At 37.4% G+C, this 72,089-nt stretch overlaps 1 protein-coding gene and 1 long non-coding RNA gene across 13 annotated transcripts; one reads left to right on the plus strand and one right to left on the minus strand.

The window, feature by feature from the left end:
* Positions 1-11,811: 11,811 nt before the first annotated feature.
* On the minus strand, positions 11,812-18,155 carry LOC110878228 (amino acid permease 6). Its single transcript, XM_022126498.2, has 7 exons — positions 17,927-18,155; positions 17,586-17,819; positions 17,406-17,499; positions 16,929-17,143; positions 16,702-16,844; positions 12,510-12,737; positions 11,812-12,436 (listed from the first exon to the last, which is right to left on the minus strand). The coding sequence occupies exons 1-7, from the start codon at positions 18,006-18,008 to the stop codon at positions 12,014-12,016; spliced, it is 1,419 nt and encodes a 472-aa protein (XP_021982190.1). The 5' UTR covers positions 18,009-18,155; the 3' UTR covers positions 11,812-12,013.
* Positions 18,156-29,526: 11,371 nt separating this feature from the next.
* On the plus strand, positions 29,527-33,567 carry LOC110878229. Of its 12 annotated transcripts, XR_004866993.1 has the most exons (9): positions 29,528-29,806; positions 29,909-30,030; positions 30,564-30,647; positions 31,109-31,189; positions 31,477-31,558; positions 31,804-32,009; positions 32,082-32,337; positions 32,482-32,862; positions 32,948-33,567. It is a non-coding gene; the product is annotated as an uncharacterized LOC110878229 (long non-coding RNA). The 12 variants fall into 12 exon arrangements; XR_002557722.2 differs by adding an exon at positions 31,661-31,699 and having other exon boundaries at positions 29,527-30,030; positions 31,109-31,357; positions 31,804-32,337; XR_004866992.1 differs by having other exon boundaries at positions 29,527-30,030; positions 31,109-31,357; positions 31,804-32,337; positions 32,948-33,123; positions 33,265-33,567.
* Positions 33,568-72,089: the final 38,522 nt, after the last annotated feature.

Consider the following 72,089-nt stretch of genomic DNA (forward strand, 5'->3'; position numbering starts at 1 on the left):
TTCTCTCCAGTTGTGAAGATGACTACCATCAGGCTCGTTCTCAGCATTGTAGCAGCAGAGAACTTGCACCTGGAGCAGCTAGACGTCAAGACAGCATTCCTACATGGTGATCTAGATGAAGACATTTACATGGCACAACCAGAAGGTTTTCAGGCAAAGGGCAAAGAAAACTTGGTTTGCAAGTTGAAGAAAAGCTTATATGGTCTGAAACAAGCGCCCAGACAATGGTACTTGAAGTTTGATAACTTCATGGGCAGAAACGGGCTTAAAAGATGTGAGATGGATCACTGTTGTTATCTCAAGAAGTTTGAGAAATCTTATGTCATTCTACTGCTCTATGTAGATGATATGTTGATAGCTGGGTCAGACATGAAAGAGATTACTAAACTGAAGAAACAGATGTCTGAAGAATTCGAGATGAAAGACTTGGGTCCAGCAAAGCAAATACTTGGGATGAGCATTATCAGAGATAGGAAAAATGGTTCTCTGAAACTATCTCAAGAAAAGTACATTGGAAAGGTTCTTGAGAAATTCAGCTTGAAAGATGCAAAGATCAGAAGCACACCATTGGGAAACCACTTTAAGCTCTCCAAAGATCAATCACCAAAGACAGATGAAGAAAAGGAAAAGATGGCTAAGGTTCCTTATGCATCAGCCGTTGGTAGTCTTATGTATGCAATGGTATGCACGAGACCAGATATAAGCACATGCGGTCGGAGTGGTTAGTCGGTTCATGTCTAATCCAGGACGAGAACATTGGGAGGCAGTGAAATGGTTACTCAGGTACTTGAAAGGAACATCTAAAACTACATTGTGTTTTAAGGGAAAAGATGTTGTGCTAAGGGGGTATGCAGATGCAGACTTGGATGGCTGCAAGCAATCCTACAAAAGCACCACAGGGTACATTTTTTCAGTGGGAGGCACAACAGTTAGTTGGATGTCAAGATTGCAGAAAAGCGTTGCTCTTTCAACTACAGAGGCAGAATACATGGCTATAGCTGAAGCCAGTAAAGAACTTATCTGGTTGAAGAATTTTCTTGAAGAACTTGGTAAGAAACAGTTGAACTGTTATCTATTCTGTGACAGTCAAAGTGCTATACATCTTGCAAAGAATCTGGTGTTCCACGGAAGGACGAAGCATATTCAGTTGAGGTATCACTTCATCAGAGGACTGATTCGTGACGGTACCTTGCAACTCGTGAAGATTGATGGAAAGATAAATCCAGCAGATATGTACACTAAGGTGGTACCGTTGGATAAGCTGAAGTTGTGTGCAGCTTCAGCTGGCCTTCAAGAATAGTTGAGAAGGTGGCTGCAACTAGTGGGATAAGAGATTACGAAAGGAAAGGACAATAGTGGTGAATGGTAGTTTCGAAGTTTGTCGAAGCCTCCAAGTGGGAGATTGTTAGAGAATGTAGGCTTAGAAAACAGCAATGCAGGAGGATAGAGCATCTGCAGATGCTCTATTGTTTGATGCGCTAATCAGATGCTCTAATAGATGCTCTAGTACTAGATGCTCTAATTAGATGCTCTAACAGATAACAGATGCTCTAATATGTGGACAGATGCTCTAATATGTGGGATGCACTATTATGGAGCAGATACGCTACTATTATGGGAGCAGATACGCTAAATTTATTAAAGCCTTATATAGTTTCCTATTTTACCGGTTTTCTTGGTCAACAAGTTGTAAACCCTAATTTGGGTATTATAAATAGTTGATAGGTCCTATGTAATTCTTATCACCCCAGAAATAAAATCCTAACCCTAGTTGCAGCCCGTGGACGTAGGTCACATTGACCGAACCACGTAAATCTCTTGTTCTTGTTTGTGTTTAATCGTGTGTGTGTGGAAATAACCCTAACAACATAAACATTGGACTGAATCCGATTCAACAACACCGCCGCTCCCAGATCTTGATTCTTCATCTTCCTGCTCCGAACATGATCTAGTGGGGTATTAATGTTAAATAGAAACATCCTGGCAGTAAGATCATTCATAACCGAGTCCTTATTCCGAATGTCCCATTCCGGCACAAACTTTTCATCGGCAGTCGCCGGATCAATCTCCATGTCATCCGCAAACACATGTGCATATTGAAAAAGGACATCAACTCGGGTCCGAACCAAGATGGAGGAAGAGAAGACACTTGATCTTCCTCGTCATCAATAAAACAGTCCGGGCCCAAAGATGAGTCCAAAATTGTACCTGAAAAGGTTACCACCTTCGCTTAACCCTGAGTCTTCCCATCCCCTTTGCTCGTAACCCCCGGATCCTCAATCTCCATATTTTCAGTTTCGTTTACTGGAAGATAACCTCCAGAGAAAGCAGGAATTGGAGCTGAACGAGCCAAGGCAGCCTCTTCCCTAGACGACTTTCCGCCGGAAAGATGTTCGTCAAGCTCAGTTATAACATTACCACTAGAATGAGAAGAACTCTTCTTGGGCTTCTTCGTTTTCGGCATAGGGAGAGGATCGGATGATCGGATCTGAGGGACTTCAGTCTTTCGCTTGCGAACCAGACCTTTCAACTTAACATCAGAAGTAATGCCTTTGCTCTTGAGAGAAACAGAAGAAGGACGATACTTCAGAGCCTCATCCAAACTCCGCACCTCCGGATCACTATCAACCTCTTCCTGTTGTGGATCGCCTTTGGCTCGGGATCCAGATGATCCAGTGGCATCCTTTATAAGTTTTGGTCCGGATGAAGTGGCATCAGCGGTAGGTGGTTCCGAAGCACTTTGCTCAGTCAAAGGACGGATCTCCTGAGCCGATGAAGAAACCTGCTTCATATGAAGAATCTCACCTTCTACTTGCTCGTCAAAATCAAAGTCCAAAATGTTGAAATTCGGGACCTTCAACGCATCCCTAAGAGACATCTCGTTTCCTGCATTTCAGAAGAAAAAAAACAAGTTAAAAAATAATAAGCAAAAGAAAAGATGCCGAAGGGAAGGTAAAAGGCCGGAGACTTACTTTCACGCTTCGTGCGAATAACCGGCCAATCCCTATCCCCTCGGCCCCAGGAAAAACAAACTCATCCCCATAAAAGAAGATGTTCGGGGAGAGGACGGATAGGGGGACTTATTATCAATTAGGGCTCGAGCCAACTCTTTGTTGAAAACAAAACCCTCGCCTAGATCAAAGGACATAGTTTGGTCCTTAAACCCCCACACAATCTCTGCCGGAAGGCAACGGTCGTCCAACCAGAAAAAATTGTCTTTCCAATTCTTTAGGCTGGACCTCTCATCTCCGGAAGGACTAGGGATACCCTTCCGATGGGCGAAGGTATACCAATCGCCGGCTGTTATAAATTCATAAAAGTATCTAAAAACGTCCAAATCCGGCCTTTGGTCCAGAGCCCTACAAGAAATTTCGAAGTGGTTTATGCGGCTTAAACCGAAGGGATTCACCTGGCAAAGGTGAACCCGGAAATGCCAAAGAACCCTGATCAGAAATTTCGAGAAAGGAACCCTATAATTTGCGAAATTGCACACGCGAGTGTACAAAGGGAACTTCCCCTGACGGAAGGGATATATGATCTCATTTTTCGAGGGGAGGATCGGATTAAGATCTAAGGGAATCATATACTCCTGAATGAACTTATCCAACTGACATTGGGTAAGAACACTAACGCTCTCGGCAAGGTTATCTTTACCGAGAGCCATAATAGTAACCAAGGAAAGGGACGCACCTTTGTAGAAGAAGAAGACAGACGAACAAAGAGGGTAACAGATGAGAGAATTCAAGAGAGTAAAAAAGGTAAAAATCAAATGTAAAAAGGGGTTTATATAAGATCTTTGAGTCGGTTAAGGGGTCATCAAATCAACCGTCACATCTGAGCGACGGTCACGATTCCCAAAGTGAGGTTTTCTAACCGTCATCTGCCGGTGACAGACGGACAAATCATTTAACTCACCTACGCCATGTTGACTCCACACAAGCACCGCCACGTCATTCGACTAGAAAAACTTTATGCAAACATTTTATTAAGTCCTTTACAGCACTTAACAAACTGGGGGGACTTGAAGATACATATCCGAATCCGAACCTTATCCTTAGGGACGGACCGATCATCCTATGGACGAACATTCTGAAGACGTCCATGCCCCCGACACCGAGGACGGACATCCAAACAAGTGCGTCTGGACGAGTGACGTCATCCCATTTGACCATTATAAATACACCATCAAGTACAAAGCCAAGTACGATTTTCTGAACCTTCGTCCTTACTCTCTCTCTATTTTCTCTCTCTATCAAATACTTATCCTCACGCCGGAGGGTGGTCGCAGAGGGGCCCTCCCATCTCTGCGACGAGCCTAACGGTTTGCTTTTTTTTTTTTTTGCAGGTTCAAGTCCTCATCTCCTATAAGATCCTACCCTCATTTACAGGCTCCGGCCTTGGTAGAATTTTGGATCTTCAGGAGGTGAATTTTGGGCAGACCCTTTACTGCATTTTGGGCTATTTTACCCCTTGAACTGCACAAGGATAGTTAAAACCCAACCCATTCTGTTTTGAACTGTTGGTCCCTCCCTAAGACTATAGGGTGTGGTGGAGTTTGGGTTGGGGGCATTGCTCGACACGTGGCAGGTGTGGGCTCCATCAGTCCACACCCAAAAAAGTGGGGTGTGGAAGAGGCGTGGCCAGGCAGGCGTTGTGGAAGGGGCTAGCCAAACGGTCATCAACACCCAACCAACCATTGCTAGACACGTCACCTCAGGCCAACGTCCCACACCAAGCACTATTGCCAATCCAAGCGGGCAACGCCTACCAAAACGCTAACCCGGGGTGAAGCACCCGGCGTTAAAGGGCCAAAACGCCAAGCGGGCAACGCCCACATCCACCAGTGTTATGTAACCCTTTCCGGTTTCCCCGTAAATTGGGAATATTCTTCTGATTGGTCATTTGTTTAACCACTGATCACCATCTGAATTTGAGACATTGTTTCTTATGCTATTATTTTTCGGTTTGGGGTGGCTCCTAGAAACCTTAATGTACCCATTATCCTGCTGACCCATTGACCCATTTCCACATCCATAAGAGAGGTTGGAACATTGTTGGTCACACAGTTAATAAAAAAAACAACTTGTTACATACTAAACACCCTAATTAATTTTAAACAAGGCCAATTTATTCTAAATATTAAACTAATTGTTAAGATCATTGTGTTGGGATAGAATAAAAATGGCCAAAAACATGAGAAATGTAAGAAGAAATTTGGGAGTTAATCTTGAAAATTGAGTGGTGTAGGCACGTCATGTTGTCGGGGAGGGGAAAAAATAAAAGTGCTGGAAGGGTATAATGGGAAACGCAACTCTTATTAATTTTTTCTCAGAAAATGCAAGACACGTGCATATTCATCTATCTTTTTCAAACATTCATAATCTTTTTTACGTGAAATTATTTTTTAAAAAGAGTAAATTACTATTGTGGCCCATGTTTTTTTTGGCAAATTGGATTTAAATAATCCTAACTTTCTCAATTTGGCTGATAATAATCTCAACTCAGTTATTTGACAATAATAATCCGAACTGGTCCACTTTTGGCCGATAATAGTCCGCTGTTAAAAATAGCTTAACGGAGTTAAGTTTTTTTTTCCGAATTACAAACCAATGTTTTAGGGATTTTGATCAGAACGAGGATACGAGTCGATCTATGTAAAACTTACCTCGAAACTGTGCTCCAAACGACTTGATTTTTATTAATTGGAAGTTTAAACACCCGAATTGAAGCATCGTTTTCGTCGTATACTCGTATGTGACAGTATTTCGAGGTAAATTTTACATCAATCAACTCGTATCCTCGTTCTAATCAAAAGCCCTAAAACATCGGTTTGTACTTCGGAAAAAAACTTAACTCCGTCAAACCATTTTTAACGCAAACTATTATCAGCCAAAAGTGGACCGGTTCGTATTATTATCGGCAAATAACTGAGTTGGGATCATTATCGGCCAAATTGAAAAAGTTGGAAATTCAATATGCCATTTTTTGCATCTTTAACCATTTTGGACTAAAAAGGAATCTTTTGACAAATCAACCCGAACATTTCATTTTATAGTTGTTTTGTCCCTAACACTAACTATGTTGGTTTTTTAGCCGGTGTTTGTTTTTTGGCCAGAAGCACTTCTGGCCACTCATGTCTGCGCCGCGCAGACGCGGGCAGAGGTTTGGAGTTCGCAGCTTGTTTGTTTTCTCGCAGACCTTTCATTAAAAAAGGTCTGCGAGACCTCTTCACCACACATACATGATTCCATGTCTTCTTGGAACCTCTTCTTGGCAGACCTCTCCTTCCACCACCTCCACCGCCACATCCCTGCCACCACCTCCACCACCACATCCCTGCCACCACCTCCACCACCACATCATCCGCCACCACCTCCACCTCCGACACCCCTGCTCCACCACCACCTCCACCTCCGACACCCCTGCTCCGACACCATCATCGTCATCATCTGTTATCATCATCATCGATGGCAAACAAAACCCCCAAATCAATCAGAAACAAAACCCCCAAATCGTCATCGATCTGTTACATCATCATCATCATCGATGGCAAACAAAACCCCCAAATCGATCAGAAACAAAACCCCCAAATCGTCATCGATCTGTTACATCATCATCATCATCATCGATCTGTTACATCATCATCATCATCGATCTGTGGTGTAGTGGTGACGGTGGTGGCTGTGGTGTAGTGGTGACGGTGGTGGCTGTGGTGTAGTGGTGACGGTGGTGATGATGATGGCGGTGGTGTGAAGGCGGAAGTGGTGCCGTGGTGGTGATGATGGCGGTGGTGTGAAGGCGGAGGTGGTGCAGATTGTAGAGAGAGAGTAGAGAGAGATCAGTGTATGTGATTGTGTGTTGTGTGTGTTTTAAACCTTAGAAGAGGTTTTATATATATAAAAAAAACAAACCCTCTACTCCTTGCAGACTGCAGACATTTGGTCCACCTCTTCTCCTGCAGATGCCTGCAGATGTGGTCCGCAGACCTTTTCCTACAGAAAAAACAAACAGCACCTTATAGTTAAGTGTAATGTAATGGTATTTTGGTCCTTTTACACCACAGAGACTATTTATGTAAATTTACTCTAAAATAATATAAACAAACCCCTCATCATCCCACCCATTTGCATTTAACTTAGTCTTAAATCAGGAAATCTATCCAATTTCAGATCTAGTTAAGCTCCATGAGGTGATCATAGATCAAAAGCAAAGCTACATGAATCCGCTAGCGAATTTGAGATCTAGTTGTTGTAAGATTGGGATTCAAGTAATTTTTCTTTTAATTTTGTGTTTAGATGTGCATAATGTAGAAATGAGTCAATAACTTTTTTTTCCCATCAAATTATACATACATTACACTAAAAAATGAGTCAATAACTTTTTGTTTGAATTTGACAATTTAGCAGATCAGGGCTGAGATCTCACTGTTACGATGTTGATTATGTTTTAAACTTAGTTAGGGTTTTGTGTCTTGACTAGTGTTATTCGTTTTGATCATCAATTGACGACTTGATGACCTAAATGAAGTTTCATGAACTGGTAGCTGGTTAAACTTGGGGAAATTAATTAGCGGTTTTGTAACTAAGCTTATTATTGACTTGTTTTTAAAAGTTGTAATGTCGATTAACATAAAGTAAGTTTTGATGGCCAGATGCTCTATGAAGGTGGGGGCGGTGGAGTTCTAAGAGGGAGCGATGAAAATGTTGGGTGGGTTTGGTGTTGAAAGAAAGTCAGAGAGAGAGAGAGAGAGAGAGAGAGACACACACTTACGGAAATAATTGTAATTTACAATTTTACATATCTAGACCCTCATATGTAAAATTACTAAATTACCCTTACACATAACAGAAAAATTTAACAGGGTTAGTGTTAGGGGCCAAAAGATTTAAAATATGAAATGTTGGGGGTGACTTTATCAAAAGATTCCTTTTGGGCCAAAAAGGTTTAAATGGCTAAACCACATGGCAAAAATAGTAATTTACTCTTTAAAAAATTACGTTATAATTACGAGCGTTTTTTATCTTTAATATGAATATAGTCTTGCTATATAAAAATTAAAAACAAAAGTACGTGTTAACTAGGTTATTAGTTTTTTTTATTTTTTGTTTGTCTATTGTGTTATTGGTTTGCACATATGTGTTATAAGTCTATCCATTGTGTTTTATAGTCTACACAACATTGTTCATGGTGTTTTAGTCAGTTGTTTAGTATATTTTAATATATTGTCTGTTGTGTTTTAATCTGTTGCCCACTATTTTAGAAACAAAATTATGTTTTAACTAGGGTTTTTTAGAGTTTTGTTTGTTCATTTTGTTATTGATCTCCACATGTGTGTTATAAGTATATCCATTGTGTTTTATAGTCTACACATGTTTTAACTATATCCATGTTGTTTTTAGTCTGTTGTCTATTGTATTTTTAGTTTGTTGTCCATGATGTTTAGTTGTCTACGGCGTTTTAGTCAGTTGTCCATTATGTTTTACTCTATTGTCCACTATGTTTTAATCTCTGTCCATGGTGTTGTCTACTATCCATAGGTTTTTAGTCTGTTATTTATTGTATTTTATGTACATGTTTTCCAAATTCTTTCAAAATTATAGAAATATTATACTCATTTAAGAATAAAAAAAGTTCGGTTTTATGGTATAATGTTTTTTTCTTTAAAAGACGTATAAAAAGTTACGAATGTTAAAAATGAATAGAAATTATCATGTGGCTTGCATGTGTATATTCCTTGGCATGGAAAAAACATTTACGCTTTACTTTTTTCCTTCAACGATCTCGATATGAACACATGTCACATTACAGTGACTTCATACATTTCTCATAATTATAACCCTTTTAGCATATCACTACCGTAAGGTCACTAGTCCAAACTTTTGAAAATCACGACAATAAGACAAATATAAATGATAAAATTTTGAATCCAATCATTAAACATTTAACTATATAAAACCATATTGTTGGAAAAGAAATAAAACTTACATAAAAGAAGTAATAATACCAAATTTTTACTTAAATTTTAGTGAGTAAACTGTCATTTTCATTCCTGATATTTGGTGAAATTTGTCACTTTAGTTCAAATTATTTTTTTCGTTTATTTTCATCCCTGACATTTACAAAACGTGCTAGTTTCATCCAGTTTTTTTAACCGTCGTTAAAATGTCAGTTAAATGACATTTCACATATATATTTTATATTTCACTGAGTAAACGAGTAAACTGCTAATTTTGTCCTTGATGTTTGGTGAAATATACAACTTTAGTCCAATTTTCTTTGTGTGACTTTTTCAAAACATGTCAAAGTTCATCCAAGTCGCCGGTTGCAACCCATTTCGAAATCTTCGAACTTCATCTACCTATAGACTTTAGGATTTCTCTATCTAAATACCAACATCACCATTAACGCCATTGGAGTCACCGATGTTCACACCTGATCTAAAATACTCTCTTCTAAAAGGTGGTTAAGTATATGATGACCAATGTTTTAAAAACCGGTTTTTAAATCAAACCGGATTAGGCTAAAAAATGGTTTAACCGGTTGAACCAGGTTGTACCAAGCAGTTCAACCGGGTTGACTAGCTAACTCTATAATTTCATAAATTACAACATCAACTCAAAAGTTAATCAAAAAATGCATGATTACATATTAAAAGATGATCCAAAAGTAAATCCATAATAAAAAATAGGGAATATTTCACAGAATAGAAACCAAGTTTTAAAAGTGTTCTAATTAGGTCACTAATGTTGTTTTTGTCCCAATTAGATAACTTAACATTCAAATCGAGCCATGTCCTTTATTCCATGTGTCAAGAAAATAATGGAGTATAAGATGTTGGGGTCGAATTATTTTAATATATGAAATTATATTTATTAAAAATAAAAACCATTTAATTACATTAAAAATTAAAAAAACAAGTTACAATCTACGTCATCATTCGTCGTTAGCATCAAATAAAAGAGAAAAAAGAAAAAAAAATTCACATTATCATGGTTACCTATGAAATGGATGAAAAACTCCTTAATTTTAATGAAAAATGAACGTTGAGTGACCTGATTGGAACACTTTTGAAACTTGAGTGACCTAATTGGAACACTTTTAAAATTTGGTTACTATTCTACAAAGTTACCCCTAAAAAATAATCCAAAAGATAATCGAAAATCATTCAATTTTCCAACAAGCTTTTTTTATCGCATAAAAGATAAAATTCACTATTATCGCCGTCCTCATCAACTAGAGCATAACTATTTTCGTTTCATACAATATTAAATAAGAACTTTTAGTTACGAGTAATCATAATATATAAACATTACGTAAGATAAGTAATATATATAATAACAATAAGTAACAACCCAAACTAAAATAACCCTGGGCCGGTACCGGTATTACGTTTCAAACCGGTATACCGGATTTTACCGCCGGTACAAACCTTATGCCGTTTCACTTATTTACCGGGGTGTTTCGTACCGGATTTACATATGGAAACGGTAATACCGGTATAACCGGCCGGTATTTACCGGTTTTTAAAACATTGATGATGACACAAATGGGACTACTGGTGATATCGACGTAGGCTAGGAACAACCGGAAAAGAAGAGGGTCGTTTTTAGTGGTGACGGAAAAAAAGGATTTTGGGGTCGGTTTCAATGGTGGTGGAAGTGTGATGGCGCCGACTTCACAGTGGCACATATCAACAGATTCCACGTCGATACATCTGAAGTTCCACCTCATCGCCACACGTGGCACCACCGCATACATCGCAGCCTTACGAGACACATCCCACGCTGAAATTTTGTGTGAAAATTGGGAGTTCACTGAATATTGGATGAAACTTACATGTTTTGACAAAATTGGATGAAACTTGCATGTTTTGACAAAGTCAGAGACGAAAATCGGACTGAAAAAATGAATTAAAGTGACATATTATCAACCACCGGGGACGAAATTGACAATTTACTCATTCAAAAAACAAATAAAAATAAAAAATATATGCATAGAAATGACCTATTTACCCCTCATTTAACTGACCTTTTTTAATGGGGTTAAAGTTGGACAAAATTGACATCTTTTGAAAATGTCAAGGATGAAAATGGTGTAAAAAATAACTTGGACTAAAATGGCATATTTCACAAAACCACAAAGATGAAAATAAGTATTATTTGATATTAGACTTATAATGGTGCATGTGATCAACATATGAATTATGAATCACAATCCCCTAGAGTATTGCTTGTGATCTCTATAAGATTACTAGTTGCAAGTGATAGTCACAAAATTTTAATAAATGTTTATTTATAAAGTAGTTTCTCTATTGTAATCAATTGAATTGGTCAAAACTTAACATTCTTGTTGTATAGAACTCAAATGAAATAAGCTGTGTGTTGAAGTGGTGTTTAAAATGAGAAAATAAGCCAAAAAGGGGTGTTTTTAGATTAGTACTATACTTTTTGTTGGACATACTGTTTTGCAAAGTATACATAAGCTGTACAAGAATCACAAGTTGATATTCATGTGTCAAATTACGAAAATATGGACCTGATTTCATAACTATCTACATATCTGAGTTTAAAATATTTGGGTGTTATAGAAGTAAGAACTGAATCTGGATTCTTGATCAGGAATGCTCTCCATGTAGTGGGGCAGGTTCGTTTTCTTTCCATTCCTTTACTGTACTTGTTTTTTTTATATAGCTACAGCATGTTGCTAGAGTCTAATAAAATCGCCTTCGTCATAACAAAAGTTGTGATATTATGGTATAGGGTGTGTGGATGTTTTATCGCGAAAACAAAGAATCATAATACTTGTGCGTGATAATAAAGGCGGTCACTACCGAGATTGATTGATGGTTATTTAGCCATAAACATCTAGTGAAATAATCATGATGACCAAGACAAAATACAGAACACAATCAAAATAAGTCATCATTTGTATCTTGCAACTTCTTACAATTACTTCATTACATACATAGTCGACTACTATAAATGCTACTCTCCATTGACATGTTGCATAACATTTATTCTGTCTTGAATGGTTGATATTTCTTGAGATCAGTCAACAATCCTTGGATGGACCCAACAGCCGCGACCAACGAAACCACTAAACAAGTATACGTCAGGATCTTTAGCCAAACCCAAGTGAACGAAAACCTCGGTATCTTAGCCCGAGCGATATACATCTCTATAGGAAAATAAACTGTCAAAGGGTAAAATGAAGCCGCCCCTATCAACCCCAAAAAGCTATTGAAGAAGGGGAAAATCATTGCGATCAATGCGGTTAACGCCACATAGGCTGTTCTCCACACCAACCTAAACATGTTAACGGGGTACTCCCCACAACATGGCACGTTAACTGCATGTTCAGTCGTTATAAACTTGCTCTCAGGCCAGCGTTGCTTACATTTCTTCTCGACAAACCCGAATATAGGTTGGCAAAAGACCTGAAATCGCTCACATTTTAGTAATAAAATGTCACTTGTTCTAAAAATATAGTTTAGTGGATTTTATACAAACCTGATATGCGCCTATAAGGTGAACGGCAATGCAAATATTTGCAATATCGATGAGCCAAAATGGTTCATAGAAACCAAAACCGGTCAGGAAGTTGCCTGGTGCATCATTCCCAAATGCTGCATAACCGAGGCAACCGCAAAGCATGTAAAACATTGTCGTCGTTAGAACTCCCACAAGTGATGCTCTCTTCATCATCTTGTTTTCTGGTGGATGCGATTTCAGTGTGTCCTGTATTTGTTTAGATTATGATGATTATTACATACAATTAAAACAGATATATAATCATTAGAATTATCATTTCGTCTCTGTGACATATTAGTATACAGATAAAATCTTCAACTTTTATTTATAAGTTGTCCCAAAATATTTAATATTTCCCTATTTGAATTGTATAAGTTATGTTTTATTATTATTACTACAATTATTACTCAAACATATATACAATTATTTGATTGACGAATCAAACTAATACTGTCCGAACGACTAAAACATTGGTCATAAAATTCATTTTATAGTTTTCTATATAAATTTTGCTAAAATGGCCTCAACTTATAGTGTCCTAATAATATCGATTCAGTATTGATTTTCGTTTTTTATCGCTTTTGATTGCAATACCAAGTTCCAATATTATACCGATACTATATTAAACTGGACCGATACCGATTGAATTCCCGCCGCAACGCGTGGAGAAATTTTACCTTTTTATGCCCAAACGCATCATATGCAACCGAAATATTCTAAAAGGCTATACAAAACTTTATTTTCTTTATTGTTTTGCATTCAGAGGTGAAAGGAATACCATTGTTTCAAATGAATTGACCCAAATAAGAAGAGACATGACAGAAATTAACCTTAATCATTCAATGAAGCCAAATTAGTGTCTGATACCTAACATCAAATTAAACACTAACAACACAAAATCTTTGATAAAGGAACACTAAGCAAAATATATTTACAAACAGTTTAAAATACGTTTAATTCAATTAGATAAGATAAGATAAAATCTCGATTCATGGTTTTTTGGCTGTTATGTGTCTATCTAACAATTACATATGATCTTGGGTATTTTTTCGATGCATGAAGCTATATATATAGTTACTTTATTTGTTGGTGAGTACATAAATTTAATAAGAAAAACACAACAATATTGATTTGATTAGTGTATTTCTTGTGTGCACTATTTTACATATATTCTGTTATTTTTAAAATCACATGTAAAATGGTGATGCAAATGTAGATTTTTCTCACACTATCTTTACTTTTTTTTTCAATTATGTACATATGCGTTATTCGATACTCATGATTCTCAACACATTATATAGAGTTCAGTTTATTAGAAAAGTCCAAAAAAGTGGGAAACCTTTAATTTTACATGTAAAACAATTATTAAAAAAAATCACTTTTACATTAAAAAAAGTGTTTTTACCAATTTTTTTGGAGCTTTTTCATATTAACACATGTAGAAGTTGTTCACATAAAAAATTAATTGTTGTAATTTTGTTATTTTTGTATCTGTTTGTACACTTTTCTTTAGACCCGTGTACTACACGGGTTTACAGATATAACTTTATAAATTATTTAAATTTATACTCTCTTCAAAAATTTCAATAAGTGAATTTTTTACCATAGATGACGCAATAATTTGTCATGTGTAAAAACCGATTCTTTGACAAACACACCAACTTTACTTAGAAATTGTTCTATACTTTTATTTATCGTCATGACAAAACATAAAGCGAGAAAAAACTTTCTTCTTTTCAATTTAAATGGAATCCTTCTATTTCACGGTATTAAACGAAATCTAGGGATAAACGTTCAAGTGCAAGTATTAGTTCCGGATAATATGAGTGTCTCAATAACCTGGTCACCCAATGATAGAACCTCTAGTCGAGTTCCATTACATAAACCATTCTTTCGATCAATATTTTTTGATAACGTCACTGGAACACTGAACTTTGGTAATTATCAATGGTTTGGCAAGCCTAAAAATGTAACTCCATTTAGGACATCCGGTGAGTATAGACTTGCTTCAAAATTATTATAAAGATATTCTATCCTTAAACCCGTTTATTACACGAGTCTAATAACATTAAAAGTGTTTTCAAAGTACGGAAGTAAACCGGTTTTCAAATATTGGATTAACCCATTCTTTACCATTTTTATTATTATAATATAAAATAATAATTTATTTAATAGATGTTTTAAACATATAGTAAAAGAATCATTTTAAAGAATAAGAAGATATTATCACATTGACTTTATTTGAAATTGTTTATTATAGGTAGAGTTACTAATAATTAACTATATATTTTAGATAAGTCAAAAGTACATAATCATTATCTAAGTATTTGTTAGTATTAAGTTGTTAAGGATTTTTTATTGTTTTGTATTAATTAATTAATTAATTAATAATAATAGTAGTAAATTGAATGAAAGAATGTCATGTGGCATTAAGTTGCTCTTGTTTTAGTATAAGAATGTCATGTGGCATTAATCATACTTTTTTATTAGTATTAGATTCTTCAATTTTTTTTAAAACGGCTTCTTATATTATTTATAAGTGTGTATTTGTGTTTAAATATATTGGGGTGTTTTTTCATGTTTTTTCTAGCGTCTAGTTGGCACTTGCCCAACCAATACCCATCTTTCTCTATCTTGCCTTACTCACACAACACAAAAACATATATTATATCTTCTCTTTCCTCTCTCCTACATCACACTCACATAACATTTTTCCCTCCGTTTTTTCTCAATTTTCCTCACATACAACACCACACCCTCTCTCCTCCACTTCACACCCTCTCTCCTCCATATCACTTTCTCTCTTTTTAAAAAACATAAAAAAAAACTCTCTATTGGGATGCTCTTGTTGCAAGTATATCAACTAGGAAAATGAAAGTAGTGGTTGACACTTGACAGAATATTGAAGGTATGGCTACGACATATTTTTCCAGAAAAGCTGTCTATTCAAAGCATCTCGGACGCCTAGCCCACGTATCCCTAAGGCCTAACTTCTTTGAAAAATCCAAACACATTTCATGGCATATAGTCACCATTATTTGAGGTCCATAAACCATTGGTCCACACGAATCTTGCCTCTTTTTTACAATTTAAATCTTACAAGACTTTCTTTCCTAGATGAGAAAGATGTTCGGTACTTATACTATTTCATAAATCATAATTATCTTTATGTGCATTCAGTGTGTCATAATTATAAATTATGAGCCTCTAAATGCTACTTCATTTATAATTTTTTATAGAAAACTAAATTAACTAACCTTCTATATATAAAAAAATTTGAATGACAAAGTTACTCTAACCCTATATTATACTAATTAACTAAATAACTTCTCTTGTCTGGATTTGAATCTACGATCTCCACTCTAAGAGCTATGAGCCTCTACAAAGCGGGCTAGATTTAAAGGCTTAGTATTGATCAATCTATATATTATGAGATAGGGAATCAGATATAGATGTTTTTAAATAATACACAAAATTAAGAGAAATTTAAATAATACACAAAATTAAGAGAAAATAATGTTCTTTTTATTTAAATTACTTAAATGAAGATAGAGATTAATGAGAATGCTCTTAGATCCGTTATCGTTAATCACAATGCCATTAGTTACGTAGAATGAAGCAAACATTACAGGTGACAGGTCTAGAAAGGTTCGGTGTAAAGCATTAGTATTTTTGTGATTGGAGAAAGTAGATATGCACATGGCATAAAAAGTTTGTAGCTAATTTGTCAATTTCCTAACTTGAAGGACTGATTGTGACATGTGATGTTGTATAAAGATAGACTTGTGGATGCATCAGAAGAACAAGACAGAGGCTTTGCGACATCTGTCAAACGAAATCAATGCCTCGTTTTTTGTGCCTTATTAAAAATATTATTTAATTGTTTTATAGCGCCAACAAACGCTGTTTAATTTACATCATATCAAATATAAAAACATATATACTTATATCAAATATAGAAATATAAATACTTAATTCTTAGAAACAAGAATACTTATATGCTTTCGTTTAATTAGGTACTGGTTAATGTTAATTAATTTATTAACGTATTAATATTATTCCGAGTAAAATCTTTTCATGTGTATCAGATTTTCCACCAGAATGCACATTAATTATAAAACTAATTATACTTATGCCTAAAAACAAATAAATAAAATAATTAAACACGAACCTGAATTTCGATAAGAACAGTTGAAAAAGCATACGCGAAAGCAATGTCTCCAATGGCTTGAAATGTGCGCCACACCTTCTCCGAACTTGTCAAATCTGTTCCTACTTCCGTACCTGTTAGAGTTGTCTTCGTGTGCACCCCTCCTAAACATATTTAATACATAACTAATTTTATTATTCATTATTTAAAAAAAATATACTTTAAATTGTATAAAATTAAAAACTTACTTGCTACTGTAGCAATAGAGAGACCGAGTCCAATGAGAGAGTAAGCAAAAGACATCACTGCGGCTAGTATCGATAACCATGATAGTTTATGAAAATTTGGGATTTGGCTCAACACTATCTGTATAACTGCAAACACAGCCATGTATGGATAATTCGACGGTTGACAATGTGCGTCATGCCCGTTATAGTGAAAACAATTTGATCTTTTCACTGCCCTGTATATTAAATAGCAAAACGTAATTAAAGTTATCTATTAAACAACATTACGAAACGAGTTTTATTTTATTTTACATTTTAGATAAGAAAGATGTCACGAGAAAAAAATACACAAAAAGATATAAAATTTAACTTTTTTTGGAAGGGTATAAAATTTAACTGCTGAGAGAGATAACAAACGTCAACCCCTCGAGTTCCGCAAATTTTTAGATAACTAACTAATTCTAGATAACTAATTAATAAGATATTTAATGTACTTACACAATGCTTATAGAAGCAGTGATTGTGTAACCAATAGTAACTCCAACAAGGTTCACATACTGAGCTATCCCACATAACTGCACCTTTTTCCCTCCTGTTTAAAGACAATTTTACCCTTGATATAAAAAACCATTTTACAAGAAAAAAAATACACATCTTGAAAAACTAAACATTTTGTACCTAGGGAGGCTCGAACCACATCCATGTAGGTGTAGTTACGCTTCCCATGAACCGGGTCTGGTGCACGGTAAGCGTCAGCGAGAAGGGTGGAGGTGAAATAAGTGATGAACGAAAATGTCATGAGAACGGCCGGACCAGCAACCCAACCTAGCTGCGCAATCGCCCATGCTAGCGACAGCACACCAGACCCAATCACAGCAGTTATAATGTGTGCGCTTGCGGTCAACCAAGTCCCTAGCCAAAACAAACAAACCACAAACGTCACTACATAACCAAGAAAATTTGAGTTTCAATGATAAAAAGTATCAATGAAATGACTTGAATTTTGGTAAAAAGTTTACCGGTTCGTTTATCACGACCGTCATCATCGAGGTGCTTCGGAGTCGGGTCGTTGGTGATATGAAATGTTGAAGGGGTGTCCATGGATGTGTGTTTGGAGATGAGGATTGGTTAGAGCAAGGGAACGGTGGAAGGGATTTAAAAGGAGAAAAAAAGGGTAAAAGTGTCACAAAGCATTTAATGAAAATGAAATTACACAAGGCTTTAAAAGTCAAAACATATTCATTTCTTTATGACTAGAGTAGTATTGAACCGTCCAATAATAAAGGTATTATTTTTCTGATTTGTTGAAAATACAAATTATTAATGTCATTGTTGGCATGGTGTAATAGAAGAAAAATAATTTTTTTTTTCATTTTTGAAAATTAAAAGAAAAATACTTAAATAATTGTTTTATATATCTTATCTAAAAAATAAATATGTGTTTGTGTTTACGTGATTATTAAAGTTTAAACAAGAAAATCTATATATATACATACATACATATATATATACACACACATAGGATCAAGATCAAGGGAAAACTCTTCCGACTTGTGAGAACTTAGAGAACTCGACCATCTCGTGCGAGTTTTGCCTCATTTTTTCACACCCCTAGATTAAAATGTTAGAAAAAACTGTTGTAATTTAAAAAAAAAAATCGAAATGGTGTTTTTCGGCCTCTTACAGCAGCTGTAAAAAGCTGCTGACATAAGCATAACATCACTTTTTACATCATTTACGGTTTGTTTGTTTTTTTTAAGTTGATTTTTTTAGCATTTTTGTCAAAAATTAAAAAAAAAAACTTTTGTAAGACCGAGTTCTCTAAGTTATCACAACTCGTATAAGTTTTCATTTTACCCTAACCCGATATACATACATACATACATACATACATACATACATACATACATACATACATACATACATACATACATACATACATACATACATACATACATACATACATACATACATACATACATACATACATACATACATACATACATACATACATACATACATACATACATACATATATATATATATATACATAGATATATACATACATATATATATATATATACATAGATATATATATATATATATATAAAGTGTTTTATACTTTAATAGTTTAAGTAATTGCAACTCTTAAAAACATATGATACATCCTTTAAAACATATTGTTGATTCATAATAATCCCATGTGTGAACTGCGTGAACTAATCTGGACCATTGATTTCCTTTTTAATTGTTAAGGGCATGATTGTAATTATATAAAAATTAGATTTAAATCATTATTTTAATAATTGAATTAAGTTACATCTTTCCTATTTTAAATTCATTATCCACATTAACTTTTATTTCATTTTTTTTAGATTTCACCACCAGAATTCGGATTATGATTTTTAAGATTCACGTAACCTTCATATTTCAACGGTATACACATGTGTACTTGGATATGAATTGAACAGTACACATGTGTACTCAGCATGGTACATATGTGTAATTAGCTACATAATACATACATATAAACAAAAGCTGTAAAACTATTTTATATTAAGCAAATAACAAGTTCCATAATGTTTGCCAAACATAAAAAAAACATACAATTACAAGTTCCAGTTTCGTGAAAACAATAAACGCAACATAATCGGAAAAATAAAAAGACATAGTCTTTTACAACTATTCGCCGCGTTGTATGCTGAATCATCCTTATCGACCAAGCAAACAAACATACGTGAATCATCCTTATCGACCTTCCATCTCCACTTTTCTCGTTTATGACGTCTCCTATAATAACACAAAAAACTCAGCAATTATTACTTTGAATAATTCACAAGTGTACATCAACAAGTTTACACATTCAATACACAAAAAAATATGAGATATCACAAAAACAGACGCTATACACATATGTACATCGCATTAAAAACAGAGCAAAATCAGAATACACATGTGTACAGCGCCTTAAAAACAGAGCAAAATCAGAATACACATGTGTACAGCGCCTTAAAAACAGAGCAAAATCAGAATACACATGTGTATTCGCTTTCAACCACTTCGGATTCAAGGGTTTGATTATCCACTTCACCAATAGAAGACAACTCCAAATTTAGAAATGAAAAACAGTGGAACATATTATCAGATCTATAGGACGTGATTTGAAACTTACAAAGTTGAATTCATCAATGTGGTCAGCTAAATGTGTGGCTTTAAAAATACGATCGTCCATGTCATGTGCAGCTACAAAAGCTTGAAAATAACCTGCTCTAAGAACCAATAAGAAGATTATAAACGCAATCAAAGTTACAAAACTTTTGGGATTCATAAGCCAAAACCAGAAACATGAATCATAAATGAAACAGATCACTATATCATTTGTTACAGTGATCGCCAAACAGATCACTTTCCTCTTCACTGGACTCCTTCAAGAATCCACAAGCATTCATGTAGCATTATGTTCACCTAATACTTTCGTCAAACACTTGTTGTACATTATCAATTCATGTTAAAATTCCAATACTAAACAAATAAGGTTTCAGTTAGCAACCAGAATAGATCAATCATACCAGAAAATCAATGAACAGTCATTTATACCACAAACTAAAACATGAAATTGCAAATTGAAAATAAGAAACTCACTTGATCTGTTTATTGATGGTGGCTTCGGATTCATCAACCTATATTGTTGTTCATGATTCAACAAGTAGTTATACATCACTGTATCAAATGCAAATGCTTGAACAAACCTAGAGAAGCAAATGAAACAGATCATTGTATCATATCAATGTAAAAACAACAAGTAGTTATACATCACTGTATAAAATCAAGTTAGAACTCCAGGACTACTTATTATCTACATCAAATCACAAATTTTTACAAAAAGAAATCATACAATTAACTCATGAGGGAAACGTATTGTACCAGATAAATTTATTTTGTGAATCGGACATTGAATCTAATCGGATTTGATGTAACGAGAACGCTAGGGTTTAATTCCGGTAGGATGATGCAGATTCCTCTTCAGATTGATCATTGTATTGATTGATTCCTCCAGTGATAAACATCAGATCGGCGGCACTCTGTTTCATCATCGAGATGGAGAGACAAAAAAAATGGATCAATCGGTCGTGGTTTGGGTGTGTGGGGGTGCGGCCGGATATCGGGGTGATGAAGGTGGCCGGCGTTGCTCCGGTTGCCGGAGCCGGAGAAGAGAACGAGGGAGAGAACAGGGGTCGGCTGGGAGTTTTTGGGTAGGAGACTTTTAGGGGATTATAAATGACAAATGTATTAATTAGTTTCCATATCTTTAATATGAAAGTTCCCTATTTTACCCTTTAGATTAAAATTTAAATTAAATTTATTATACCCTTAATTACAATTGTGCCATTGATCTAAGATCTATCATCTACAAAATAAAGGGCCCAGATCAGTTCACGCAGTTCACGCCGGAGAAAATGTTCACGTTTGAACCTAATCCTATATATATATATATATATATATATATATATATATATAAAGTGTTTTATACTTTAATAGTTTAAGTAATTGCAACTCTTAAAAACATATGATACATCCTTTAAAACATATTGTTGATTCATAAGCAGTTTTTTAACATAACTTTTCGTATGTTAATTGTTTTTTTCTATAATTAGTAGAAAAATAGTTAAATAATCGTTTTATATACCTTATCTAAAAAATAAATATGTGTTTGTGTTTACGTGATTATTAAAGTTTAAACAAGAAAATCTATATATACTGTAGGATCATTTTCGGACCCGGATGAGTCAATCAGAAGAATTCTTTGACAAAACAAGAGGCGGAAACTAATGTTTTGGTGCAATCTCAGCCGTATTCACTTTTAACTGTTGTTATATTGATCACTGACGCGATTACAAGCTCTGACAACACTTCGGCAGCACTTCGTGGCAACCGGAATGACTATGACTCAACTGACTCTCTAATTTCGCTCCTAAGACACCCCTTTATATAGACGTTCTGATTTTCGCTCCTACATGTAAGAACATTACGAGCGGAATCACTATCATGCACCTATGAGCGAAATCAGGTTCTAGACTATTTCAGGCGAAATCAAACTTTTCATGGGGTTTCGCTCCAAATGACAAAATGTCATTTGGAGCGGAATCACTTCCAAATACATGATCTAGGATTCTGTGCCTTAATCTAGCCTATTCTACGCAAGACTCGATACAAGACGTAGGCGACAGACGGATGCACCAACAAACTCCCCCTCGGATGTTGACGGAGTCTTCAGTGTCGAGTCTTCGGTTGTCAACCTTCAGTCTTTATCAGTCTTTATCACTAACAAACTCCTCTTCCTCGAATGCAGAATCTTTAATCTTCATCAGCATCAGCAAATCCAGAATCAACACTGGCTCTAACTACTTCCTCAATTTTGCCTTCAGATTCCCCCTCTCAATTTGCTGGGATCGTAGTCTGGAAATCACATATTCATTCTAAGATCTTGACCTGGCTCTCTTCCAGCTCAGGTTTCCTGCATAATCTCTACCCAACACATAAGTTTCTCAAAGATTAACTCTTTAAAATTTAGAAACTATGTCAGAAAATTTACAAAATGATTTGTTTTCTGAAAACCACTTGTAAACATACCATTTTCATACACTCTCTCCCAAACCTGTTCTTCATGTTTAGCACTTAAGATTTAGAAAATCAGCTTTTCAACACCAATTGTCAAAAATCTTTTTGGATTTTTCAAAATTTATGCTAAAACACACTAAAATCTTTTTGGATTTTTTTTAATAAAAGTAAAATGCATAAATGAAATATTTACAGACAATATTTTTGTGAGTTCGTGCAAGAGGATCATATCAGTTTCTGAGACATATCACCAACATCGTTAAGCTTGATTTCATTTTAAGTTCTAAACAATTCACCTAGATTGTCAGTATGTTTGTCCACTTAAATTTTCACACAAATTTCAACTGTTTCGAGATATGCAATTAATGTCTTAATTACTTAAACTTATTCATGTGTCCCACCACTTGAACATACTCCTGTATCCAGATCCCAATATTCAGTCTTACAGGTGAGTATACCACAGATGATATCTGTAAAGGGGTTAAATTGCGAGGGCCGTGAGAGCTCAGGTCGATACTTCCGTATACGCAGAGAGATGACGGCTTCGACTTTTGGTGTGTCCCCTTTAGAGGATCTTTTCTTCAACAGCAATGATTATCAATTTTATTGTTTAACCATTTTTGCTGAGGGCTTTTGCTATGTTTCAAGCAATTTGCAGAAAGTATTATATGGGGACTAGGTCAGTATTTCCATACAGCAGAAGTCCCGGTATAATACCTCAGATATCACTGAGCATAAAGACCTAGTATCTCAGAATAAGGTACCTTTCAAACAAGATTTCAGGGGTTACCTATATATCCAAGAAGTTGTTACCCACAGAATAAGCAAGTTTGAATTCTTAGGTTTATATCTCGTCACAATTTACTAAATGTGTAAAAACCTACTGACACATCCGCAGTGAGATTGTTTATCACATTTTGACTCTTCATTTCTTTAGCGTGTTGTGATAGTCCACTAATGTACTATCATTTCCTCTTTTATGCAACAAAAACTCATTTTTCATTTTATCATGTTTTTGGTTTTTTCGAATTTTCTAATGTTTTTGGATTTTCTAAAAATTTCTTACTCCCCCTAAAATTCAAAAATATTTAAAGAAATTGCAAAACAAACTATACAGAACATGACAACTGATATGAATCGCCTCAATTCTCCATCCGCTTGGCATAAACAATCAGAACTCCCCATCACAACGAACTATTTTCCCATTATGATTTCAAAACACTTTAGTTTGTTTTAATCAGAATGGTTTTTCCGGAAAATAAATTTGTTTATCAACCACTTGTAGGTTATGGGGTCATTTCATCACATTGTTTACCAATCTTTTGAATAATAGTTAAATCAAGTTCAACTTAATGACCTTGATTAACCACTTGTAGAATCGATGATTGATTCACTTGTAAGATCAAAAATCAAAACATTTCAAACCTGTTTTTCAACCAATTACCCTCTTGTCGATTGAATTCTCAAGGTGCCGATTCCTACTCCACACTTACCAACCTGGGAGTTCCGGCAATTCACACTTCTCAAAAAACAAATTTTCAAAATATTTACAAGAAAGATGCCGATTCATGCTCCACGATTACCAACTTGGGAGCTCCGGCTAGTCAGGTTTCTATTCAACAAAGAATATGTCCACTCAAGCCTGACCAGCCTTGGGTGTAACCTTTTCAGTCTCCTTTGGGGTTGTATTTTTCCTTTTAGCTTGATAAAACTCTTTTACCCCTTTAGCCTTTCCCTGAATCATTTTACCAAAAATATTTTTCACGGCAGGGTTAAAGGCTTTTTCAACATCTAATTCTTTCTTTTTAGGAAAGAATTGATTTGAAATTTCAACTTTTCCGATTTTAGATTTGAAGTTTTTAGCACTCAGTGGTGGAAAATTCACATCATCCACTGTCAGAACTTTCTTCTCATTTTTCTCAATAACCTGCGGCTCCTTTGTCTTTGTGGAGATAGATTCATCACTAGAACTGTTACCTGAACCCTTAACAACCCATTTTTGATTTTTCAAATTTTCTTTTTTTTTTTACAGCATTCTTTGAACATTCTCCCACCTCAAAGGTTGAATTTTCAAAGCCTGTAAAACTTTTGGTTGTAAGTTCAGTTTTTGCAACAGTTTTCTCTTTCAGTTTACCAGAAACTTCCTGTTTTGGTTTGAAATTTTTAGAATAGTTTCTAGCAATGTGACCAGCAGTCTTGCACTGAAAACAGGTTCTTGTTTCTATCTTCTTCTGAACAACATTCTTCTTCATGTCCTCTTGCTTCTTGGCAAGGAATTCCTGATTGGTCTGTTTTCTGAATGCTTGTTCTTTCTCAGCCTCTGTCGTTTTCCCTGAAAAAAAACACAGTTTTTGGTTTATAAACTTTTTCATTTTTATATTTTTTCGGTTGATTAAATCCAAGACCTTTCTTTTTGAAATTACGTTTATGGTTTGGTTTCTTTTGGAAACTATAACCACAATTGTAACCCATTTTCTTTTTAATTCTTTGTTGATCTCTTGAAGTGTATTGTTTAGGTTTTCCAGAAAGATTTAAATCTTTTATTTCAGAAATATTAATTTCTGTGATTTTGAAAACCTTGTTAATCATTTCAAATTTAACACTTCTTATTGGAAAAGTTTCATCAGAATATAATTTGTCAGAATCTTTCAAAGTATATGCTACTTTGATCGGTTCATCATCCAAATTAGATTTTGATAGCAAAAATTTCGTATCATAAACCCGTTTGTCCTTTTTGATTGTTGGCTTTGATGCATCGGACTCAGATTTTGACTCGGGTTTGGACTTCATGTTTGACTCCTCACAGTCATCTTTATCTAACACCTGATCGACCACACTTTTTATCAACTTTGACTCATGATCAGTGTCGGACGACGTGTACGTGACATCAATATTTTCTGGCAAGTTATCTGATGGCCCAGACTCCCATTGTAAGTTAATTGCCTTTTTGACTCTTTCTGAATTTGGATTTCGAGGCGAATATCCATTTTCGACCGGGGGCGGACATCTATTGCAGACCACACTTGGTTTCTTACCAGAAATTTTCACTTCATCCTCGTCTTTTGTCACGGGTTTCTTTTTTGGCTCTGATACCACTTGTAGGATCGTTTTCGGACCCGGATGAGCGATCAGAAGAGTTCTTTGACAAAACAAGAGGCAGAAACTAATGTTTTGGTGCAATCTCAGTCGTATTCACTTTTAACTATTGTTATATTGATCACTGACGCGATTACAAGCTCTGACAACACTTCGGCAGCACTTCGTGGCAATCGGAATGACTATGACTCAACTGACTCATGATCTGTGTCGGACAACGTGTACGTGACATCAATATTTTCTGGCAAGTTATCTGATGGCCCAGACTCCCATTGTAAGTTAATTGACTTTTTAACTCTTTCTAAATTTGGATTTCGAGGCGAATATCCATTTTCGACCGGGGGCGGACATCTATTGTAGACCACACTTGGTTTCTTACCAGAAATTTTCACTTCATCCTCGTCTTTTGTCACGGGTTTCTTTTCTTCTGAAGTCTTTACTTCTTCAAATGTCTTCAATTCCTCCACAATTGGATAGATCCTGTCAACAACAAAAGTAGAACATCAGTAACTTTTCAATAAACTGTTAACTCTCTCAATTTCTATCCTTTGTGTTGCCAGCTTCAACTCTAGATCAGCACATTTCTTTGTGTAAAAGTTGACATTATCAAGCTGTCTTATATAAGCTCCTTTGAGTGCATTCATTGCTACAGCTTGTTCGCAGTTTGACTCAGTGTACTTGTTGATCTCTCTGTTCATTGTATCATATGATTCTTTCAATCTGTTAATGTTGTGCAACAATTCATTGTTTTGTTTGATCAAAGAATCACAGTTCAAACACTTTTCAGGAACTTTGATTGCTTTAGTATCAACTTTGATCTCAAACTCTGGAACGTCTTTGACTGTTCTGTTGGATTGGAAAAATTCATTTCTTCTTTTTCTCTCGGCTTCAGCTTCAGCTTTCAACCTTTCTTCTTCTTCTTCTTCCCCTTCTTCAATCTTTCTCCGCTTTTCTTCTGCAGCTTCCCTGACTTTTCTGCATTTTTCTACCCATTTCAGATCGTAAGCATTAGCAATAAAGGCTTTAACATTTGACGTCTCTTTTGACATCTCTTTGGCCATAAACTCTTGATCTGGGCAGAAATTGTCCCAACTAAAACCTTCAGCCAACTTTTCATCTTCTTGATCTGCTAAACATACTTTGCTGTTTGTTGGAATGTAATTATCCCAACTGAAACCACCATCCTTTCCCAAACAAGCTCTCTTTGAATCTTCAATCACCCTTCCATGTGCAGTTTGTGCCTGATGCGGTGCTTGTTGTTGTTGTTGATACGGCTGTGGTGTGACTTGATGATAAATCGCCTTTTTGTGGTAGTCGTTGTTTCCAAAAGGGTTTTGAGCTCCACTCGCTTCACGATTTGTGCACTCCCTCTTGAAATGCCCCTTTTCCCTGCAACGAAAACATGTAACTTTAGACTTATCAAAACCTAAAGTTGACACATGAGCCTCGCGAAAATCATCTCTGCCTGTAATTTGTTTAAACTTTTCAGCCCGTCGCAACACACTAGCCATGCACCATTTAATGTCCATTAATTCCATCTCCTCGGCATCGATTTGATCGTAATCCTCTTTCGTGAGCATTGGTTACCAATCCTCCCTGCAACTAAGCCTCCATAGGATTCAAGCACTGTGACCAACAAAGACATGTGGCTTTTAGCAACCTCTTCAGTATAGTTCTGATCATTTTCCAGCTTTAAGGCAATGTTGCATTGAAGAACTTTGCCACTCTTTGTTGTAGTGAACTGTGGATCATATGTTGGAAATGAAGAGAATCTTGTTGTGCTGCTTGATCCCTGAGATGGTTTTTCAGAAGAATCTTTTGCATTGTAAGCTGTTTCAACTTTTGGAGAAAAAATTGTCTTTTCACTAACACCACTCTTGAAATACAGACTGATGTCTTGTTCTCCATCATAGTTCTTCATCCTTGCAATCTTCCGCTGCTCCATCTCTTGAGCTTCCAGATGCTTGATGAACTCTCCCAGTGTTAGCTTTTTATATTCTTTTCTGTTGTTTCTCAGCATCATCAGAAAAGTTCCCCAGATTTCATGTGGTAGCGCATCTGCAAGTTTTTCAATTAATTCATCAGTATCCTTTTTAATACCAAGTTTTGACATATTTCTCACCATGTTACAATATCTTTCAATAATTTGGTTGGTGTTTTCAGATTTCAAACCACGAAATAAATCAAATTCTTTCTTCATGAGCGACATTTTGTTTTTAAGCATATCATCACTTCCTACAAATTTTGCTTCCAATTCGGTCCAGATCGAATAAGCAGTTCCATCATGTTGAAGCAAGATCAAAATGTCCTCTTTGATTGCTTGCTGAAGTAGACTCACCATCAGTTTTTCATCTCTATATTTCTTTTTCTCATCAGTACTCATTTCTCTAATTGTTTGCTGAATACCATTCGTTGTGGGTCTAACATATGGTTCTTCAGTATGTTCCCACGCATCCAAGTGATAAGCTTCAACCCAATTTCCAAACCGTTCGGACCATGCATTGTAATCATCAATATCCATGAGCTTAGGCGGTTTCTGAGATGTCCCGGTTTCATTTTCAAGCAAAGCATTCTGAGTGATTGTAATCGGACTAGCAAAGGCATTGTAAATTCGTTGTCCATTGTTTAATATTTCAAAAATTCAAAAATTCCAAGTTTTAGGCAAAATCAGGATCTTGGAGCGGAATCAACTAATTCAAGTTCAAGCGAAATCAGAACTTGGAGCGGAATCACCAACTCTGTTTCGAGCGAAATCAACACTGTAGTTTGGAGCAGAATCAAATGTAATGTTCAACAGGAGCGGAATCAAGTTTATCTTTAGAGCGGAATCAGATGATGGTCAGCTTGGAGCGCTCTCGACTCAAATCTCGAGCGGAACCTCTCTTTCGAGCGAAATAAGCTGGAAACCTTGGAGCGAAATCAAAAATAATTTGTGATTTCGAGCGAAATCAAGTCCAAAATACTGCTGACGTCATCATGTGCACGATCGATTTAGAGCGAAATCATGTAAAACTTAAATTTTAACTTGATTTTAATTGTGAAACTTTCAGAGTTTTATCAAAACATGATTGCGAACAATCCGTGAAAATTTAATCCAATTTTACCGTGAAAATTTTTCAAATTTGAAGAAGAAGGAGTAGAAAATCAGAAAAACAGCTGAAATGGCAAGAACTCTTCCTCCTGAGCTCTGATACCACTTGTAGGATCGTTTTCGGACCCGGATGAGTCGATCAGAAGAGTTTTTTGACAAAAAAAGAAGCGTAAACTAATGCTTTGGTGCAATCTCAGCCGTATTCACTTTTAACTGTTGTTATATTGATCACTGACGCGATTACAAGCTCTGACAACACTTCGGCAGCACTTCGTGGCAACCGGAATGACTATGACTCAACTGACTCTCTAATTTCGCTCCTAAGACACCCTTTTATATAGACGTTCTGATTTCGCTCCTACATGTAAGAACATTACAAGCGGAATCACTATCATGCACCTATGAGCGAAATCAGGTTCTAGACTATTTCAGGCGAAATCAGACTTTTCATGGGGTTTCGCTCCAAATGACAAAATGTCATTTGGAGCAGAATCACTTCCAAATACATGATCTAGGATTCCGTGCCTTAATCTAGCCTATTCTACACAAGACTCGATACAAGACGTAGGCGACAGACGGATGCACAAACATATCTATACTACTTTAATAAGGATATAGGAAGGACAGAATGGTAATTCAGCAATGTGTTGAAAACACCCTCAATGCACAATGTACAAGTCTTAAGGCACCAAGAAACACAAATAAATTACCCTTCTACTTGTTCATCTTCAGCCGTCCATTTCTCTCAATTTTCACACGGATCGCGATCTCAGCCGTCCACTACACCTTACACGGATCAACAATTTCTTTCTCACTCATTCCTCACACATCTCACAAAACCATCAGACCAACTCTCTCTCTTCTCTCTCTCTCTCTCTCTCTCTCTCTCTCGGCGACTCAAGAAACCCATGCCAGATCTATCACCAGATCCGTTTCATGAGCAGATCTGTGAGGATTCCACCGCCTATTCCCCTCCGCCTTGTTACCATGCTTCAATCGCGGCTTCTCTTTCATTCCAGGGATCATACTTCTCTAAGAATCGAAAATTTTAATTTTTTTAGGGCTTTGCTGATTTCAGGCAATCTAGGGTTTTGTAAGTGGAGATTCTGGCGATATAGGGCTTAAACAAGCTGTTTTGATTTTGGTAAGAACTGATACTTGTTTTTATTTGTTTTCCCTTTTTTGATTTTTGCAGAAGTTTTATGAGCATTTGTCAAGCATGGCGCGAATAAGGCCCAGGAGTCCTTTACAATCTGCATACAATGAAGACCTTGGCCAACGGCTACAGGCAAAGCTTCTAGCTGCTGAAGAGAAAAGGTAATTTTTTTACAATTTTTTAATCAATTAATCTGGCTTTTATTGTACCAAACCAACCAAGCTAAAGTTTTTAGATTGTGACAAAAGTTGAATGCGTTCCATGTGAAGTTTAGGGCATTATCTTTTATGGGCCTACTATTTGGTCTGAAATGGGAGAGTTGATGGTAATAAAGGTTATGTTGATCATTTAAATAACAATCTTTTTGTTTAAATTTTCTCCAATGGAGTGAATATTGATGCTCTGTTCTTTCATATGATGTTTTTTTTTTCCACCTTCACTCTTCTCTAGGGGATTAAAGAAGTACATAGATTTTTCTAATGACTCTAATCTAATCTAATTTGATATCCTTTTTAATTTCGGCTGTCATATCCAGTTTTTTATGTATTTAATTATTTTCATTACATTCAGTTTTTGTCCATTGATAAGCATATTCCAGAAATGCTGGCTGTCATGTGTGTTTTACCTTTTGCAATTAATACGTTGGTCAGAGCTATGTAAAAGAATCTCATGTGTTTGTTGTACATACTATCAGATCAAGCATTTTCACAAAAGCTCAGCTACGTCTAGCTAAGCTGGATCATAGGAATTTCATTGCTGGCACCTGATGACTCGAAAGGTATATATTTGCTCCATCATTATAACTTCAGCTTGGGATGACAATATGGCTAGGTTGGGTCTTGTGTTGTGTTGTGTTGTGTTGTGTTGTGTTGTGTTGTGTTGGGTCGTGTTGTGTCAGGTCGGGTCAGGTCGTGTCGTGGCGTTAAACGGCTGCAAACGCGGAAGCAAATGGCTGCGTTTTTACACCCATTTACTGCTGCGTTTGCAGCCGTAAAGGCGCCTTCGCAGCCGTTTAACGGCTGCAAACGCAGCAGCAAACGGGTGTAAAAAGCGCAGCCGTTTGCTGCTGCGTTTTCAGCCGTAAACGTGTCGTTAAACCGCTGCAAACGGGTGCAAAAACACAGTCGTTTGCAGCCGGTTAACGGCAGCAAACGCAGCACCAAATGGGTGTAAAAACAGAGACGAGTTCATCCACCGAATATGTATTTTTTGTATTCATATCTGTCGTGTGGCCAACAGGGTTCTACTATTGCTGGCTATGTCATCTAGAAATGAACCTGCTATGTCAGCGAACCTGTTTGTGGCCAAGATTTCGAAAAGGTACTGTGCTTGTTCTTGTGAATTTTATGAATTTTACGGGTCGAGATGATAGACACGTTGTTTAAGAGAATCAACGGTAACGCGTTGTTTATGAGAAGGACCCCCGTATATGGTTTCTTGATCACAACTATCATGAGGCCATGTTCTCCATGTTTAAGAGAAACAACGGTAATGCTCAATTTTATAAAAAAATACAGCAATGACTACTGATTAGCGCCTTTTGTTTTCCTTTCTGAATAAAGCTACCCTATTACAAAATTATGTGCTAATATTGATGTTTGTTGCAGCAAAGAAGCATGTTGTAGGGTGGTATAGCACTGGCCCAAAGCTACGGGAGAATGATCTCGATATTCTTGGTCTATTTAATGAGTATGCAATATGATCTTATTCTGATTATAAATTTTCCTTACCAATTTTCAGCAACAAGATCGTATGCACATATTTTAAGCTTACTCAGGATACTTTTTGTAGCATTGTTGGTCCCCTTTACAAAAGTTACCATTTAATGTGGTATAAATGTTAGAACCCTTAATTTCACTGTAGATTCTAAAAATTCAAAGTTCAAACATATCTCTCTTTAAAACATTATTAATTTGTTTTATACGCGTGAATAGGTGACTAAACGAGTGGACACGGATGAGGGAAATTGGTCGGGTTGGAACTGGAGAACAGACGGTGACATAATGGTTAATGGTGCCTTCTTTGTGCCGTCTGGTGATGGGTTGAGCACAATCTATGCAAAGGCGTCGAGCTATGAGCCCAAGTCGGCTGCGCTCGTGACGCAGCTGACCAAGTATGCTGGAATCTTTGATGGACCAAGGTATGTGTCTACATAGTACCATTGGCCGTTAGCCGAGTTGGCGGTCCAGCTCATTTGGCTATATTGTCTCAGCCATCGGACACGATCCATGGTTCGCTTTGGGTCACTGTTCACGGTGAGGTTATCGAACAATCGTTTGGGGAGGGGAATTTGTGTTTTCTGAACACTACAACGGTTCACAGCGGCTACACTTGAACATGGGATGCATCCACCAATCTCCCCCAAACCCGAATGGCGCGCACTTATGGATGAGTTGGCAGACATTGCCACTAATGAATATCGGTCCATAGTTTTTCCGGAGCCCCGATTCGTCAAAAACTTCCGCGTGGTAATTGTTTTCGAATTATCGCTATACATATTTTTTTTTCTATTTTCGTAATTGGGTAACTACTATTCAACTTTATTTCATTAAGCGTTTTTCGAGGTTTTATGCATTTTAGTGTGGCCCATTTGACCCGTTTTCTTAATGCAGGCAACACCTGAGTTGGAATACGGTCGCATGAACATCGGGCGTTATCCTTCAAAACGAAAGCCGAGTGGTGGGATTGAATCATTTAGAGCGATCCCGTGGATATTTTCATGGACTCAAACAAGGTTTCATCTTCCCGTTTGGCTCGGTTTTGGAGCTGCATTCAAGCATGCTATTGAAAGGACTCGAAGAACCTCGAGATGACAAGAGTGATGTACAATGAGTGGCCTTTTTGAGTGATTCCAATGCACAAACCTGCAAGAAATCATTAAGATCATCACATACGCCTTTTTCATCTCGATTGTCTTTTTCACTGGAACTGTAACCGAAGGCAGTTCGAATAGGCTAGTCAATGCATATCAGTTGTCGTACAAATTAGGAATTGTAAGATTGCAGTTATTTTTTTTTGTTTAATGATCATATATGATGGAAGGTCAATATGCTAATCCCTTGCATGGATTTAATACAGGGAAAAATGTACTGCTGCTGATAGATTCATCCTTGGAAGGACGATATGCTGATGATGATGCAACTGTGGTGGTGGAACTTGCTTTAAGGTGTCTTCAATATGAGGGAAGAGATCGTCCTGATGTCATGTTTCTTCTTACAACAGTGGTACTGGTATCTCTTCAAAAGTAGAAAGAGGTCAAACCATGTCTTTTACAAGATCATTTGTTTTTAATTACTTTCTTATAGCAGTGGTACAGGGAACCACTGAATGGTTACATTATATCCAGCTTTGTTTGTAACATGTATCACTAAAGTATCTGCATTGTTCACTTCTAGGGTCAAACACAGTAACTGCAATTGCTTAACAGATAATGTTCAACCTGATAGCTGTGTTTCTGTGCCTTCTATTTTGGTTTGTGGCGGGTGATCTGGTTGTAGCCTTTTGCAGATCCAAGAGCCAGGATGTTACCCAAATAGATTAAGGAATTTGGTTGGTTTTAGTAACTATAAATGTTCTTATTATAATTTATAATCATAATGTGGGGTATCAATTTGCTTCAGTGGATATGGTGGTAGTACTTTGACTTTAAATGTAAAATAAACTACTTTGGATAATAATCGGATTTTTGATTAAAATTATTTAGAGGTTTATACACTCAGGGAATTCACTTTAAGTGACTTTCAAGTTCAACTCATTTGATCATTTCCCTTTTAACAATTATTTTAGTTTATCTGAGTGAATTCAGTTTCAACAAACTGTTGGGTGTTTCAATTCCAACATAGTGAGTGTCCACAATTGTTTCCTATAATCCTGTTGGAATTTGTCCTTTTATGATGGGTGACCAATTTGAATGGTATCACTTAGACATAATGTTGGTCATTTGAAAACAAAAACCAAATGTCTTTGAAATGATATAGATTTGAAGGAATACTATAACATAATCGTCGTTTCAATTTAAATTCAAAAACAAATGAAACATCAAATCATTGCTCAAGAAAATAACTAAATCCCCATGACATAAACCCACAAACCCGGTTGAATAAGTTGGTCTCTCAAATGACTAACCAAGACGAATCCGAAACCCACCAAACCCGATTGAATAAGTTGAAATCGTCTAAATTTTATTTTTAAAGCATACAAACAACTTAATTTGTAAAAGGGTGTCATCAAGGTTGATTAATTGGCAACTCAAAACAATAATTTATTTCATATCACAAATTATATTAATCATTTATTTATACAACTATACTACTATATAATACATATTGAAGGGTAAGGTCTTTTCTTAAAAAAAAAAAAAAAAACCTCTCCCATTTAAGAGTTTTACAACTCTTAAAGCTAGAGGTAAAATACACAAATATTTAATATTACATGTAAATTATATATGTTGCAAACAAACTAGGTTACGATGCAACCTTTTATTTAACATTCAATGTTTTTTTTTCTTATAGATGATTAGTAAATATTCAACTGTGAAATCAAATCATAATCAACCCAAACCATTGGTAAGGGTTATGTTTGGTTTGGTATTAGTTTTCATAAGTTTGGTTTTGTTTTTATAAAAAAAAAAAACCGTTATCAATTGTTTAACCTAAAAACCTACAAAAACGGACCCCATAAACATCCTAATAAAATATATCACGAGAGATTGATAAACCAACAGAAAATGAGTACCGTATTGTACGAATAAGAAAACTAACATAAGTACTATACAATATATTACGAGACGACTGATAAACTAACGGTAAACGAGTATCCTATTGTAAATCACCACTCCCGCCGCATCGCGCGGGTAAAGGACTAGTACACATATATACATATATATGCACACACATAGGATCAAGATCAAGGGAAAACTCTTCCGATTTGTGAGAACTTAGAGAACTCGACCATCTCATACGAGTTTTGCCTCATTTTTCACACCCATAGATTAAAATGTTAGAAAAAACTGTTGTAAATTTAAAAAAAAAATTCGAAATGGTGTTTTTCGGCCTCTTACAGCAGCTGTAAAACGCTGATGACATAAGCATAACATCACTTTTTACATCACTTACGGTTTATTTGTTTTTTTTTTAAGTTGATTTTTTAGGATTTTTGGCAAAAATTAAAATAAAAAACCTTTTGTAAGGCCGAGTTCTCTAAGTTATCACAACTCGTATTAACCCTATATACATACACACACACACACACATATATATATATAAAAAAGTATATCATACATTACCGCTTAACGTACTTCACGTACAATAACGTGCGTGATTTGTTCTTTAACATGCGTGATTAATATTTTCAATATGCGTGATTATTGTGTTTCAGCATGCGTGATTTTGGATTTTTGAGTTACAACGTGTGTGATTTTAAAATGAAAGCGCGTAATTATCTATCGTACGTGATGTACGTTAAGCCGTATTGTACATTAACCTTCCTATATATATATATATATATATATATATATATATATATATATATATATAGGGAGCCGCTAAAATAGGAACCATCCCCAGTTGTAAGAACCGTAAGAACCACTCTCCACCAATCAGAACAAAGGGTATTTTGGTCATTTCCTTTAAAATGTCTAATCTCTATCTCTCTCTTCATTAATGTTAGCAGACTTTTACATTTACTCTCTCCTCTCTCTTCTATCTTCTCTTTCATATCTCTCATTTAAATTCCAATCAATGTTCTCTTTCATCTCTTTCATATTGTTCCTCCATGAGTGAACAATCTAAGCTTCGGCTAGAACTTAATCTATCCACTCTATAAAACCTCCATACAAACCCCATCTTCTGTACTTCAATGGCATACTTGAAGAAGCTTTTCTAGCTGCTAAAAAGGTTCTAAGATTGTTCACTCAGGAGAACACTCATGGAGGAGCCGGAGCCTCCCCGACGACGATGTTATTTGGTGGTGATTTATGTTCAGGTGAGGGTTTTTACAGACCGTATCAATACCTCAAGATCTGTTCAATCGTTTCCCCCAATTTGGATCCTAGGGTTTCGGCCAATCCCGATCTGGTTCGTTTCTTGCTGTCGTTTCTAATTTCTGTTATGATGCAATCGTTTCCCCCTTTGTGTTCTGATACAAAGATTTTCGTAAAAGATCTTAATCTAATTTCTAGAGAGAGAGAATTAGGCGTTTGTGTGTGTTTCTATGCGACGATAAAGAAGCGACGGCCGGCGGTCGTTCACGACAACCGCGAAACAGAACGTTTGTTTGTCTCTCCGGTTCTGTTTGGTTCAAACCGTTTATGGTTTAGGTTTGAGAAGGACCAATTTTGAGTTTTGGGTTTGGTGTTGAGGGTGTTAGTGGTGTTTGGGTGTGTCGGCAGTAATGGCGGTGGTGATCATTCACGGTCATTGGTGGGTTCTAATTTGGTGGAAAAAGTAAGTTTTTTGGTTCAAAAATTTGGTTGAATGGGACAAGTTTCGATCGATTACATATTGAATTTAGTTGATTTATAGTGTAATCGGATCAGATTTCGTTGATTCACAGTGAATCGTTTGTTTGGTGAATCAGTTGTTTTGGTCTTTATTGACATAAAAGGTTTTATATAACTTGAATAGGTGGTGCCAATGGTGCCCGGTGGTGCCGATGGTACCCGTTTCAGACTTAATCAGTTGTTTTTTGGTTTGATATGGTTGATTAGGTGGCGATGATAAAAAAAACGTAGATTTAGATGACGATGGCGCGGAAAGTACGACGGATGGAAGGTTTTTTGAACCTGCAACCCCACTTTTGCAGCTTTTTGATTATCGGATAATCTGAGCCAAACCCCGTTTTTTTTCGAGATAAACTTTGTTTTGATGTTGTTGTTTTTTTATTTTGACCCCCCTAGTCGATGATGATAACGATATATTTGAGACACCTCCCGAGTGCGATTTCTGGGTGCGTTCGTTTTTGCGTAAAAAAGTTTTTGTAAAAAAAAGTTAAACCGTAAACTTTTTAACGTAAAACGTAAACTTTTTAACGTAAAACGTAAAAACATAAAACGTAAAAAGTTTCACGTAAAACGTAAAACGTAAAAAGTTTTAGGTAAAACGTAAAATTTTTTAAGTAAAACGTAAAAAGTTTTACGTAAAATGTAAAAACGTAAAAAGTCTTACGTAAAACGTAAAACGTAAAAATTTTAACGTAACACTTAAAACGTAAAAAGTTTAACGTAAAAAGTGGTAAGTAATATATAGTAACACATATATAACTTATAAAAATAATGCAATGCTATAAAATATAAAAATAAAAATATAACTAACCTTCTTGATCTTTGTTGATGGCCGGGTTCCTGTTCCGTGGTTGTGATGAAACCTCCTACCCATCCTCTTCCTCCAAAATAAGTTGTGTCGCGTTTACCATCGTGTTTATAAAATATTGTACGGCTTCTCTGGCATCCGTCGAAGCCGACGAAGAGGAAGATGACATTGTCTATTTTTTAGAGAAGGTTTTTTTGTAAAAGGGTTTTTTTTGAAGATAAATGTTTGGAGAATGTGGGTGAATTTGTGTATAAAAAAGGTTAAATGAATGGGTATTTATAGGTTTTAATTTTTTTAAATAGTCGTTGAAAAACGACATTATTTAGTGGGGGGCCCACATTCAAGGCCGTCTCAAACGGCTTGGTGATGCCGGATGCGCCGCGACGAGCCCAAGGGGGGGCGGTGTGGGACGAGGCAATGCCAGGGTAGGACGTTCCCCACACCCCATGGTCTAATATGAATAGGCAGGGTTGGGCATAAACATCTTTTAAGTTGAAGAGAGATTTGCTTTAAAATTAAAATACTCCATATAATAACAATATAATCTAGGGGTTTTTTTATTTATAAAACAACAATATAATATATAAGAATTGCATCATATACTTGTTTTTAAAGCAATAAAAAATAATATCAACTAAAATTTGAAAAAGGCCTCGCATTTAAAGTTCGCTTTAGGTCTTTAAAAACACTGAGCTGGCCTTGTCTAGTATGTATACATGTAGTTTTAATTTAGAGCAAATTACAAAAATCGTCATTTATGTATGTCACTTATTGCAAACTGTGTCATTTGTCTTTAATAATTACAGAAAACGTACTGATGTTTGCAAACTCTTGCAAGTTGTGTCCTTTAGCCCTAACTCAGTTAATTTTTGTGGTTAAATCTGAACAAATGGACCTCACATGAGAGTAAAATGACCAAAATACCCTCATGTAGGGTCCATTTGGTCAGATTCAACCACAAAAAATTAACTGAGTTATGACTAAAGGACATAACTTGCAAGGGTTTGCAAACATCGAATACGTTTTCTGTAATTATTAAAGACAAAGGATACAGTTTTTAATAAGTGACATACATAATGAATAATTTTTATAATTTACTCTTTAATTTATTATAATTTAATTGATGTAATGAGAGAGAGAGAGAGTTATATGATTAAGTTATCATTTTAAAATTCACGTTTAAAGCATCAATATGTGTGTGTATGGATTTATATATTTATTATTTTTGTCAAGATTTTAAGAATGATAGTGTTAATTTATTTAGTTAAAAAAAGTCCAAACACAACTTTTATAATATTAGTTAAACTAGAAATAAGACCCGCCCGCGTTGCGGCGCGTGAACATCGAAAACATCGAATGATTTAGTCCAAACGTCGTGTGATGCGTTAACCGTATGAAAACGTGCGTTACGTATTCTATTGAACTCTAAATAACCTATATAAGAATTGTGATTTAATCGAAACGTAAAGTAAATCGAATTTATATGTGATCCGACTCATACGTAGAAAAGAAACTAAAATTTGACTCCACACGTTCGAAATAAAATTTACGAAACATACGTAAAATACGCACAAATACATATTATATTTGTCTTGACCCATCTCACAAATCGAAACGTAGACCAACACAAAATTATAGTACATAAAAATATGCACGTAAAAAATGTTTTTTAAGGAAAACGTATTATATTTGACCAAACTCATTTTCCATAAAAAGTTTATGTCGAAACGTAGAGCAACTCGGATTTATACCGACACATAAATAAAAACATGCACGTAAAAATAGTTTTTTTAAGTAAATGGAGTATAGGAGCAAACTCAAAACAAATTATTAGTAAAAAGCTTAATAGGTTAAAAACCTTCGTAAAACCGTGCCAAGTAGCACGAATGCCACACCACTATCAGCGACCCAACATTGGAAAAGTTCGTAAAAATAAAATAAACAAAAAAAAAAGAAAAAATAACACCGAACGAAAAGCGGACGTAAAATCGTTGAACCACGCACGACCGTTGCGGTGCGTTAATGCGAAGAATTAGACCGAAACGTAAAACATAGAAAAGAATAACTAAGTTGAACCGGGAAAATAAACGTGTTGCGACGGACCTGTCAAATGAGAAAAAATATACCAAAAAACGATAAATCTCACACGCACGTTGTGGCGTATCTTGCAAAAATTAGAACAAAACGTAAAACAAATAACTTGTAAAAAATGAAAATTATGATGGGCCAAAGATGAAAATAAAAAAGTGTTAGATGTAAATTGAAAAAGATGAAAAACATTAAGTTAGAAATGAAAATTCTAACTTTTTATTTTGAAAAACTCCCTATACATAACTTACAACTTTATAAAGCAACATTTTGTTGCTAATCTAATTTTTTTTTTTGAAACACTCTCCATGCCCATGTTACAACCCACATATGCACCAAGTTGTTGCTTCTTAATATATGGAATAATAACTTTAAAGAAGATATGGATTCTCTTATTGGGTGATTATCAAATAGAAAGTTTATTTTGGCTAGAAAGTATAAGAAGCAATAGAATTGTGACATGTGTCAAAATTTAAAATAAAAAGAAAGTGTATTTTAGTTAATTTTATCCAATCTTCTTCCTTCTTCTCCCCTAGTAAACTTCAAAACCCACTATCTTCAACCTTTTTCTTCACTTTCTATCTCAATAATCACTACATTATAGTGCGATTTTCGTCACCAATCAATGATTCAAACACCCAATCAACGTGTTCTTCAACTTTTTTGAAGAAACCCAGTGTAACTTCATACAATATCTCATTTTCCCATGATTTTGAAGCGAATCACTCGATCCGTTCAATTCGATCGCTGATAATTGTTTCTATCATTCAAATTTTGTCAATCGTTGAAGAAATTGGCTTCGATCCATGTAAGAAATTCTTGAATTGCATTTTTACGATCTGGGTTTTTTATTTGAGTCATTGCGTTCTACGGGGGTTCCAAGGGGGCAACGCCCCCATGGCGGGGATCCGGGGCCAGTGCCCCTGGGAGCAGGGTCCAAGGGGCAGAACCCTGGCTGGGGTCAGCTTGGATTTTTTTTTGATTAAATTGCTTTAATAAAACTGCATCAGAAAATTTAATTTTCTGGAAATTGCCTCATTTCGTAGACAAAAATTCGTAGACAGTTTTTGAGAGAACATTGGTTCAATTCGTTTTAAAGAGAACATTTTCTTTTGTATTTTTTGGCCCGTGTGTTTTAGAAAAAAAGACATTTTTAAGTGTTTTTTGGTCCATTGCATTTTATAAAAACACATTTTGAAGTGTTTTTAGTCCATTGCGTTTTAGGTAAACAAGTTTTTATGTGTTTTCAGTCCATTGCGTTTTAGAAAGAACACTTTCTTTTGTGTTCTTAGGCCACCGCGTTTTAGAAATAAGACATTTTATGTGTTTTCTGGCCATTGCGTTTTAGAAAAATACATTTTTGAAATGTTTTTAGTCCATTTCGTTTTAGGTAAACACATTTTTATGTGTTTTCAGTCCATTGCGTTTTAGAAAGAACACTTTCTTTTATGTTTTAAGCTATTACGTTTTAGAAAAAAAGACATTTTTAAGTTTTTTTGGTCTATTTCGTTTTAGAAACACACATTTTGAAGTGTTTTTATTCCATTGCGTTTTAGGTAAACACATTTTTATGTGTTTTCAGTCCATTGCGTTTTGGAAAGAATACCTCTTTTGTGTTTTTAGGCCACTGCGTTTTAGAAATAAGACATGTTTATGTGTTTTCTGGCCATTGGGTTTTAGAAAAAACACATTTTTGAAGTGTTTTCAATCCATTGCGTTTTAGAAAGAACACTTTCTTTTGTGTTTTCTGGCCATTGCGTTTTAGGTTAAACACTTTCTTTTGTGTTTTAGGCCATTGCGTTTTAGAAATAAGACATTTCTTTGTGTTTTCTGGCCATTGCGTTTTAGAAATAAGACATTTCTTTGTGTTTTTTATGCATTGCGTTTTAGAAAAAAAGTCATTTTTAACGTTTTTTGTCCATTGCGTTTTATGCAACTGGGTTTCGAAATTTTTTTCGAAAATATAGCAATAGTATACTCGTTTTAAAGATAAAAAACGCTCGTTTTTTTGGTGCAATTTTTATAAAAAAATAATGTCGTATGAAAAAGTTATTAACGTTTAAAAAGGGGGGGTGGAATTGGAGGAGAGAGAAACTATTGTCCTGGATTGACTAGAATGCCCTTACACAAAACCACGCGCTTCTTTTGTTCTCTTCAATTTCACTCATTTAATCTTAACCTTTGATTAAATCAATTGATAGTCAAGATTACTTCCTAGCCTTCCTAACAAAAAAAAAAAAAAAACTTTCTGTTATATCCTAACCCTCTCTTATAGAAGCCTGTTAATTGTTTTCTTTGTCCTTATTTCATTGCTTCATCACTTTTGTAATTAATAAATATTTGGACAACTCTACATCACGAGCTACTAAGTTTCATGATTCATGTTGGTATGTTGGTGTTTCAATAAGGTGATGGTCTATTAGTAATGATAAAATATTTAAATATTTTGGGAGAAGAAATTTTGAGTTCAAGTCCCACTTACAGCAGAAAGAAGGATATAAAAGAAATTTGTGTCCAAAAAATAAAATAAATCAAATGTGGGGTTGAAGAGAAACAAACATTTACATCTTATGGGAAATTGTGATAATTAATTTGAGGTAAAACTTTTTTTTAATGGCAAAGTATTACTCATCACCAAAAAAAAGTTTAAGTTACAAACATTTTGGGGGGAGTGGAGGAAAATAATATCAAAAATGTGATTCGTCTTTTGAGGTGTTTCTTTTTATGCTCCGGCTTAAAAATCAATCTTCAGAAGTCAAATCTGTTTGGGTATGAGGTTGCAACGGAACAAGTGAGAATTATGGCGACTAAAATGGGATGCGTGCCAGGTACGTTCCTTTCAAATATTTAGGCCTAAAAGTCGGGGAGAACATGAATAACATAAAAAATTGGGATTCTGTGGTGGAAATTTTTGATGCCCAGTTAGCGCTTTGGAAAGCTTCATCGTTATCCATTGGGGGCCGGGTTACATTAATTTGGTCGGTTCTTGAAAGCCTTCCATACTATTACTTTTCTTTGTACAAAACTCCGGCTAAGATTATAGATAGTCTGGAAGGTTATATGAAAAGATTTTTATGGAGAGGTTCTAAGGAGGTAAATAAAATGCATTGGGTGTCTTGGGATAGGGTAACTTTACAAAAAAATGGGGAGTCTTGGTATTAATTGTCTTAAATTGATGAACCAAGCGCTTTTATCTAAATGAGTTTGGAGATATAAAACAGAAAAAAACAGTTTATGGAGAAGAGTTATTGATGCCTTCCATTGGAAAAAATTCGGGTGGGAGCTAATTCCTTGTAAAAAGGTTATTAAAGGGGTATCGAAGAATATTGGCACTTTGATATCTAAATTTAAATTGGCAGGAGTTCCTTTGGCTAAGATGATAAAAGGGGTGGTCGGTATAGGTGAAGATATTAACCTTTGGATTGATATTTGGCATGAAAATGGAATGTTAAAAGATCGGTTCCCTCTTTTGTTTCGGCTAGAAAAAAACAAAACTTGCAAAATTAAGGAGAGAGTTTGGTGGATCGATCACAACATCGAATGGATGTGGGATTGGTCTCGGGAACCACGTGTCACACCCCAACCGATGGCGGAAACATCGGGATGAGACGAAATAGATTGCAAGAGACTTCATAACACTATGTGACAATATATTTAAAATTCAAATTTCATTTCAAGACTAAAATGTCATACAAGAATTCAAATAAAGGTAACATTGTTCAACATAACATAAAATGATAAATTAATCTAGGTGTGTTTCTATGTCCACCTAAATCTCGTTCTTCAAAGCATCATCAAGTCTATCAACCTGCAACATGTATTAAAATAATCAACAAACGTTGGCGAGTATACAAGTTTTGTTACATAGCATAATATAGAATAAAAAGTGCTCATATCCAACATGATTCATAATATGTGAGTGCTAGTATGCTGAAATGGCGTACAATATGTTCAAACCCAAGTATACAACGCGTTAAAATAGCCTATCCCAATAGAGTAGCGGGAGGTAAACATGTTTAACTTAACAATACCCTAAGACTAATGGGCGGTGCGTTAATCCTATTGCGCTATAATTGTTAAGGTAGGCTAGCAAAGTTAATGAGCATATATCGACCAAATAGTTTACATAGCATACGAGAATAACAAGCATCACATATAGCTTCATGTTAAGCATGGATAGAGCTTAAAATAGTTTCATGTGAAGTGTAATTTTGTATAACATACATGTTGCATCCCAAAGTGTTTAAAGAGTAAAATGGGCTCGAGTATACTCACGAAATTGCATATGCTTTTCCGATTATCCAATGTGACGAAGTTGTCGAGACTAGAAGATTGATTGTGTTTGATTTAGAGCTTAAGAGGTGTTTACATATGGTTTAGGGATTTGGAGTTTTGAGGACATGAAAATTAAGTATATGAAAATACTCATCTAGCACATGTGACACTTGTTCTTGACACTATGATACTCAAGGGTTTAAATGTTTTTATGGGACAAATCCATTAGAATCGTGACAAGTTATCAATGCCTAAGATGATGTAACATACTTTCTTGACAATAACCATTAATTCATCATCAAGAGTTTGGTTTCTTGAATATATTACATAGGTTATATTAGTATATCATATAACATATAGGTCAAGCATGAGGTAGGAGGATAAATCCACCATTTAGGAACCTCTTTGTATCATACAATTCATACATTTGGTAGGAAGAATCAAGTCTTCTATTTAGGTACCTCTTTGTTCACCAATACACTTGTTGTTATCAGCAACAAGGAGGGTCAAGAACATATAAGTAAATAATGAAATAAGAACAACTAATCTATGGAAAACATCAAGTAGTGTATGGATTTTCAAGTAGGATAGCCCAAGCTTGTCCTATAATCACAAATACATCAAGTTTTAATCTTGAACACTACTTGTGGGTAAAACCCTAAACAAAACAGAAAGTTTATGAGGTTTTAACCTCTGATTTTACATGTCTCAACCTTGTTTTTAAGCCCAACTAACCATTCAATTGATTATGAGCATAAGGACATAGGTTGAGATGAGATAACTCAAGTTTAAGCAAGATTAACAAAGTTTAGATTTAAAAAGAAAGTTTGGAGCCTTATTTGGTGATGTTCCGGCCTTGGTTTTCCATGGAAAACTTGTTGGAAACATACCTAAGGTTTTTCCAAGCAAGTAGGAAGAAGAATCAAGGGAAAAGGTTAAGAAATGAGTGAGTTATGCTTGTTTTTGTAACTTGTAACATTTCTGATCGAGCTCTTGATTAACAGCCGAACTGAGAGTGTTTTGAGAGTGAAATTGTGAGTTTGTAAAGTGGAAAATGTGGGGAAGACACTTGGGTTTTATAGGGAAGTGATTAGGGTTGGGTTTGGTGAGAATTTAATACAAGAAACACACTTAAAACTTAAGAAAACACAAAAATAAGCTGCCCAATCGCGAGCTGATGAGGCTGTGCTGCGGATCCACACCGTCGCGGGTCGCAAGTCCAGAGGGGCTTCATGGTCGCGGGCCGCGAGCCCTCATCAGACGACTGAAGTTTATTTTTTTGACGATTAAGCCCCTGAACTTATATATATTGATTGTTTTAAGACCTAATGATGTGTTTTAGGGATAAGGAATCGTATGTAAGGTATGCTAAGTAAATGAAACATAAAAACAAGTATAAAACGAGTATAAACATGTATATTGGTCGAGATTAAGTGTCGTATTTTGCGTAAAGCGAGTATATAGATCACTAGTTGTATGTTCGGCGTATTTTGCACAAAGTATGAATAAAGTATCACATGTTTAATGTCACACCCCAACCGATGGCGGAATCATCGGGGCGCGGCACTAGGCGAATCAGATTGCTCAAGAGAATCCATAACAACTATATTGCGATAATATTTATTACATTCGTTATCCCATACTAACAAATAATACAATCACATATGTTATCACAGATTTCTTGTCCTCTCGAAAAATACAAATCCGACAACCTAGATTTTGGGGGAGTTTCTAGACTTCCTAGCTTGATTTGAGATAGCCTGCGAACTAACCTGCAACATACGTTAAAATAATGTCAATATAAAAGTATGGGCGAGTATACAGGTTTGATATGTAATAGTATAATAGAAAAAGTGCTGCGAATTTCCACATGCATAAACGTAATACACGACATATATACTCAGAAAACTGATACTACCAGCTAAGTCCTCGATGCTCGATTCTTCGATGGCATAACTAGGCCCCATCAGGCGCAATAGTACTATACTATTCGTGGTGGGACGTCACGAGTATAAGTCCTAGCACATATGCAACTAGCATCACGTATATCTATGCATAACAGTTATTCGCAAGTGATAAATTGATTGATTGAATAATTCGTTTGATAAGTTCGATTTGTTAGGAACGTATGTTACACCCAAAAATGATAAAAAGGGATTCAAGTATACTCACAGTGCGTATTTGGTAGGTTAAAACAGTTTGGTTGGATTGGCGGGAGAATGTCTGAGAATGCCCTGATTACAGACTGATTACATGAGCGTTTGATAGCGCGTTAAATGATAACGGAATTCACAAGAACGAATGAAAATTTGATCGAATGCTGGCCCGTTCGGATGGGCTGCTATCCGATCGGATGGGCTGTCCGATCGGCTAGCATGTCCGATCGGCTGGCCCGTCCGATCGGTTTGCCTGTCCGATCGGCTGGGCTGTCCGGTCGGCTGGCCCGTCCAGCTGTATTCGACACTAGTTTGAAGGTTTTTCAGTGGTTTTGTCGAGACGTTGCTGTGACGTGCTAAACATCTTGAAATTTCATCAAGTCCGACTTGTTCTAACAGCCGGGAATCACCCCGTTCCATCAGATCTGGCCGTTCTTGACGGTCTTTCCATGTTTAACCCGCAACTGGTCGTCTCTTCGTTAGAAATCAGATCTTGGACCAACACGACACTAGAAATGAGCAGAAGGTCGGTATAAGCTCCGATTCTACCGGTCTTGAGTGCTTGAGTGTAAAAGAGTTGAAAGAAAGTTGGAAAACCATCTTTCAATCCTTTTATTCATGATTATGTGTAGATCTGTTGTGAAAATGTTGTTTATTCTCGTGGAAATCCTTCGGATCTGAGTTGTTCTTGGTGGAATGAGGCCAACACTTGAAGTTCATAAGAACTTCATGATGACATCACTCTAGAACACCTCAAATCCGTCGATTTTACAGTTTAAAGTTGAGATTCGAAAGATAGAAAGGTGGAGGAGTACGTATAGATCAAAGAAGTACAAGTTTTGAGTTGAAAACAAACAAGGTTCGCGAGAAATCGAGGGATGAAGGGGTTGGAACGTCTAGTCGAACAGCAACAGTCACAGCAAGTGTGCTTGATGTGACAATGGGGTATTTATAGGCAAAGAGGAGGAGGAGGAGAGGAAGTGGTCCGGATCGGATGGCCCGTCCGATCGGCTGGCCCATCCGTCCGGACGGCCTGCCCGTTTGGAGGCGTTTCGATCCACGTGTTTGTGTGTTGTGATAGTTTTGGTCACATTTTCATATACTTATTCATTATTTATTTATTTATTATTACAATTAATCATGAAAAGGTAGTATATACGTATTCACATTATACATTTGATTGTCCAAAGTTGCAATACAATAACTGAGTTTCGTTTCAAGTATTCGATTTCCTTTCGACGCTTCACGGTCATTGAGGAGGGTAGAATAGGTTATCTCTCAATGCCATCGTGATCGTTAGATGTATTTTAAGTAATGAGTTGCACTACGCCACATCACGGCTATCAAGGAGGGTAGAATTGGTCCTCACTTGACATCTTCGTGGCTGTCAGCAAGTGTAACGTGATGTGATAGTGATAGAATATGCGAAAATATTGCGATATAGCGATGTAACTGATGTGGGTACATTATGATCCGAATCTCTGGTGCTAGGCGTAACGAGTATATCGAGTAGTAACAACGCAGGTAAGTGCGGGTTGTTACAGTCTCCCCTGCTTTAGGAAATTTCGTCCCGAAATTAATCCACCAGTAGGGTTGTAAGAGTTGATGCGAAAAAGAGTAGCGATTAAAAGCGTCTAGATAGGCGAGCGATCGATTAAGATTCGACGAGCGAGGGTGTTGCGATAACCGGCGATAGCAGCGAGTAGGGTGAGTTGCAGGACAAAAGATGATAACTCAAACCGAAAGTGATTAGAGAGTGTTTTAAATTCCTGAAAAGTCGATTAATTAGGAGAAACTTGCTTTTGAAAATCTTCTCATGGTGTGGCGTTAACTGTTGCGTTGTTCACATCAGCACGATGAGAAAGGTTTGTTAGGTTACTAAAAGATCTTTAAGTGACTAAACTCATTTTACGAAATTTTCTCGCCTCACGGCGGTGACTTGAGTCGTTTGTCACACCGGTGTCACAAGAAAATCTCGTTTTGTACAAAGGTTTTGGGAAAAAAGTTTTACAGGAAAAATCTTGTAAGAAAAGATAAATTTAAAACTTATGTAAGCAAAGCCTTATATTTATACCAAACAAATTTAATTTTTAAGGTCGGCCCCACATGGCACCTTCTCACGAAAGTTCTACAATATGGCTAAAACACTTATATATAGGAAGTACCAGTGTCATATCCACCATGTTTTACTCATATGGCTTCCGTCTCGTGAGGCGGTGTCATACGTGTCGACATAGCACAGACAGAAATGCGATGACTCGATCCAAACGAGAAGGGTTGGACCAAGTCTTAAAAAGGGCGAACTGAGTGGTGAAGTCGTTTTCAAACTCAGTTTAGCGATACAAGTGAGGTAATAAACGATTGATAGCACAACATACCCAATCGTCGAAAGCGACGAAGATAAGTGAAGGGCGATAAGCGATAGCGTCAATTGATAGCGACAACCGTCGAGCGATAAGCGACAGTCGATGCGTTGCAAGTGATGGAGACATTCAATTCGATTAGATTTAATGACACCACAATTTTAACTACCATTAACCCTCATGGCCTTTTCCCACGAAAGTCCGCTGATACGGCTAAAACACTACAGTGTCTTAGCCCTATTAGCTTCGTCCCGTGAAGCGAGGTCATGAGTGCTAACATAACACAGCTAACACAGATAACACGAATAGCGATATGCGTTGGAAATGTCGAAGCGATGAGATAGGTGCGAGAAGCGTTACAGCGAGAGGTGACGAATGACGTGCGATACTCGTCGAGCGATTCACGATACATGATTCTCAGCAAGCGATACACAGTAGCGGTAGAGATTGCGAGTCACACACAATATATGATTGCGATTTCGAGCCACATAATAAACGTTTGAGATTAAGACACACAATAAGCGTTTGATAGATTCCAACGAGACACATTATATACGATTACGATTTTGCGAGATAGATTTCATGCGATCAGCGATTTCGAGCGTGTTGACTTACGAAAAGTCTTGCGAGCACACGCTTTGGTTTGCTATTGAGATTGTTACGCCTTGCGATGTATAGCTTAGTGTGTCGAAAATAACCACATTAGTATAATAGGTCTACGTTCCAACTCCACGTGGCACTTTCTTCACAAAACTTCGGTTGGTACAGCGAAACACCATCATGTTTCAACCATGCGCCTCTATTTCGTGAATAGATGTCACATTTCGTCAGACATGGTCAAGAAGCTTATATATAGGAAGTACCAGCGGCGTATCCACCACGCTTAACCATGCCCTGAACGTAAAGGCATCTTTGAAATTCACTACGATCTCCGTGCACTAACCAAAATAATCCCGTGTGCACCCGTGATTAATTTGATTCTTGCACGTTTATCATACTTTATCTCAAGAACGCATAATAGGGGAAAAATACATTACATAGTACATAGTGCTAGTATTTATTTTGTGCGCGAGAATAGGAGAAATAGAATCCACATGCGAGGATGGATGAAATAAGTTCCACACATAAGGAGTTTGATGGCGATAGGTCGTATTATTACAACAACATCAAAAGCAAAGTAACGTTGTTGTGGGGTACTTTTGCGGAGACTGCGGTTGTTGTTGAAATTCTTCAAGGCCGCGGTCCCGTGCGACAGTGCTGCGTAAGATGACCGTACCAGTTGCAATTTGCGCAATAGCGACAGTTAGTTTCTGGCGGGTGATGATACGTACACTTGAGACACAGGGGATGGGGTCCATTGTAAGCACGTTTCAGTTGAACTGGGGCTGCTTGGAGAGTTTCCGGTTGCGACAATCCAGTTGTTGAAGAGTTTGGGCTCACGGTCTTTCGTTTACGACTGGGCTGAGTTTCCTGAGATGATGCGGTGTCATCGGCGGTTTCGTCTGATGATTCGCTGGGGGCATCGTTGGAGGAATCTTCAGAAGGATCTTCGGTAGATTCGCTGGAAGAATCATCAGAAGAGTTGATGATGATTGCCTGATGAGCTTGTTTGACAGGCCTCTTGGAGAAGAATCCGTCCAAGACTCGTTTGTCGTTAATTTCTGTGGCCAAACGGTAGGTTTCTTCGATGGTAGCAGGTCTTGCAGTTTCGACAAAATCACCCACACACTCAGGCAAGCCGCGGACGTACTTTGGAATGGCTTTTTCTGAAGCGTTGACTTGGCTTGGGCAGATTATGCTAAGCTGTTTGAACCTTGCGGTGTAGCCAGCATTGTCACCTTCGACTTGCTTGATTTCCCAAAATTCGTTTTCTAGCTTCTGGACTTCGTGAGGAGGACAATACTCTTTCTTTATGAGTTCCTTCAGCCCATCCCAGGAGAGGGCATAAGCTGCGGAGATCCCACGTTTGTTGCGTTCGACGGTCCACCAGTCGAGTGCTCGCGATTGAAATACTCCGGTAGCGCACGTAGTACGGAAGCTATCGGGACACCCACTTTGACGAAGGGTAACATCGATAGAGTCGAACCACTGGAGTAGTTGGGTCACACCTCCTTTACATGTGAATTCCATCGGGTTACATGCTTTGAAGTGTTTGTAGAGAAAAGTTGATTGCGGCGCTTCCGTCTTGACGTCTTTCGTGGTTCGAGTGTTGCTGAGAGAGTGCACTTGAGCAACAATTTGAGGAATGAGCTTGACCACTTCCTTGGTCACAAGCGAGGCAATCCTCTTATCGGTGCTTCGTTTGGCTCTTCTCCTAGTCGTTCGTTTCGAGGTAGAGTTGTTGGAAGGCATCTAGACAGAGAGAAAATTGGAATGAGATTTGATCATAATGATTTTGAGTTTGTGATGCGATTGCACGCGATTAAAACTTGTAACGGGTATAATATATTAGATTTCACATAGGAGCCACATAGGAGACACGAGATTCCTAGGTTCTCACACAATGATTTGTTTGAATTTAGATATAGATATAGATAATTGTAGTTTACACCTATACACACATATATCGTTGTAGAACACGCGAGGACGCGATGTGAGGGAGAGAAAGCGAGAGAAAGCGGGCAATTAGACATTAGTTTTGTTGCGAACATTCGGTCTTCGTTTTAGATTGCGATGGCTGTGCGAGTTGTGCGTTTTGTAAAACAGGGAGCGAGAATTGATAAATCGTAAAATAACACATACAGCGTAATTAAGTTTATCACAGCGTATAGCCGGTGAGTTGTAGGCTTAGTAAAGTAATCGGAGTGCCTCGGGTGTTTAGGCGTTGACTACCCAAGTTAACCCAACTATACCCAACAAGTTCGTGCACGCGCGTTGACCTAGAAGAGTTATGCTTCCACTGGGATGCAGCTCATGGCGTTCGTCTTCCTAGTCATCGCGTGGCTCGAGTCATTGTTATGGTCGAGTCCTTGGTGTGAGCTTTTCGAAAACCATTTTAGAGAGTTGAACGGCTTATTAAGGTACGAGTTTCACCCCTGTCTTAACAGCTTCGTTCCTAATTGTGGTTGTGCTCATCGAATAAATCTGAGAGTTCCACTAGAATTTCGAAATGGAGGCTTTCGTTGAGGTATGGATGTCACTCCTAACTCAACGAAAGATTCTCGTGCTAGAAAAATGCGCTGAGTGAGCAACCCTATCGAGAGTTATTGGTTTTCACACCTGGTCTCGACTGGATCACTCGGGTGTGATATGCGAGTTTTTCAAAAACATGTGTATTGTGTCAGCCTTAGGTAAGGCTAAGTAGTATTTCGGCCTTAGGAAAGACTTCTTCGTGTGAAGCTGTAGTATGCGGTGTTCACACAAAGTTGTAGTTTTTAGAGATTTCGACCGAGAGTATCGAGTAGGCCCAATACAAACCCTACTGGGTTCGTACGAATCGGCCTGTGGGTACTTAGACTATAGACTAGGCCAATTTCTAAGACGTCGACCCGGACTAGGTCGAGTCTCGCCTAATTCCCTATAGTTATGGCTCTGATACCAATCTGTCACACCCCAACCGATGGCGGAATCATCGGGGCGCGGCACTAGGCGAATTAGATTGCTCAAGAATCCATAACAACTATATTGCGATAATATTTATTACATTCATTATCCCATACTAACAAATAATACAATCACATATGTTATCACAGATTTCTTGTCCTCTCGAACAATACAAATCCGACAACCTAGATTTTGGGTGAGTTTCTAGACTTCCTAGCTTGATTTGAGTGTGACAACCCTCACATTTACAGGTATCCGTATACTTAATTAATATTTGATTCGTGCTTAATGACTGTGCTTGATTTCAACTGTGATTAAACTGCTTTCTATTTTCTGTTACATACATACATATGCATCACCTTTCATACTGTCACTTCACTCATTTCATACAAACATTAGTGACAAACTTGATGCACAAAGCACAATTAGCACACTAAACGGATAACCCAGAAAACATGCTGACAATGCCAGCACCTAGACAGACAATGTTTTGAGGCCAGTATGAGCCAGAGATAGAATACTACACTAGTAGGGAGTGTAGGGAAGTGAGGACCATAAAACTGCATCACTAGGTGATAGTTATAGTGCCGGGAAGTGCCTAAAACACACTTTAAATGCAGAATTCTGCACTTTTAAACAAAATTCAGCATTTAATTATGCTAGTAAAGTGCAAAAACGTGGCAAAATAGTCCTAGATACTTTCCAAAGTGTTGGGAATTAAATGTGTCCCATAAAGTATTATAAAAGACACTTTATGGATTAATTTAGCACTTTAACGGAACAACATCCAACCGAAAAACCGGACTTTACCCGGAACACAAAAATATTGCCAAACACATTGTTTTTATTTTTCTGAGCTATTTAGGGTCCCCGAACACCCTAACCCACTATATAATTAATAACACACCTTAATACACTAAGTAAACTTTTGCTTTCCTAACTAGATCACCAACTATAAGTTACAACCCAACCCTACACCCCTCCCCCACTTCGAAACCGATTACAAGGGTGGAGACCCACCCTTGATTTCTTTGATTTGTTTAATGAACTTGTAGTGTACTATGGGAACATCTTAACCAAGGTGTAAACAAGAGTTGGAGGATTTTTATTTAAACCCATAGTCCATCACCTTCTCTCATCACAACACACTTTCAAACTCAACTTTCTCCTCCTCTCTTCTTCTTAATTGGCCGAGAACACAAGCACCACCATCACCACCTTCAAGTTTTCTTTCATGCATTCTACATACATCCAAGGGTGCTAGGGATCATACAAGTAAGCTTGGTGTGTTCGGAAGCTCAAGGACCTCTCTCGTTTTCTTTTATCCATCACATTTACACTCTTGAACTCCCCTAGCCTTGTGCTAGTAGTAAGTGTCTTAGATCTTCATCCTCTTCATATTTTTGATGGTTAATAGTTAAAAGAATGATGAAAAGATGAGAACTCTAAAAGAACCATAAACAAGTCTTGAACATGAACTAACTAGTAATGAAGTATGGTTAAAATGGTGATGAAATCATGTTATTCTTGTGTTGTTATGCTTATTGTTTGCTAGTAAAAATGATATGGATCATCATATGGACTTGCTAGATCATGCTTAGAAACATGAACTAGCAAGATGTAAAAGTAAAAATGTTGTGGATGATGGAATCATCCACACATAAACTATGAACTTGAATAAATACATGTTTTCTTGAAAAATAAAGATCAAAATAGGATGTAATCTTGTAGATCTAAATATCCATGAGTAGTTTTTCGAAAGAACCAAGTGAAAAGTGTGAGTTTTGTTAAAACTTGGATCTTACATTGTTAGGATCTGAGTTTGGATTGATTGTGATTTGTGTTTGAATTTAGATGAACAATGAAAGAGTAGTGCAGCGGAAAATAAATGGAAGCAAACTTTTCACAATCAAACAGAAGAAATGCTTTCAATCATACATTTTCAACACAGAATCAAATGATTAAATTTATTTCAAACTTTGATTACAATGCATGTATGATTTGCAAACTCCCCCTCAGTCCGAGCTCAGTATTTGTTCGTGCAGGAAGAAGATGGTGAAAGAGCTAAACAGAACAGTACAAAGCACTTTTCTATTTATAGGCACTAGCAAACTACTGAGCATCAAAGCTGACGTCACCATGAAAGTGACATCTAACCTCCTAGCAAACTCTTAACAACTAACCTATACAAACACTGCTATACTAACTACTGATGTTACAGTTCATTACATAAGGTAAACATAAACAGCTGCTGCATCCTTCCACTGCTGTGAACCCAGCAGTACTTGTCATGATCAGCAGTGCTTGAAACAAGGCAGTAGATTGAGCAGCAGAGCTTTAGTTCTTCAACAGACTTTGACTTGATCAGCAGTTGTAGGTCAGCAGTTTGCATGATCAGCATATAGGAGGTCAGCAGATGTTGAAACCACTTTCAAGGGGAGAGACTTGTAACCAAACATCTGCTTATTCTGGATCCACTGCTCTGATCCAGTTTTGGCTTTCATTATCTGTTCCTTTGGTAGGGTTCAATCCCAACAATCTCCCCCTGGAACAGATAATGCCAAAACACTCCATTATTGTAGCTCTTTAATGCCTCATCAGCAGTTCCCTTATTTGCCCTTTGAGTTGTAATTCAAAGGTTAAGGCATCTGTATCATCATCATCATCCCTGCTAAGTGGAAGATCAAGGAGATCCTGCAAATCTTCAAGACTCAGGCCAAGAGCTTGTTCCCTTGTTAGTTTCTTCACTTCGCCACTAGACTTGAACATTGTCAGTACGTGGGTCTGTTTATCAGTTTTCCACTTTAGTACTTTTGAGCCTGGTGGGTTTCTTGGGAGCTGTTTATTTGATGAGGTATTTGGTGATGCTGGCCTATTCATGACTGGCTGAGCAGTACTTGCAGATTCTTCCAGTTCAGATTCTTCATTCATCATTAACATAATTCCCTCTTTTACAAGGTCATTACTAGCAATTAGATCTTGAACTGTTTCAGCATCCAACTAGTTTTGACTCCTTCTTTTGTAGATGGTAGCACCAGCAAGGGCAGTGGTTCTTTTGGCTTGCAGCTTTGGTGGTCTTTTCGAGACCTCTGCTTTGGAGTAGTCAGGATTTTGTGGAGCCGTTGGATCTTTCTTCCTAAGTTCCTCCAACCTTTTATAAGTGGCCCTGACCCTAGCTTCTCCCCACTTTGACACAGAGTTCCTTGACCCATAATCAGCTGTGATAAGCTCCTCTTTCATTCTCTTCAACTCTAATGCCTTTTCAGCTTCAAACTGTTTGAATTTTTTAGGAGGAGTCTGCTGGACTTTATTTTTGATCATTTCATGAATCCTGGCTACTTCTTTTTCAAGCTCAGGAATGGTCCAGTTTTTGTACATGTGTTTGTCCCCCTTGTATTTCTTGTAGGTCATGATATTTTCAATGTAGTCTTTTCTCAGGGTCTCATCTGCCCTTTCTGAAATTTGTTGACTAACATTTTTGGCAAATTGCTCCATTGATCTGACCTGTGTGAGAAGAAACTGATAGTTTTGCTGAAATTCCCTATCAGATTTCCCTTGTTTGTTTTTGTTACCGATATCCTCTGCTTGCTTGGCTTTAATTTCTAAATATTCTTCAATGTTGTTTGGCCTAGGATATCCTTTAACTGAAGGCAAGCTCCTTTTGGTAGGATTATCCTCATAGTAGAAATATTTGATTTCATCTCTAACTGCTATGAGTTCTAAAGGAAACACAACACCTGCAGGAGGTAATGGCTTTTGAGTTTGAGTTGAAGAGAGAAGAATGGGTTTTGGAATTGTGACAAGTGCTTGGGATTTTGAAGCTGTTGGTGGTGGTGATGGAGAATCATCATCTGGTATGATAATCCTTCTCCTTTTAATTTTAGGAGAGGCAGATGATGTTTTGGGTGGAACAGTGGAGGTGATTTGAGTGGCAGTGGTTTGTGACTGACTAACAGTTATTGAAACAACAGGTGTTTCACCCACTGTTGCCATTACAACAGATGTTTTAACATCTGCTGTCTTCTGCTTTATGGCAGGAATTGATGGTGGAGATGTTGTTTTTGATGGTGATAAGGCAGTGGTAATGGTGTGTGTTGAAGTGGTGTGTGTTGAAGTAAGAGCAGTTGTTATAACAACTGAAGTACCAGCAGATGTTGGAACAACAGAAGTTTCAGCAACTGTTTGGGTGGAGGTTTGATGTTGGTGGCTTTTGGATGGTGGTTTTGAAGTATGCTTAGGAAGACTGGATGGTGTAGATTTGGGCTTCCTTACTTTTCTAGTAAGATTTTTTTTTGGAATAGGATTTTGATCATCCTTTTCACCAGAACAACCCTACGTTAACAGATGTGTTTTTAAAGCCTTGATGTCTGCTTGTGTGGTTTTGAAACTAGACTCCATTGCTTCTCTGAGCTCTTGAACATGTTTTTCATGCTGCTGCTCAGCCATCTATTGTTGTTGGTGGAGAAATGGTTGAAAAAGATTCTAGAGCTCATTTGTAACATCTGCTGATGGTGGAGCAGGTGCTTGAGGTGGAACAACAATGGATGGTACCATTTGAACTGTTAACAACTGTTGCAGCATTTCTTTGATTTCTACAACAGATGTATCCAGTTTTTCAACTCTTTCCGTCAATTCCTGGTACTTTAAACCATCACCCAATTTAATGGGATCATCTGATTTCCCACTAGCAGTGGTTGTATCAGATGTTGAGGTAGGGAGTGTACTCCAAACATCAACAACTGATGCCCCTTTTTCTTGGTACTGGGGTCTTCTTCCTTCAACACTTGATAATCTTTTGATGGAACCAGTGGTTAATACAAACTCACTAGCAGATAACAGAGGTGTTATGGAAGGAATTGCCTCCAAGGAAGTCTTATTGATGTAACCACTGTCCAAGTGTAGACCTGTAGGTTCAACACTTGTAGTGGCTGCTTCACTTGGATTACCACCAAGAGTTACTTGTAACTCAAGGGGTGTAACCTCCTTAGGTTGTGTTGGTGAGTTAGCAAAGATTGATATATCAGGCCTAGTCTGTTGTTGAGGTATATTCTCATGAACAGGTGATTGAGAAGGACTGGTTTGTGCCAGGTTCAGATCAATTGCATCCAATAGTAGTTTGGTATTTGGTGGAATTGGGGATGTGAAGGTAGGTTTAGAAAGCGAAATTGCCCCGGGCATTGGGCTGTGGATGATGGAAACGAGTGCTTCCAGAGCATCATGATGTGGTGACCCTATTTGTACAACCTGTTCTTTTTGTGAAGAGACAGGAGGAGTTTCAGGTATGGGTTGAGATATTTTTACCAACTGCTGTGAGGAAGTAGCAGCAGTGGTTTCTTGTGACTTTGGTTTTGTCACAGGCAGTTGCTCTAGTATCTCATCCTCCAGAGTTGCCTTTTTGGTAGGTGTTGGGGGTTTTTGATTTTTCTTTTTCTGTGGCTTTTTGGTGATTTTAGGTGTGGGTTTCAAGGCAGTTGTTTTGCTACCGTGATCACCTTGAGCAGTGGACTCAGCAGCAGATGCCTGAGGAGCAGTGTTTGCTGCTAAAGTCTGCTCAGGCACCTCTGCTTGTGTTTTGCAAGGTGTTGACATTCTTGTAAAAGTTTCAGCAGTTAAGTTGTGTATTTGTAGAGATTCACCTTGGTTTATTACAGCAATATCATCCTTACTGAATTTTTTTCTCAACATAATAACTTAAAAATCTTGGAAACAGTAAGAATGATTTTGTTTCAACATTTTTAACCAAATCATTGAAGATTACCTTGGAATAGTTAAAATTTTCATCTTGTAAAATAGCATATCCCAAGTTTGGAATCTTCAGTGGTATTTCATTAAAAGAAGTGGTTTTATTTGAAACACACATGAGAAGGGTATGGAATAAAAATCTTGTTGCAGGAGGGAAGAAACCTTTTTGTAAGGTATCCCTCTTCATCATTGTGTCTGCATACCCTCTCTCAATGAAGTCAATTTTTAACTCGTTTTTAGGGAAAGAATCTTTACCTTCCTAATCAGCGAGCTGAAAGACCTCTGATATGGATTGCGGTGTGATGTTGACAGTTTTGCCCATTAGAGAAGAGGTAATGGTAGTGACAGTTTCACCTTGTTTTTCAAGGGTTGCATTCTTCCAGAACTCTCTTTGAGTTGTCAAGTAAATTGGTGCATCGGCGGTTAACAAAGTTTTGTACTTTGTTGCATTAAGCATATCAAGAATGGAATCAAAGGTATTGGTGGTGCCGGGCTTTGTGAGAAGACCCAGAAGATTATGAGACGATTTGTGTGGGATTTCTGTGGAGGTAGCCTTTTGAGAGGCCCCTTTGGAAGATTTTGCGGATGATTTCGATTTTGTCATTTTGAAGATGAGGATCGAAGATGAGTTTGTGAAGAAATTTGATGGAATGGGATGGAAACTGCTTTGAGAAGCGAATTTTTAAGAATTCAATTCGACAGTGAAACCCTGTTTGGGGTTTGAAAAGGGGTTTTATGGAGGAAAAGTGAATGCTGACGTGGCAGTGGTTACAAAAGGTCTGACCACTATGTACTGTCCGCATGCCATTCCCTGGTGAAATGAAGGACATTACTTTTTGTGAAAACAACTGGTGAAGACAATAGTTGTAACGGTAATGGAGAACAGGGGATGCTTTTAACTATCAGTGGATAGCACAGCAGTGGATACAACATTGATTTTGAACATCAGTGCTTATCAAAGGAGAGTGAGGTCAGGGGATGACTTTCAGCAGTGGACAGACTTTTGAAGTAGAGCAGACTTTTGAACCCATCAGTGGTTACGACAGACTTTTAGGATTTTAATGAAAAATTCATTTTAGCTATTTTTAAGGATTGATTTTTGATTTTCTGAAAACATTTTAATGCTTTTATTCATAAAACAACAGGATTTTGCCTGTTATTCCATGTTTAGCATGTCAATCCTAGAGATCAAGCTTTCAAAGGTGGATGTGTCTAATGCTTTGGTTAGCACATTTGCCAACTGATCCTTAGTTGGAACATGATGCAGAGAAATCAAACCTTTTTCATAGCAATCCCTCACAAAGTGATGTCTGATGTCGATGTGTTTGGTGGTTGAGTGAGAAGCTGGATTTTTGATGATATTTTCTGCTGCCTGGCTATCCAACATGAGTGGTGTCTTCAAGGCAGTGATACCAAAATCCAGTAACTGATTTTGAAGCCAGAGCAGTTAGGCTGTACAGCTTGCAGCAGCTATATATTCTGCCTCAGCAGTGGATGTGGAAACAACTGCTTGCTTTTTGCTTTGCCAAGACACTAAGCAATTGCCTAGGAATTGGCACCCTCCTGAAGTGGACTTCCTTGTTTTATCACATCCAGCAAAGTCACTATCTGAGAAACCTGAAAGCTCAATTTTACCATCAGCTGGATACCAGATACCAAGTGTGGGAGCACCTTTGAGGTATCTGAATATCCTTTTTACAGCAATAAGGTTTGACTTTCTAGGGGCTGATTGGGATCTTGCACAGACACATGTTGCAAACATGATATCTGGTCTAGATGCAGTTAGGTACAATAAAGACCCAATCATGCTTCTATTTAAGGTCTGATCAACCAAATCATCCTTTTCTTCAGACATGACCAATTTATTGGTTGCAATGGGTGTACTACATGGCTTACAATCATCCATATCAAATTTCTTTAAAAGTTCTTTGTCATATTTGCCTTGATGGATGAAAGTACCATTTTGCAGCTGCCTTACTTGGAGACCAAGAAAGCACTGGAGTTCACCCATTGCACTCATTTCAAACTCAGCTGTCATGAATTGTCTAAACTCTTCACACATTTTATTACATGTGCTTCCAAAAATGATGTCATCCACATAAATTTGGACAATCATCAAATCCTTTCCTTTCCATTTTAAAAACAGTGTTTTATCAATCCTGCCTCTGGTGAAACCAATGGAAAGTAAAAAGGTGGACAGAGTTTCATATCAGGCCCTTGGTGCTTGTTTCAAGCCATACAAAGCTTTATTCAGCTTGTAGACATGATGTGGATTAAATGGATCCTCAAAACCTGGAGGTTGACAAACATAAACCTCCTCTTGAATCTTACCATAGAGGAATGCGCATTTGATATCCATTTGATACACCTTGATGTTGTGGTTGACAGCAAAGGCCAGAAAGAGTCTGATAGCTTCAAGTCTTGCTACAGGGGCAAATGTTTCATCATAGTCAATGCCCTCTTCTTGTCTAAAACCTTGAACCACAAGCCTGGCTTTATTCTTGACAACAATACCCTTTTCATCAGTTTTATTTTTGAAGACCCATTTTGTGCCAATAGGACTCACACCCTCTGGCAATGGAACAAGCTCCCATACTTGTTGTCTTCTAAACTGTTGGAGCTCCTCTTGCATGGCTTCTACCTAGCTGTTGTCTTTTAATGCCTCTTGGTACTTGACTGGCTGATGGAGTGATAGAAAACCAACAAAAAGACAAATGTTTTGGGATTGCCTTCTTGTGAGCACCCCTTCATTGATGTCGCCAATGATTTTATCTAGTGGATGAGATTTCAAGAAGATGAGCTCTCCTTGGTATGGAACAATGGCATTGAGTGGTGAGGGCTGCAGATGTGTATCAGCTGAGCTAACCACTGCTGGTGACTTTGATGACCCAGCAGTGGCTTTAAAAGGTGGTGGCCATAGGGGGTAAAGGTGTGGACACCTGCTGACTTTGATCCACTGTTTGAGGACTTTTGTCAGTAGTGTTTGATGAGGTGGAAGCAGGGGTTAAAGGGCTACTTTGGTCAACAACTATTGAGGTAGCAGTGGTTGAGCTTTGACAGCTGTTTTGGACATCTGCTGCTCTTCCCATTGTGGCAGACTTTTGTTGAGGAATGATGATCTCATATCCATAGTCTGGTGATGAATCCTCTGATGGACCTGCACTGTTAGTCTTGACAGCAGTATTTTCAAAAGTTAATTTTTCAAGATCAAACAATTCTGCAGGATTTGCAGGGATTTTCATTGATGAAAGTTCATTGAACTTTACATTCAATGTCTCTTCCACTGCTTTGGTCCGTGTATTGAACACTTTGTAGGCCTTAGCAGTGGTTGAGTATCCCAGGTGGTATCCCATATCAATTTTGGCTGCAAACTTTGAGATAGAATCTTTTAAGTTTAGAATGAAACATGGGCAACCAAAAACTTTGAAATATGAGATTAATGGCTTTATTTTATACAGAATTTCATAAGCAGTCTTTTTGTGACTAGGGTTGATTAAAACTCTGTTTTGGACATAGCAAGCAATATTTACTGCCTCTGCCCAAAAAGTTAATGGCAAACCTGAATCTGCAAGCATGGTTCTGGCAGCCTCAATCAATGTTCTGATCTTCCTTTCAACAACCCCATTTTGCTCTGGTGTTCTAGGGATGCTGTACTGCCTTACAATCCCTTTCTTCACACAGAAGGCATCCAACTCCTTATTTTTGAATTCTGTGCCATTGTCACTCCTGAAGACTTTCACTGGAAGGTCAAATTGCTTTTCAACCTGTGTTACAAAGTCTTGCAAAATGCCTGCAGTCTCATCTTTTGAGTGTAAAAGAAGGTCCATGTAAACCTAGAGAAGTCATCAACAATAACCAAGCAATATCTCTTCTTTTTGAGACTCATGACTTGCACTGGGCCAAACAAATCCATGTGCAGCATTTGCAAACACGGGGTTGTTTTGGACTCTTCAATGGGCTTGAAAGAGCTTTTATGTTGTTTTCCTTTTAAACAGGAAACACAATGCTCAGGACATGAAAACATTTTTTGTGGTAAGCCTCTCACTAGCCAATTTTTTAAATTTCATTGATTGTCTTGAGATTTGTGTGCCCCAGTCTTTTGTGCCATAGCTCTGTCTCTTTGTTAGAGGCAGCTGAGAACAGACAGGCATCAGCTCTGGGACACTCTCTTGACATATCAACAACATAAACATTGCCACTTCTTTGAGCAACAAGTTTTGTTTTTCCTGATTTTATTATTGCTTCAATCTTTTCAACCATTTTTGGTCCAACAATCTTACAACACTCCTTTGTGAAGAATGTCCCATACCCTTTGTCACTCATTTGTGAGACACTCAGGAGGTTGAATTTCAGATTGTCTATCAGATTGACATTTTCAAATTTTATATTTCCAGACTGAACTGTACCAGACCCCAGAGCTTTCCCTTTACTATTATTCCCAAAGGATATATCACCCCCTCCATGGATTTTGAAATCTTTGAGTAGGGCTTTACATCCTGTCATGTGCCTGGAGCCTCCACCGTCCACATACCAAAGACTATCTAAGCATGCAGAAGCTCCCTGCACATGAAGTAAAATGATTAGTTCATTAAGGTTTCCAAAGCCAATAAGGCTTTGGATGGGGTCTCAACAGTGTCTGGGCTGATGACAGATGCATGGACAGTGGTTAGCTCAGGGGTTTGAACATTTTTGAGAATGTTTTTCTCTAACCACCGTTGGGGGTCTTGACCAATCATCTGTTGATAACCAAAAGGATACCTGTTCACTTTGGGTTTAGAGGGCTTTTTGTAAGTCTCATAAACATGTGGGATCCTATGGTATGATGGTTGTCCCTTACCTCTTTTGAAATGATTGGCAGGGGGTGCATCAGTCACCTAAACATCTCTTTGAACAGATGTTTGGTTCAGCTGTTTTGTGATAGCTGTTTGGACTGGGACGAACAGTGGTTGTTTCTTGGTGAACTTAATAGATGATGCTGATGAACTTAAGAATGTTTTTGCAGTGTACTCTTTCTTCTTTTCATCAAAGTTTTTGAGATACACACATTCCTTAGTTTTGTGGTTATTTTTACCACAGATGGTGCAGCTTTCAGCAGAAACAATAACATTTGTTTTGTTTAGATCATGTGCTTTAAGATGAAAACAGTCTTTTGTTAGATGATTCTTCTTTTCACAAAAATCACAAAACAGGTTTTTAATCTTTTCTCTTTTCTTCCTTTTCTCAGATTCCTTTGCAACAGAGTTTTGAACCTCTATTGGGGTATCTTTGATAGGAATGATTCTTGCTTTTGGAGCTTTTACACCATCAGTGGTTGTGAAATCCATTGGTTTGAAGTTTTCCAGGATATCAAACTCATCAGACCATGTGGGTTTAAATTGGTATTTCTCAATTTCCTCAAAAGTTGAGGATCCCACAGGTCTTTCCAGAGTAATTTTGTTACCAAGTTTGTCAGTTATTTTAACCTCTTGGCCATTTTTGTTGGTTGGAATTATCTCAGTTGAACCAGCTTGTTTTCTAGCAGTGTTTTCAAGATCATCATATTTTCTATGTCCAATACCAAATTTAACATTGCTTTCAAGCTATTTTGCAAGCATAACCTCATACCCTTTACAAGACTCCACCCATCTTTCACAGGTGATCTGGGTAGACTCCAATTCCTTTTTGCAGACTTGGTATTTTTCTACCATAGTTTGGAGTTGAGTTTTGGTTATGCTCTGCTCTTCTTTTAGACTGCTGATCTCTTTATCTTTTTCAGCCAATTTGTTTCTAAGTTCTTTTAATGACTTTTCAAATTTGACTTCATCAGATAAGATTTTATTCCTAAGGTTTTCATTTACCTCTTTGATGTTAGCAAATGCAATAATACATTTATCTGAACACAGGTTTTCAAGAACTTGAGGTGATACCTTAGCAGCAGCCATCACAGCACAGTCACATTGATGATCACCTTCTTCGTCAGCTCTAACTTCTTCCTCAACAGCTTTCTTCTTTTCTTCTTCCTTTTTTCTTCTTTGGACCAGGGGTCAGACAGTGGTTCAAGCAGGGTTTCTGAATTTTCTCCCAGCAGTAGTTCACCAGCAACTGCAGTAACCACTGCTTCAGCAACTTCATCCACTGTTTCAGCACTTAGCTGTTCACCTTCAGTTTCAACCCCTTCTGGTATTGACTCTAATGCCATCAAACAAAATTCATCATCAGAAGTATCATTAGAAGCATAGAGAGCAAAATTTTCATCACCAAGTTCATCAGGCATGCTGCTCTAATCAACAAAGCCTTGTGTGAAAAAGCTTTACTGATCTGGTTGTGTCACTGTTGGAGCAGCTTATTGAGGTGCAACAGGTTGCACTTGTGCCTGAGGAATAGGGGCCTGAACATACTGAATTTGTGGAACAGTGGTTTGAACATAATGCACAGGCACAGGGGTTGCAACATAATGAGCAGTGTTAACATGTGCTGCAGGGGCATATTGGGTATAGTGCACAATGTTTTGTTGTTGTGGTCTAGGGTTTGAGCCAGGGTGAGTAATTATGGGACCGGTGGTTTGACTCTTACATTCCCTAGCAAAATGACCTAGCCTATTACACTTGTAACACTTGATTTTTGACTTATCCAACCCCACCCTTAAATTCCCATGAAGCCCTGGGAATTTTCTCCCTGTTCTTTTGTAGAATTTGCTTGTTCTAACACTAAGCAAAGCCAATTGATGCAAGATGTCAATCTCTTCTAAGTCAGTGGGATCAAAGTGTTGCAAATCATTCAGTTCAAAGCACAAGTTATCTGACATCTGGTTTTCAGTATTTGAAGTGAAAGCATAATTTGCAGAGTGAGAATCATAGTTGTTAAAATTACCCCCAGCAGTTATGTCAATAAAGTGATCATAACTCTGATCCTTACTGATGCTACCAGATTCTTCCTGACCAAATAGAGCTGTGCTGCCAAATGAATAGTCATCAACAACTTTTCTAGACTCTTGCAACTTCCTTTTCTGGTTTAACACCCTTTCATAGGTCAGGAGTCTACCATGGAGTTGGGTCAGGGTCAGATCTTTGAACTCAGCTGAATTCCTAGTGACAAAAGCAATTGTGTCCCATTTTTCGGGCAGTGATCTAAGGAACCTGCTATTTTGAGTTGCATTTGGAAATGTAACTTTAACAAGCCTTAGTTCACTGATGAGACAACTGAAACGTTCAAATTGTTGGGTTAGTGACTCCCCTTTGATATGACAAAATGTTTCATACTGCTGATTCAGAATTTCCCTGTTGTTTTCAATAACCTCTTCCGTACCCCCAAATTGTTCCTTCAATGCATCCCATAATTCTTTGGCGCTGTTACAATGTAACAGCCCAGCATAGATTTCATTGGGTAGTGCAGAAGCTATGATGCTAAATGCTTTGGCATCAAGTTCGAACTTCTGAAAATCAGATTCAGTATAATTTTCAGTTGGTTTAGGAACGAACTTTTTGGTGTCCTCAGCACTTGGCACCATAGGAACATAAGGACCGAAAACAACAGACCTCCAACATCCAGTGTTCTGTTGAGCAAGGATGTGACACATCTTTCTCTCCCAGATGTTGTATTCATTTCTTTTAAGCATAGGAGGTTTAAAAAGCGAGCCAATGTTATTCTTATCATCTTGAGACTGTGACGACATCCTGGTTGTTTTACAAGCACTGATTAATAAACTTTATCGGTGATTAAACCTTGCTATGTTTTTCAACAAGACGAACAAACTTTCAGTATCAACGATTTCGAGCTGAACTATTTACGTCAAAATGATTGTTAAATCAAATTTGACTGTCCAAGGTTTTTCAACAATCAATCCTCATCAGGAGCTTATCACATTCAACCTTGGTTGTTTTTCAACAAGACGAACAAACAATCAATCCTCATCAGGAGCTTATCACAGCTGATTATGGGTCAAGGAACTCTGTGTCAAAGTGGGGAGAAGCTAGGATCAGGGCCACCTATAAAAGGTTGGAGGAACTTAGGAAGAAAGATCTAACAGCTCCACAAAAGCCTGACTACTCCAAAGCAGAGGTCTTGAAAAGACCACCAAAGCTGCAAGCCAAAAGAACCACTGCCACTCAAATCACCTCATCAGGAGGTTAGATGTCACTTTCATGGTGACGTCAGCTTTGATGCTCAGTAGTTTGCTAGTGCCTATAAATAGAACAGTGCTCTGTACTGTTCTGTTTAGCTCTTTCACCATCTTCTTCCTGCACGAACAAATACTGAGCTCGGGCTGAGGGGGAGTTTGCAAATCATACATGCATTGTAATCAAAGTTTGAAATAAATTTAATCATTTGATTCTGTGTTGAAAATGTATGATTGAAAGCCTTTCTTCTGTTTGATTGTGAAAAATTTGCTTCCATTTAATTTCCGCTGCACTACTCTTTCATTGTTCATCTAAATTCAAACACAAATCACAATCAATCCAAACTCAGATCCTAACAATTGGTATCAGAGCAAGGTTTAAATCACCGATAAAGTTGATAGTTCAGCTCATTACAGAAGGTAAACATAAACAGCTGCTGCATCCTTCCACTGCGGTGAACCCAGCAGTACTTGTCATGATCAACAGTGCTTGAACCAAGGCAGTAGATTGAGCAGAAGAGCTTTAGTTCTTCAACAGACTTCGACTTGATCAGCAGTTGTAGGTCAGCAGTTTGCATGATCAGCAGATAGGAGGTCAGCAAATGTTGAAACCACTTTCAAGGGGAGAGACTTGCAACCAAACATCTGCTTATTCTGGATCCACTGCTCTGATCCAGTTTTGGCTTTCATTATCTGTTCCTTTGGTAGGGTTCAATCCCAACATACATAAACTAATCACATTTTTGGTGAGTAAACAAGTATAGAAACACTTGTGTAATAAGAAAATTTCACAAAGTAATATTTTTAGAAAATATGACTAGAAGTTATAAATGTTCAAACTCTTTAAAAATGAAGTTTTTAAAGAACTAATCACACTTTTAAAGGTAACAAGACTTACTAAATATGCTAGTAAGTTAGTACATGTTTACATAAATATTCAAGTTCATGAGTTTATGGTTTATGCTTATTTTTGACAAAGTTTGATAAATAGAGGTTGTATGTTTGTAGGACCGTATTTGACAGTCAATTGAGTCAATTCGAGCTAGCAACTACCGAAAATGCAGCGGAAATAGAAAATCGGCATGAATCAAAGCAAGAAATGAGTAGAAACAGATGGAATACACTTTAAAACAGTTTTCTCATTCAATCTTCTGAAAATACACGGGCAGCAGGTCGGCTACACACTTGACATCAACGTACAGAATGAGAAAACACTTTGGGTATTTATAGGGGAACTAGTTTCGCTTATGTGGACAGTCCATATGAGCGAAACCTCTTAATAAGTAGTTTCGCTTTTATGGCACATGTCCATATAAGCGAAACCTTTACATGAAAAACCCAAAATTACACTTTCAACCCCTATAAAATACATAATTAACACATCTAGACCCTATACATTCAACAAGTAAGACTAAGACGCAGGCTTTAGACATTATGCACCAACAAACTCCCCCTTGGATACAGCCGCAGTCTTTGTCTTGTCTTTGTGTCTTCAAATAGCTCTGAACTTTTCTTCATGTTGCGTAGGCTTCCTGCTAAGCGCCTTTCTTATCATTTCAGCTTCATTTCTCCAGTTCTGATGATCAACTGGATCTGGATCAGCATAGTTAGCATCTTTTATAGCCCCAAATAATGCAACATCAACTTTCGGTTTAGGGTGGTTCGGATGATATTTCACAAGCTGTTTGATTGAAACCTTGTTCATATGTGATTGCACCAGCAAATCATCCTTTATATTTCTGTCAATTTCAGGATAGGCGTGATCAATCAGCATCTGCACAAACCTCGGATACGTCCAGGTCTTGCTCTTTGATGTAATATTTTCTGCCATGTAATGAAACACGATATGCGAAAAATTGTATTTCTTGTTTAGCACCAAAGCAGTGACCATATTCATTTGATAGTCACGCATCGCATCATAACCTCCCTTCGTGTGACTTAACGACATTAAAACACAGTGAATCAGGAACTTATACGGCTTTGTAAACTTTGACTTCAGATAATTCCCGGCATTCAAAGCTCCCTGATATCCCATTCTTAACATGCAGCCTTTCACCATTCTCTCCGGAAATCTCATTGGCGAATCTGCTTCATCTGGAAAGTTAATAACTTCACGAATAAGAGCTTCGGTAACAAGAATCTTCTCCATCTTGCCATATACTTCAACAATCGAAGATATAACTTTATTCTGATCATCATAGCAGGCATTCGTCCAAAAACGTTCAATGTGAGATTTGTATACTGGTCGTTGATCAGTTAATGCCTTCTGAATGGGAATACGACCCATGAAATCCAAGATGCCACTGAAATTTGCCAAATCTGGGTATTCCTGAACATCCAAATCACAACAGCTGTTGTGAAGAGGATCAAAAACAACACTAGATCCCTGCATACCACAACACATACATTAAATCAGATACTTAGAAAAATTTTCAAACAATTTCTCATGAACACACCCTAAAAGCGAAACTATTTATGTGCACATAAGCGGAACAATATATGTATTGATAAGCGGAACCTCTGATGTTCATACAAGCGGAACATATTGATTGTACAGATGGGCGGAACTACAATCTGCACTCATGAACGAAACCCCACAATGTACTTATGAGCGAAACCAAAATATGACAGTTTGAGCGAAACTTCACAATGCACTTAGAAGCGGAACCACTTTTTTGTACTAAACGCGAAAACACAGATGTGCATAAAAGCGGAACTACAATATGTACTAACAAGCAGAACCTCACAATGTACATATAAACGGATCTACAGATTGTCCTATGAGCGAAACATTTAATCATAACCGTTTGAGCGAAACCTATGTCAAACCCTCAGAAACTCATCAAATCCCAAAATTGAAATCACTAATCTGATAACATGAAAAATCCGACACTAGGGGTTTGTTCTAATTTCAATTTTGACTTTAAAAGAACCCTAGATCTATGTCTGAACTATCTGCTACTTGACAAACATCATCAATCAACAAATTTATAACAATCAACATACAAATCTGTTATCTACACACTAAAACGACAATATAGATATGAAATCAAGTTCTGATTTAACAAATAAAAGCCTAAAACTATGTTCCGTTCAACAGATATGGCTGACAGTTCAAATTAAGCATGATTTTGAACAAATTAGAACAAAACTAACCTTGCCCATGATTGTAAACTAAGAATTTAACAAGATCTGAAAGAAATCGGGCAGCACTTCGCTTGAAATTGATCGATTCTAGGGTTTCGCTTCAATGTCGCCGGAGAAGAGAACGTATAAGCGAAAGGGTAAAAGTGACATTATGAGCGGAACCCCAGCTTATATATGTGGTGAGGTTTCGCTTTTGTGACCAAAGTCATATGAGCGGAACCACATGGTAGCTATAAGCGAAACTATATAAGAAGCAGTCATATGAGCGAAACCATGGGTTAAGTGACAAATGAGCGATACCTTGGTTAATTGTGACATATAAGCGAAACCATGAACTTGTTTTCAAAAATTTAACTTTTTGACATTTTTCTGATTAAACACTGTCACACCCAGTTGACCAAGTCCAAGTCAATGACCTTGGTCAACTGCTTGGTCCACCAAGTCCAAGTTAATGGCCTTGGTTGACCGAATTATGAAGTAAGCAGTTGTTTTATCTTGAAAAATAGTTCAAATGAATGAACTTTTGAACGTTTTGAACTTCCAAACTTTTTTCAATTTGTCCAACACTGTACCAATCACACTTCTGCATCACCAACTTACCCAGCCCTCATCATATACTGACATGATCTGCACAAAGCATTGATCGTCTGATTCCCAATATCAGTTGTCGAAAATAAATGAGAAACTAAAATCTTTTTGGATTTTTAACTGGATAAACTGAAAAACTGTACACACAGTATTTTTGTGAGTGTGTTAGGGGATCATATCAGCTGCCGACTAGACACTAGCACCGTTAAGCTGTTATTTCATTTTAAGCATTAAACAATTCACGTTGATTGCCGATATACTGATCCTCTTAAATTTTCACAAAACGTTCAACCTGTTCGGGATACGAAATTAGTGTTTTAGAACTTAAACATCTACATGTGTCCCACCTCAGTATATACTCCCGTATCCAGACCCCAGTATTCAATCTTACAGGTGAGTATACCACAGCTGATATCTGTTCAGGGGTAAGTGCGAGGGACGTGAGAACTCAGGTTGATACTTCCGTATACGCAGAGAGATGCCGGCTTCGACTTTAAGGTGTGTCCCCTTTAGAGGATCTTTTGTTTTCAACAGCAGCGACTATCAATTTTATTGTTTCATCAGCATGCTGAGGGCGAGCTTATATTTCAAAGCTTTTGCAGAAAGTATTATCCGGGGAGTAGGTCAGTACTTCCATACAGCAGAAGTCCCGGGATAATACCCCAGATATCACTGAGCATAAAAACCTAGTATCTCAGAATACGGGACCCTTCAAACAGGATTTCAGGGGTCACCTATATATCCTGGAGGTGTTCCCCACGTAGACGCAAGTTAATTTTATGTGTTTATATCCCAAACTGATCTACTGATTTTGCGAAAACCTACCGGCACAACTTTAGCGAGACTGCTTAATTGCATTTATACATTACAATTCTTTAGCGTACTGTGCCAGTCTAGCTGATGTACTATCATTTCCCCTATTCTTCACAACTCTTTTTGAATTTTTTAATGTTTTTGTATTTTTGAATTTTTGAATTTTATCATGTTTTTGTATTTTTCTGCGAATTTCTCCCCCTAAAACTAAAACATATTTTTTTTGTGTTTTTGTTTTTATCGAAAAGTAGAAATAAACTGTACAAACAAAATTGACAACTCGACAAAGGTTCACGTTAGATCGCCGCCCAAATCGGCTTCACATTCAATAACCCTCCCAGATTGCAGAGTTTTCATCCCGTTTAACCTCAAAAGATAATAAAATCTCTTTTTATCAAAAGGTTTAGTGTAGAAATCCGCTTTCTGATCATCGGTGTGCAAGTGTTCAATCCGAATTAACTTTTTCTCGTGACAGTCACGGATAAAGTGGTGACGGATTTCAATATGCTTTGTTTTCGAATGGTGAACCGGATTTTTAGTAATGTTAATCGCTGCTTCATTGTCCACATAGATAGGTGATCTAAGAATTGCAAACCGAAGTCGCGCATCTGCTGTTGGATCCAAAGGATCTGCGAGCAACAGCTGGAGGCTGAAACGTATTCAGCCTCGCATGTAGAGAGCGCTATTGCGGTTTGTTTCTTACACTGCCAGGTGACGAGTCGAGTTCCGAAGAACTGACACCCAGCAGTGGTGGACTTTGCGTTTTGCTTGCAGCTCCAAAGTCAGAATCAACAAAACCATATAAAGTAAAGTCACCCAATCGAGGGTACCACAAGCCGATGCTTGGGCAGCCCTTCAAATACCGTAAAATACGTTTCACTATGGTCAGGTGTGACTGCTTTGGATTTGACTGATATCTGGCGCAGAGACACGTCGGGTACATGATGTCTGGACGGGAAGCCGTGAGATACATCAGAGAGCCAATGATAGATCAGTACAATGTCTTGTCCATCTTCACACCATGCTCGTCTGGATAAATTCCATGATTCTGTGCGAGGGGGGTAGATGCAGGACTGCAATCTGTCATGTCGAACTTGTCGAGCACGTCCTTTACATACTTCGTCTGGTGAATGAAGATTCTGTCGGGCATTTGCTCTACCTGCAGCCCGAGGAAGAACTTCATCTCCCCCATTGAGCTCATCTCGAACTTTTTCTTCATTACCTTTTCAAATTCTTTGCACAGGTCGTCGTTGGTGGATCCAAAGATGATATCGTCAACATATATCTGCACGATCAACAAGTGGCCTGCTTCTTCCTTGGTGAACAAAGTGCTGTCTACTGTGCCTCTTGTGAACCCGTTGTTCAACAAGTATGTCGAAAGCGTCTCGTACCAGGCTCTCGGGGCCTGGTGAAGTCCGTACAGCGCTTTGTCCAGTAGATACACCTTGTTTCTGTGCTGTGGATCTGTGAACCCCGGTGGTTGCCCCACATACACTTCTTCTCTGATTGTTCCGTAAAGGAAGGCAGATTTGACGTCAAGTTGATATACTTTAAAATCTTTCCACGACACAAAGGCTAGAAATATCCGAATTGCCTCGAGTCTGGCAACCGGCGCGTAGACTTCATCATAATCTATTCCTTCCTGTTGACTGAAGCCTTGAACCACAAGTCGCGCTTTGTTTCTCACCACGACACCTCTGTCATCACGCTTACACTTGAAAACCCATTTCGTCTTGATTAACTTCTGATTTTTCGGCAGATCGACAAGTCTCCAGACGCCCAGCTTTTCGAACTGTTGCAGCTCCTCCTGCATTGCATTCACCCAACTATCCTCAGTCAATGCCTCTTTGTAGGTTCTAGGCTCTATCTGCGAAATAAAACATTTTAATGAGACTTCTTTCTGTATATCAGCAATAAATGAATAGAAACATGTAAGAGCTCGATCTATTTGATGTCGGGTTTTGACACCACTTTGTAGGTCACCAATAATCTGTTCTGAGGGATTATAAGACAACGTCCGTGGCATAGGATTTTTAGGCACATCTACTTCCGATTCCAAGCTCGATATGTCAAGATCAACCGTTTGATCCTCAACTTCCGTTA

The sequence above is a fragment of the Helianthus annuus genome, chromosome 9 (assembly GCF_002127325.2).
Source record: "Helianthus annuus cultivar XRQ/B chromosome 9, HanXRQr2.0-SUNRISE, whole genome shotgun sequence".
Lineage (NCBI taxonomy): Eukaryota > Viridiplantae > Streptophyta > Magnoliopsida > Asterales > Asteraceae > Helianthus > Helianthus annuus.

What these genes read in the sequence shown, in the direction of transcription:
- LOC110878228 (XM_022126498.2), bottom strand. Translation starts at nt 18,008, where the DNA reads ATGGACACCCCTTCAACATTTCATATCACCAACGACCCGACTCCGAAG. An exon ending in CGGTCGTGATAAACGAACCG is followed by an intron (nt 17,820 to 17,926) that starts GTAAACTTTTTA and finishes TGTTTTGGCTAG; the next exon opens with GGACTTGGTTGACCGCAAGC. An exon ending in CTGTTCTTATCGAAATTCAG is followed by an intron (nt 12,738 to 16,701) that starts GTTCGTGTTTAA and finishes AAACAAATACAG; the next exon opens with GACACACTGAAATCGCATCC.